The 72,089-nt window shown below is 38.5% G+C and overlaps 1 protein-coding gene, 1 long non-coding RNA gene and 1 pseudogene across 4 annotated transcripts; 1 reads left to right on the top strand and 2 right to left on the bottom strand.

Annotated features, from left to right (window-relative positions):
- Positions 1–24,408: 24,408 nt before the first annotated feature.
- LOC113359986 (mitogen-activated protein kinase kinase kinase ANP1-like) lies at positions 24,409–29,576 on the bottom strand. The gene is made up of 15 exons (XM_026603541.1): positions 29,180–29,576; positions 29,065–29,100; positions 28,786–28,851; positions 28,554–28,664; positions 28,388–28,468; positions 28,202–28,279; positions 28,022–28,104; positions 27,629–27,710; positions 27,409–27,507; positions 27,044–27,081; positions 26,393–26,426; positions 26,205–26,294; positions 25,626–25,687; positions 25,464–25,531; positions 24,409–24,825 (listed from the first exon to the last, which is right to left on the bottom strand). Exons 1-15 carry the CDS (start codon positions 29,447–29,449, stop codon positions 24,722–24,724), a joined length of 1,302 nt encoding a protein of 433 aa, XP_026459326.1. The 5' UTR covers positions 29,450–29,576; the 3' UTR covers positions 24,409–24,721.
- Positions 29,577–47,170: 17,594 nt separating this feature from the next.
- On the bottom strand, positions 47,171–47,825 carry LOC113361632 (annotated as a pseudogene).
- Positions 47,826–67,510: 19,685 nt separating this feature from the next.
- LOC113361631 lies at positions 67,511–69,390 on the top strand. Of its 3 annotated transcripts, XR_003365237.1 has the most exons (5): positions 67,511–67,656; positions 67,762–67,990; positions 68,249–68,326; positions 68,428–68,575; positions 68,798–69,390. It is a non-coding gene; the product is annotated as an uncharacterized LOC113361631 (long non-coding RNA). The 3 variants fall into 3 exon arrangements; XR_003365238.1 differs by lacking the exon at positions 68,428–68,575; XR_003365236.1 differs by having other exon boundaries at positions 68,428–69,390.
- Positions 69,391–72,089: the final 2,699 nt, after the last annotated feature.

Genomic DNA, 72,089 nt, shown 5'->3' with positions numbered 1-72,089 from the left:
TTACATTCCCGAAGAACATCCTAGATTAATCAATCACCTCTCATCAATCTTACTTGAATACACAAGAGGACGTCGAGGAATCACAAACAGTGAGACGAAGATGTTTGTGACTTCTTATCTTGCCTATCGTAGAACTCTCATGATCTCAAGCCAATCAATAAGATTGTACTCGTACGATAGAACATGCCAGATCAGATCACACAACTACGATAAAAGTAGTATCGGTCTGGCTTCAAAATCCCAATAAAGTCTTTAAGTCGTTAACCTGGTTTTAGAGAAGAAAACCAAAGGTTAAAGGAGAATAGACTCTAGCGAGAGCACTAGTATCACACAGACGTGTGGGGATTAGTTTTCTCAATGCTAGAAGTCTCCTTTATATAGTCTTCAAATCAGGGTTTTGCCTTGGTTACAAAGCAATCCATATTCACTGTTAGATGAAAACCTGATTTAGATTCAAGCTAATTTTTATCAACCGTTAGATCGAAAACTTAGCTTGCCACACACACTTGGGATGTACGTTTACTGGGTTTGTGAAAACCATGCCCAAACGTGTACGTGTATGTAGGTTCAACACAGTAACCAAAAAGGTTAACCATATGAGTATCTCATATTAACCTAGTTTTTCTTCACCATAACTAGTTCAATTGACTCAAATGAACTAGTTAGAGAGTTGTTCAATTGTTATGGGATCTTATGTAACTACACAAGACACAATTGAAACAAAGATGATTCGATTCGATTGAATCGGCTCATGAACTTTATAGCCACGGTTTGCATAAAGCATTCCTTAGTTATTTAAGTTTCATGTTCAGAGCACATCTATAGATCATAACCTTTTAAGATCACAACAAGTCCGCGGACTTAAGACAACCGGCAGAGTTTTCCAAACTCAGCAGAAAATCTCGGCAAGGAGACTTCCGCCAGTTCGCGGACTAAAAACGCAAACAAGATTTTGGAAAAACCCAGCAGAAATTCTCGGTAAGAGAACTTTCGACAGTTCGCGGACTGGGTTCGCGGACTTGGCAAAGCCAATTCCTCCGGTTTCTCTCAATCAACAAAGTTCGATAACTTCGAATTAAGGAATACATGGTTATGTAATCTAAACTCTAATTCCAACCATTGAGACATTCTCATAGGACGTTATATAGTAATTATTCACAGACCGTTTCCCGTCAGAGCAATTCTCAAAGTGATTGAAACCTTTCATGACTTTCGTCACTAGGTGAAGATAAACCTGATCAAAGCGAAACGCTTTACCAACACATGATTTCGAGAAAAAGAGAAGTAGAGTAAACTCAGCTCGAAATGTCAAATGTGTATGATCCAATCTATATAGCATACGACTTTTGTCTCATAAGAAGTAGGAGATAGAATAGATAGACTTTTGAGTGATAGATAATTTCAAGTCTCCACATACCTTTTTATTGATGAAGTTCCACGGTTCCTTGAGTAGATATTCGTTGTTGTATGATGAATCGCCATGAAGTCCTTGAGCTCAACTACACTTTTCTATCCTAGTCCGAAACTTAGCTATAATAGACTAGAAATCAAGGCTCATAGTTTTGATCACTAACATCGACAAACATGCTTGATATAGCAACGCATGCGAGGTCGACCGAGCTATGCTCTAACAGTGTGCGATCGAGATATTTTCGTGTGACTCATGCGTGTTTGACCACTTCTGGATGATGACTGGATGTGTTGTGAGTATTTTGGCACGAGAAAACAACGTGAGGAGTTAAATCTGGGAAGAAAATATTCCCGAGAATATTTCTTTCACTGCCGAGTAATGAGGATTACACCAGAGTTATTGCAGTGATTTTCTTGCTGCAAAGAAGTATAAATAGTGAAGGAATATGCCAGGAAGAGACGGGGAGTTTGGGAGAGGTACAGAGCATCAACAGAGCGATAAAATCAAGTTACAGAAAATTCTGCTGCCGCTGCACCAAGAACACGAAGAACATAAGACGCACAAGCAACAGTCATATATAATACAGTATCAGTGACAGTAAACATTTATTGTTCTCTGTAACAGTTCGGTTTGTAACAAATATAATTGTTACAAACCCAGTTTTAATCATTTTCTCCCATTTTCATCATTTGTAAACACTTTGAGCAATGAAATCAACTTTTGAGCGTATTTCCAACATGATGAGAGGCTAAGTACCTGGTGACTGAGGCAATGGAGGAAACTATTCACTGATGCTTGATTGGTAATTTCTTTTTACAATTTCTTTAATTATTTATTTTATTTAATTCACATGGATCAACAAAAAGATAAAAATGGTTTTCTTAATTAGTTGTGAATCAATTTGATGTATAATGCTTAGAATTAATTCTTTGATAATTCATGTTTAGGGATTACAATTCAATATTTGGACATCTTATAGACTAATAAGTGAATTAATGAGAAAATATCTTAATAATAATTTCTGAAATATTATTGCAAACCAATCAACTTGAAGTAATAGTGGAATCCGGAGCCTTAGTCAATTTATAAATCTTGAAATCTATTTTGAATTAAGTTTTCTTTATTTTTTTAGTATTAAAATTAAGTCTAGAATCTGCTTTCACAAGTCTGAACGAACTTATTACTACAACAACTATGAAATCACATCACACATCCAGAATGAAGACCGTTGCTGCTATCTACCGCAACAACGTCGACTCACTGACAAAGCCAGTTCACAGTATAGTCATACTGTTCAGGAGAATTCAGATTGAACCCAAGTATACCTTCATCTTAGGGATGCTCAACCCACCAACTATTTCGTGAATGTAAAGGCTCACTGGATGGAGGAGCAAAGATTATGTCGATAATCATGGTTCTAGCCTTTTCGGTCTCTGGAGCAACTTCGACCATAGTATCAGCATCAATAAGGATATGTGGAGAAAATCCGTCCATGGTCTCAGCATCAACAAGAATGTCTGGTGAAAATTCAATCGTGGTCTCAACATCAAAAACGGTATCAGGAGCAACATCCTCATGACATGGCTTCATCAACTAACCATTCTCTGAAGTGTTACTCGATGAAGAGGACTTCTCCAAGAATTAATGATTCATATCAAGATGTGTAGAAATGAAAATATGTTCCCGTGAAAGTTTTTCCAAAGCTTACACGATGGGAGGGCATAAGCCAAAGTCTTCTACAAGATGTTCTCATCACCTCTACAAATGAGATACAACACACTTCAAGCCATGGGTTTACAAGAACGTACTAATGGGTGAGGAAAGGGACAATTCTTCCTCAACTAAAGATGTTTGTCTATGTCTATTCTACAACATACCAAAAGGGCACATCAATCAGACATACGAGCAGAAAGATATGGCTTCCACACTCAGGTTTATGGAATCTGAGAAAATTTGCACGGGATTACAAGTTATGAATGTGCATGCATAATTGACTGCCCTAGACATCTCCAAACTATAAGATTCTTTTTGCATATGATTCTTTAGTCTCTTATATTTGAAATTTTTGGTCAAGCATCGAATTCCGACATCTTATGGAGTTTTAACAACTTCCAGAGCGGATGACGTACAAGCAGAAATTTCTAGACGGGATTCATAACACTTACAGTCGAGCGACATCCCCCTAGATTCCCACCAATACTGGGGACTGACAGTCTACCACCGTGATACACGTCTCTCCATGACGGCTCCATAACTTTCGAAGACGTAAAAAGATGGTTGTTTTTGCAACAAGCTCATCTCATGAAATTTTGCATTGCCTTGCGCAAAGCGACAACTTGGAGTAATTGATGAAGAATCGAAGGACGGGTCATGCTCTCCATAGGGAGGTCCACTACAACATGTCCAAAATTCGCATAAATTGGATGGACAAGCTAAAATTTTCTGAAGAAGAATCGTGATCCTTTATATAGACGTTCATCCACCCCATTCAATCATAGAAAAGAGACAAGCAAGGTTTCTGATATTCATAAAGCAAAAATACTGAAATAATCAAGGCAATATTTATACCTAAAAAAACCAAAAGATGTTCAACTACTATAATGATTGATCGTCAGTCATCATCTTCGTGATCAAAATCTTCTTCAAGTTCTTCTTCAGAATCATCTTCTGAATTTTCTTCAAGAACTTCTTCCATATGGTCTTCAGGATCATCATAAGTTGCATCCAAATAGTCGTCTTCATCACATTCGGCTCGGAAATCATCTTTGGCCAATCGTTCAACCCTTGTGCTCGGTGGATAACCTCATGTTTGATAGGTTTCCATACAGATTCAATTTCCTATGCATATGAATCAGAAGATACGCCGTCCGCGCGAGATCGAACTTCATCTTCAGCGACTAGTCTCACTTGCTGAAGCCGGAGCCATTTTTGCTGATAAGCTGCACGCTTTTCATCCTCAGATTTTCTCTTCTGTAATAACTCATCTCATCTTTGCTCCTCTTATATATCCACTAAGTCTAAGAAAGCGTTGATTCCACCACGGAAGACTCCCAGATGATCGAGAGACATATCACGTATCATCTTTCCAACATCTCTAAAAGGTTGATTCATCTTGGCATGAACATCTGCAGAAGTCTTCATCTTTGGCTTGGTATTTCTGGAGTATTCCCTGAAAGAGCCAGAAGAGTGGTTGTAGCTGGAAGTCACCATTATCTGAGGCGAAAGAATGGAGTCATGGATATAGCAATAACAAACACGCAACAAAAATGTAACAATCCAACTCATACAAGTTTACAATTTCACTAACAATAGTGATTATACCACAAAAGCTACAATAATTTGCTCGTTTCTTCAAATCTGCAAAGACGAGCAAAGTTCATTATTCAAAAATCAAATTTTAATTTTCATGAAACCGTGAAATACTCACGTAAATTTTACTGCGCAAACATCCACTAGTTTTTCCAAAATTTGGACAAACGTTCACATAAAAAATTATTTCATCATAAATAATTGTCTATTTTCAATGACTATTCAAAATCAAAATTTGATTTTAGCAACAAAAAAAAAATTACGTGAAGCAACTCACGTAAATATTAAAAAAAAAAACTTTTTCTCTCGTACGAGCATCTACCTTTGAAACGAGAGTTTATTCCATTTTGTGAAATCTCACATATTTAAAAATATATATATATATATAATTTTTTGGTTTTCGTGAAAGATCGTAGACAAAATTTTTATTATTAGACGCAGGTCTATTAAAAAAAAATCTCTTTTATGCTAGGGATTATTTTTTATTTCTTAAACTAACGAACGAACGAACATTTGTTCCTAAAACAAGGATTTTCTTTTTTGGGCTCAGGCCCGTAAACGCTAAACCGACCAAAATTGGGCGTCCGACCTCCCGAATCAGCAGTGCCTCATCTCTTCATACTCACGGGATGACACTCTATCATATTTCCAGAGTCCTTATTCAAGCATTTGCTCGTACATGACATTATTTGAGCAAATCGAGGATTCTGGTAAGGCCTTTTACGACTAAGTTCAACTACTTATTCGTCTACATGATAATCACCATCCAGTGCTTATTGTGGAACATGACTGTCCCTCACTAAGCATGGGACTTAATATTGATGGCGGATTTTCGACAAAGGCTAAAATCGTAAAATCATGATCCTACATATTTCTGACACTGCTTCAGAAATGTATGTGTAACTCATATTTTATTATTCGTGAAGTCTCATTTCACAATATCTGACTGAGCGAACATCCTCTCAGAGCTCTGTATGAATATGTTATTCGTAAAGCCTCTCAGCTGAGATTTTCAACACTTTGCATAATTCATCAGCACCTCTACGTAGAATAGAAATGATTGGCTCCTAGACATATTGCATGCTAGTACAGAGCACTAACGTCTTCAGTATGCCATACTGTTCCCTGACTATACAAAACCAATACTTAGAACAAATATGATGCTTCCATCATCTCATACCTCGATTCTCAAATAAACTCGCTCCTAGACATATTGCATGCTAGTATAAAGAAATTCATAGATTAATTCTAGCGCGACATTCATCAATCGAATTCCTATAAAATAATCTATTTTATGTCATTACTCCGTTCCATGGCTTATCCTCAGCTGGATTTCATGGATTAGTAATAGATAATCAATCTTATTATTCCGTTTCATGGATTATTCTCATCTGAATTCCATGAATTAGTAATAGATACTCAACTCATTTTATTACTCCGTTTCATGAATTATTCTCAGCTGAATTTCATGGATTAGTAATAAATATCCACTGATGGGGCATCTAGGCCACCACCGAGTAAGCCCCGAGAAAATGGTGTAAATGTACTTAGCAATAATGCACGAACGAGCACCCGTACACATGAACGAGCATTCAAAAAATATGGACAAACGAGGAAACCTATATGAAAAATAGGGAAGAAATATAATATTAATAAAATAATAAAGAAGCGCCTAGGGGATCAGGCCCACGGCCGGTCATGCCGCCGTGGCCGGTCCCACGCCTCTTCCTTTTATTTTATCTTATATTTTTTTTTTCTAATCTCATGAAAACTCCTTCATTCGAGCAAACTTCCTCGTCTGAGCAAAACTTTTAGTTTCTCCATATTTCCCTCACACGATGAAAAATAATAAAAAATAGAAAATAGTATCACGGGACCGGGCCTACTAGCCGGCCGGCCAAGCCCTAGCCGTGACTGGTCCCACAACCTATAATCCCTTATTTTTTTTATTATTATTTAATAAGATGCCACATAGGGCTTTTATTAAAAGAGCAAACAAGTCAATAATTACAAGGTGCGTGCTGGTAACCTGGCCACAAGCTAGGCGCCAACACCTTATTATTATTTTCATAATTGTCAGTTATTAGATAAAGAGTATTACATAATTGTCAGTTATTATTAACTAGTTATTATTATTATAAAAAAAAGATTGCCACCAGAGGCTTTTATTAAAAAAATTTTATTATACAAGATTAATAGGAAGGGTTGGGAGCCTAGCAACAAGCTGCGCTCCAACACCTTTTTGGATGGAAGTAGCTACCCTGTGAAAAAGAGAACCGCCTATCTTGTAGTTAGCATCATAGTTTGCAAGACAGTTTCTTAATCTATTCAAAAAACCAACAAAATCATCCTGTAATTCTCCCAAAGTTGTAAAGGCCAAAACTCCAAATCCGAGACCTGAGTCGTGCACTTGTCTAAGTATTTGACCCTTTTGCGGCTAATGGCTGCGGATATAACACGTTCAGGTGTGAAGCTGAGGAGTTCTCCTCCTGAGAAAGGTGAGATACCGGTAACATCCAAACATGTGTCTTGACCGTTTTCCTAGTTGTAAACCATGATGTCTTCCGACTTCGTTATTATTATGAAAGGGAGCCACACAGGCATTTATTAATAAAATTGAAAGTTATATTTACAAAGACTTGGCAGGGAGTCGCGCAACAAGCTGCGCCCCAATGCCTTTTTGTACAATAATACCTAGTCGATGAAATAAAGAACTACCTAGATGGTTGTTAACATCGTGGTCCTCCATACAGTTCTTCAACCTCTTTAAGAATTCTATAACATCATCCCCTAATTCTCTCAAGGTTGAAAAAGCCAGAATACCAAGGTTGTATCCATTAGTCGAACATAACTCCGCGTATTTGTTGCGCTTGCGGGTAATGGCCGCTGCAATTGCTTGTCCAGGTGTGAAACTGCGGTTACCACCTTTAGAAAATGGGGAAACGCCTGTCACGTCAAAGCAAATGTCTCTCACGTTATCCCAGTTATTATTATTTTTATTTTATTTATTTTATTTTTTTAACAGCGCCGCCTAGGCTTTATTTATTTTAATTTTATTATTATTATTATAAAAGGCGCCGCAAAGGCTATTATTAACAAAAGAACTAATTATTTCTATTATTATTTCCTTCATTTCATGAAACTCCTTCATTTGAGCAAAAACCCTGTTTTTTCCATATTTTCTCAAATATTGCTCAAACTGTCAAAAGCCAAAAAGTCAAATGGTCACATGAACGACTAGGTTTCTCACGACAAATATTAAGATATTATTATTTTAATATTGTTAAAATATTGATCGCAAGAGAAAAGTTCTACTTGCTCATTCGGGAAAAATCAAGAGTTTCAGTCAAGATCAAACTCTTCTAAAAATCCAAAATATTGCTCGAACGCGCGTCAGAAAATATCAGAATTCTCAAAACTGAGACATGGACAATATGGTGACATGGGCATGCCACCTTGACTGACCAAGGTCTTCCCTTAGGCTTGCAGAAGCCCGTCCCACATCTTATTAATGATTTTGACCTAATTAATCTTCTACAGTTCATATTGAGTTCAAACTCCTTCTAACCAACTTGTAACTTGTTCAATCGACCACCAAGGGACGGTTTCATACCCCTTGGTCGTTATCTCATCTCTTCATAATTAGGTTTTACCACCTGATGCTCATACGAGCACTATTTTAATAAATGATTAAACCAGCATTTAATCATCTTTTCACGAACTGGTCTTCAAAAGACTTTGGTGCATACTTATTAGAGAACCTGGGCGCTACATGTTAGGTCTATCATCCCATGCTCACTCAGTGATTGATTTTCAGTAAATCATCAATTGATCAACAATCGATCAAACTTAGAGTTTCGAACCAAGTGCTTTGCAAATCATAATTCTGAGCAAGTTCAATCACAAATAATTTTATGTTGATCCAACAATCAACATCTTGATCAATCATATAATATTCTGTCCAGCTACAGATATTTTAATTAATATTGTTCCGGTTACCAATAATTCATGAATCGAGTAATATTGCTCGAACGGGCAATATTTGCTCGAACGAGCAATATTCGCTTAAACTAACAATATTTATTTTTCTCATCTATCAACACTAATTTGCTTAAACTAGCAAAGTACATGATCAACTGGGTTCAGAACTCATTGATTCAACTATCAACAATCGAGAATCATATTGATCCAACAATCAATATTCTAATTTATATTTAATGTCTGGTCCTGCTACCAACATTTTGCCCGACTGAGCAACATGGTTCGAACGGAAGAGCATCCAATATTCCTGATCCACTTTGTCATTCGATCATGATATACTAGATCAGGGATGAACATTCTGTATAATTCAACAATATCTTTGATTTCCTGTCGGCCTGTCGGATACTCGACATATCAAGATAAGTCCTTGATCAAGCATCCTCATCGGATTCTCAATCCAATTCATAAAAATATCATTATTATCTCAACTAGTAAAATGGTATATCACAATTTATCGAGACTCAACGTTTCTCCATCATTGTGTCCCAGCAGACACCTTATGCTCAATCCATGAGTCTCAGAGCATATCACATTCGTTCATTATGATCGACTCATCAAGGCTAAGACTCATTGTCTAGTCAAGTCAACAACTGACTAATTAAATACACGTCTGCCTTGCGGAATCCATATTCATGAGACAATAATCACGTCACATGGGGGGGTATTAATTAAGGTTTTGCTCTGGCGGCCTATGGTACGTGTGTTCATCCACGATGAGAAATGTGAGTAAGTCCTGCAAACGGTTGAGGAATTTAGCAAAGTAGTGGGTGTACAATGAACCAAGTCTTCGTACGACTTGGAACTGGTTTAACCACGATTTCCCAATTTTTCACTATTTCACTCGAACAACCGTCACACTTACTGGAGATCAATGTGTCTACATTCTGGAAATTTAAATAAGTCTCTGAACTCATGATTAAAGAACAATCACAGATAGACAGTAATTATCACAAGAATCCTCATTAGAACAATCACTCCCAACTGAGAAGAATTCAAACTTATTCGAACCCAGCATTTCATTTGCAGAAACCTACAACACATTCACAATCCTTGATCACCATTGATCTCACACATTTCTCAGCTTCCCTCCTGCAGATAGACCCTCCTCCCTCTTTGTGACCGAATTGACTCTGGAATGACCATTGTATTGGTTAGGCCAGAGTCATACAGATTGATCTCTCGAACTCAAAGCATTACCGTGCAGTGCATCTGTTTAAGGTTAATCAATTTGCCCGTTCTAGGAGTCCCGTCCGCACGGTTGTCTCTTCAATTTCCTAAAAAACCAGCAAATCGTTTTGCCCCATCAACACACGTGAATAGGGTGACAGAAATCCTATGACTTTGGGGAAATAAAAAATAAATCTGGAAGATATTTGTTGTATCTCTTTTCACCTTTTCAAACACTTTTTGAGCCATGTATCAATCTTTTGAGAGTGTTTTGAGCATGATGAGCTAAACCCCATCAATGGGACAATGGAGGAAGCCATGTTTCACAATTTATTGGTAAATATAATGGATTCTTTATGACTTTTTGCATTAATTTAATTGATTTATGATTTTTATTGATTATTAGTGATTTTGTTTGATGGTGGATGCTTAGTCTAAGAACTTTTGATGCGCCTTGCTTATAATTTACATCTAATGCTCCATAAAATCTACTTTTGGCAAAGAAATAGAGTCTATAAAAGAGCTAAAGTTGTTATGAATCGTTATATGAACCGATTGATTTTGATTAATGGTGGAATCTTTAGTCTCACTAATCTATTAATCTTGTTATTATCTTTCGTTTATTTGCTATTTTACTGTTTGAAATTAAATCTCTTGAATCAACTTTCACAAGTCTGAGAATCGAACATTTTCTTATAACTGTAAAAACCACATCACTTGTTAATAAAGTTCTTTAAATGTCTTCATCGATCTTCAGTCTTCGAGGGTGATGTCTGATACTCAATTACCAAATTATAAACCTAGTCCGAGACTTGACTTAATAGACTAGAAATCAAGATATAGTTTTGTTCATCTAACATTTACAACAAGCTTGAGATAACACAACTTATCGGTTCAACCGAGCAATGCTCTAACACAGTCTTTGGGCGACCATTACCTTGGTGTAGGAAAGGATTGCTCGTCATCATCCTCCCTTCCTGACAGTCGAACAAATCATATTACTCGACTAACCCACGTACATTTTCCGACATATATAGTAGTGAATCAACTTTCATAATGAAAGTTTAAACTGCGTGATAGTAGGTAAGCGCACAATAAGCTACGCCCTCAATCCCTTTTTGAATTGCAAGTCCTATTCTTTTAAAAACAAACTCTCTCGAACCGGGAGTCATGACATTACTGTACATGAAAAAAGGGACTCTCTTTAGGAGTTCAACCGCTTCTAGAGCCGTAAAACCAAATGTATCAAAAGCGAAGGGAATCAAGACATGTCCATTATCATGACATGCGTTTTCATGTTTCTTTATCTTACCTGAGGCAACCCTCAGTGCTGCTTGTCCAACTGTAAATATGCCATTTACAATGCCTACGAACGGAGAAACCCCAGTGAGGTCAACACATGCATGTTTCCCGTTAGCCAACCCAAAATAAGAACATCAGCTGGCCTAGGCGTTGATCTCCCCTCAAGTGGATCTGTCAAAAAGTTGACAACCGCTTCTTTCTTTAAGGAAATACCAGCTCTCCATAATACATCATACAAAGAATCCCTCACATGATTATGTCTATATTTAAACCCAGGCTCCACTTTGCAATGAACTGCATGTTCTCCGTAAGCACCCAAACACTTTGTAAAACAAGCAGAACAACGGGTATCCGGAGGGTATAAGGGGATTATCAAACTATATTTAAGGATTGCACGGTGCTATAAGGGTGACATCTTCTGTCCAAGTCCCTCAATCGGAATAGCAAGGAGAAAATCCTGGGCATGAACTGCTTGACGCAATCGAAAACTGTTTTTTGTCTGTCTATCAACTCGTAAACTTTGTCCATGTCTTTAACTACTTTACCAAAAAGAGCAGTCGCCAAAGTACTTTGGGATTTTATGGGGGGCGGTGTCTTTATTGGTAAAACTGCTAAAGTCAAAATAAGAGAGAGTTACTTGTAACGTCTTTAAAGCCTTGTGGAAATTTCCATCCATGCCTTCACCCCCCAACCCCAACACAATATATAATCATGTAACCCCTAGGTTTGGAGGAAATGATTTGTTGGCCGGGAGAAATCCCATGGATTTTCCCGGGGCTGAAATAGAGGTGGTCCCAGCTAATTTTCTAGGGTATGGTGGGGCCCACCCTCTATTACAGTCCCGGGAGTGGATTTTTCCCAATCAACCTAGCAGCACTGCAGGTTTGGACACGTGATGTTAGAAAGGCATATTTGGATGCCTCACTAACAATATATAAACCAAGTCATCCATATCTAATTGGAAGGGTGGATAGCCTCCATTCTAGCTCTCCAAATAACGGATCCCCACAAACCACTATGCACTATATCACCTCCTTCAAGCCTTTATCAAAAATTTCGACTACTTCCATAGTGTATTCTGGTTAGTAAATACGGAGCCCAAATACCAATTTGGAAATGCCCATACATGCATGTAAACGTAACAATTCACTCTGAAGATCACAGAGTTTGGATAGAAAGTGCTTGAGAATTTACATTCGCTTTACGATATTTGGGTGAAAATTCATCTTGAAACTTAATGCATACAAGCACAAAAGTTATTAATTACTATATTTTCATATATATTAAGTTCATCTGCTCGTCGTATACATTAAATTTCTCTTTAAAATAAATGTCTGGACTCTGGATTAAATTTAGTTTTTCTCAGATTCTTTTTCTTTCGGAAGTAAATTTTTTAGATAGAATATTAACATCGAATGAATTTAAAACGGTAAGATCGAGTTCATATTGTTGAAATCAATCACTACCGAAATGATTGATTTTGATCAGTTTCACCGTTATGCTTTGAGATACTGTTTAGCTCATAAGAATTAAGTAATATAGTAAACATTGGTGATCAATTAATTACCGATTGACTGATAATCTGTTGAGGTTTGTAAGGTCAATCATGGCACGAGCCTCTCTATTATTATTCTTAGTAAGTGCTAATCCAGGATGGAGAACATTTTTAAGTCTTTTTCTTCTATTTGGCTAGTAAGAACACAAGTGTGATGCATATGTTTGAATTTGTCTCATTTAATAATATTAAATTTGAAAGCAATTTGCGTAAAATAAAAATTTACTACTCTTATTTGTACTCGTTGCGTAAATAATTCGAAGAGCTTTTCAGATATATACATTTTGTAAAAATCAGGTATATGTTTTGGAAGATGTGAAGTTTTTAAATATTTTAATCTATTTATAAAACAATGACATTTCTCTAAATATGCACATTTTTAAGGGCTTTTTTAATCCGATGTTATTTAATATACATTTCTACTCTTAATTTTGATTGAAATTACACGATATAACAGAGCTTAGTAATTAAAATGAGGGCAACCTAGTAATTTATGGGTCTCCTACCAAAAATACCTCTTTTGTTTATATTGGTATAATATAAGACTTATCTTTACAAAGAAACGGATAAATTGAAAAAATCACCCGCTAGAAAAATGGAATATGACGTCTGTTAACTAAGAATTTGCTGACATCATTGATAGTCAAATGTCTGGAATCCGTGTTGCTAGATCAGTTTTAGAATCCTATTATTGGGGCTTGAATTTTTTGGAACTTGGGGGCTTTATATGCTATATAACATCCTTAGGGATAAGGGGGACCTAATTCTTATGAAAAGTCAAATATACCCTTGACCACTATTATACCTAAAATCAAAACTAAATTAAACTTTAAAATCAAAATTAATTCACCTAACCCTTTTTTTTCTTCTTCTTCTCAAAATCAAACAAAACCTTGATATTTTTTTTTTATCAAACCTCCGTGGATTTTCAAAAATGTTTATTAAGATTTACTCTTAATATGACAAGATCTGGACGATTTGGAATTTCATAGACTTGTTATGGTTCTATTGTTTATGAAGGTGTTTGAACCACAAATTGAAGATTGAAGATTAGGTGAATGAATCTGTCCAAACACCATTAAATCCTCCGGAATGCTAAGAATTCAAAAATCCACCATTTATTTTGCCTTTAAATTGGTTTAACAGGTAAGATTGAAGAATTTAGGATTTAGGAAAACTGGTTCTGGGAGAATTACGGCTAGGAGTTCTTTTCGACCTAGTTGTAAATGTGTATCACGGTTTGGACTCAAAGAACTCCCAACCGTAAAGTAGTTATCATGGTTGGGACTTTTTTAGCCGTTAATTGTTCCGTATCTGTAAAAAACAAGGAATTTTTTTCAAATCGGCTGGGAATTCCTAATCGTAACCCTAGGTTCCCATCCGTTCTATTAGTTTCCCAGCCGTGAAGTTTTGTGTCGGTCGGGTTGGAAAGTTTTCCAAGCCGTGAAGTTCTATGTCGGTCGGGTTGGAAAGTTTTCCCAGCGGTTATGATTTATGTCGGTTGGGTTGGAAAGTTTTCCCAGCCGTCGGTTGATAAAAGGATGGGTTGTGTATTGCTTCCTAACCGTAATTGTCTGAATGAATGTTTCTCTATTTTTATATAATTGTGTCATTTTTGGGAACCAAGGAAGGGAAATACCATACATTTTTCAGTGAAACGAAAAGGAATACATGTTTCATAGCATAAACTTAAAAAAAAAAATATCGTTACATTGCAAACATGGGTCTTAATAATAGTGGAAGAAGTCAGCATAGATACTTTCTTCCAAGACATGATAGAAACCATGAAGTTCAAACTTCTTTCCATGGACATCCTCATAATCAGCTTCGGCCATCTCCCACTGAAAAAAAAAAACAATTTTAAGTCGGTTTTACATAAAACAATTTTTGATGGGCCAATTATTGACAAACTTACTCTTTGTGCACGTGCCATATTAGGATTTTTTTATCTTTACGGCTTCCATTTCTTCTTCGAAGGCTTTCAATTGTGGAAAGATATGCTCGAATCTTTTCTTAATGAGTTTCATCGATATTCCATTACGATTTCCGTCTAACGCCACAAAAAAAATTCGCACACGGTTCCATAAAGCCTCTGAGGTTTCATCTATGAAAATAAGTGCATCTTCGAAATGCTTTGATACCGTCATCCACGCTCTGACGATTGCAACATCTTCTTCAGTGGTGTAGCGAATAACCATGTTTCTTTCTTTTTTTGCAACAATTGTGAGAGAGAGATAGAGAGGGAGTGTGTTTTGGGTGAAAATTTTGATTGGAGTGTAATGCAAATATTTTCTAATCAATTAAGTTTTGAATAAAATACTAACTTTACTTTGATTTGTTTTTTAGGTCGCCTGGGCTCTTGCCCGTTACCAAGCTATTCGTCGCAAAGAATTTGAGCATGAGAAATGCTATTGGATCACGAGAGAGTTTATTGAGATTTACAGCCAAGCTTGACTATTTAAGTGTATTACTCAATGTTTTATTTTTTGCATTTGGGTATAACTATTGAATGTAATGTGTCCTAGCAAAATTATGTAACGGTAACGTTATTGATGAATGGAAAGTGAAAAAATTAGTCGAATACAACAAAATTTACAAAACCAACCATAGTAACGGTTGGGTTTACCAGCCGTAATTATGAGAATCGCATTTAATGGCTAGAATATCCTGCCGTAACCTGTTAAATCTCAACCGAAAAACCATCTTCCAAATCGATATCGGAATTATGGTTGGGAAACTATAGGAACCCAGCCGATATGAAGTTTACGGTTCGGTCGTGATCCGTTATTCAAATCGTAAATTTGAATTTTTAGTTTCTATGGTCAAAACGGCTAGGTCGTTTTGCATTAAAACCTGGCCGAAAATACTTGAAAAAATATGAAACTATTTCTTTTGAGAAATGGAACAAACATGAAACAAATAGACCAAAATGGTTTTTCATTTATTGAATCGGAAAAGCATACATATTTCATTATTGATAAGATAGATCATAACAATTAAAATAAACCCTTATTCGTATTGGTCAAAATCATAGGTAGTATTTTCTAAGATGCGATAGCTATCATTTTGTTGAAACTCTTTCCCGTGAACTGCCTCATATTGGCGGTGAGCCCTCGACCACTATAGAAACAAATACGATATGTTAGATAATGTTATATAGTGTTACTCACAACGATAGATAATTTTATATAGTGTTACTCAAAACGATTTGTAATGAAAAACTTATTAAAAAACTTACTCATATCGCACTTGGCATTGTGGGATTGGCTTCCTTTTGGTTTTTCATTTCCTTTTTGAAATCTTCGCATTCTTCAAAGACTTTCTCGAATCTCTCCTTAATGCTTGCCAAAATTCTTCCATTACGATTTACGTTTAGTGCAACAAAAACTATGAAAAACGGTTCCAAAAAGACAGGGATGTTTGATCTATGCCAATGTCTATATCTTCATCATGTTGTCTGACCGTCGCTCATGATCTAACAATCGCAAAATCTTCTTCATTGGTGTAGGGAGTCACCATAGTGTTTTTCCTTCTCTTTTTGGATGAGAAATAGATGAGAATGAATACGAGAGCTTATAACTAGGATTTGGGCGAAAAAGAGATTATAGAATGGTCTCCTTTTATAGGGGTTAAGGACATAACGGTTCATTTCAGGCCTAACAATGTCTAGGTATCCCAGCCGTGGATACCATTTACGGTTGGGTTTGCAGCCGTGATTGAGACACAGGTGTCTCTGGATAAGTATTCGGCCAGGAGTTCATACTAACCCAACCGTAAATTAGTATTACGGCCAGAAGTTCTTACTAACCCAGCCGTAAGTTTGTATTACGGCCAAAAGTTCTTAATCAACGAACCGTAAAGCTCTATAACGGTTGGAACGACAATATTTTCCCAGCCGTAATACGTAAAAAACTCAGATTTTTTCCAGTTCCTGAAGGATTTGAATCAATCAAAATTTCTAATGGGGGTTGATTACAAGGTTTTCTAGACTAGTTTCAGGACAAATTTCATCAGTTTTTCTTCAAAGTTTTCATAAAAGTTCATCAAAATCATCCTTCTTCTTCTTTAAAATCAAAAACAAAAGAAAAGAAAAATTTGATTCTCAAGAAATTAATCACTTAATTAGTATAATCCATTTGGTAATCATAATTAGTTTACTTAATCACCACAATTATCACCAATCAAATCGAGGGTATATTGAGTATTATGTAAAATTAAGGATAAGGGGTTATCAAAACCATTATTTCATGACCCACCAAGCCCCAAAAACCAATCTCCCTACGGCCCCAATAGGATTCCAGTTTTGTACGGTGCTAGAGCAAAATGTTTTCCTTTTTTAGACATCTCATTTCTATTATCCATTTGTTGTACAAGTTTGTGCTAGGTGGCTGATCCACCGGTGGACACGTCTCTGTGGGTCCCACAACATCCAGCAAGTAAAAGACACATCCGCTCTTATGCATCTCATGTACAGTGATAGGTATCACTTAACTATATCTCGATAGTGTATATCCATTTCTCAAGTACAAGCATAAATACCCATTTAGGGGTGATGTATACGGTGAACTTTGTGATAGAACAGAAATGTGAATGATAATCCTCTTTTTTACTTTGTCTCCACTACTCTTATTACTACAGAGTTCTCTAGAGAATACTACTTGAATGAATTTGTTAGCTAGTGTACCAAATAGCGCCCTCTGCACTAACGGTATCATGAAGTTGGGTTATACCAACACAGTACTAGTACACAAATATACATACAGTACTATTAAGTAGAACTTAGGTAGAGCAAGGAAGGAAAGTATCATAACGTTATCAGCACGAATTGCTCTACGGCAACCGGCAGGGACCGACGATACGGAAAAGGATAATATTTTTAAACCCTTGCATATTTGCTTTAACTATTGTTGAGTAGTTTTATGCATAAATTTTTGTAGTATTTAACTCCTTTAACTATTGTTGAGTAGTTTTATGCATAAATTTTTGTAGTATTTAACTCTGTTTCCTATTTTGATTAGGACTTATTAGAACTGAAGTTAGGTATCTTGTCGTTCCTTGTGTGTGCTATTTGGAGCACAAAAATTATACGCATATGAAGAGATATCCGAAATAGGTACGTATTAACAACGACTCATATTTGTGATTTTATTCGGTTTCCGAGTTTAACCAAATATTTGAGTTTTGTACCGTTATTGTGTTTTCCCTCTTTAGCCGACCAACAAAAGGTTTTTCCGCGTCCTTTTTGGATAGCGTAGAGAGTAAAATTACCTTTGTTGGTGCACCAATGATTTTTGTGGTGTTAACGGTTTTTAATATCGGAAGAGCGAGGAATTGTTGCATCCTAAGGGATAGCAAAATTTGAATATTCCTTTGCTAAAATAATCTCTGGAATTCAGAGTTGTTCCACCAAAGGTGGGAATGCGATGAATATGAACACCGGCTAACATGGTTAGTCAGTCTCTATTAACGGTCCTTAAAATGACCTGCAATTGATATCGGGACAATTTCTTTTAATGAAAAGAACGTGTTCATATTTCAACTTTGATAAATTGATATTTCGTCGACTCTAATAGACGAAGCTGGAGATTTGCCGGTATTATGTCAGAACCGTATATATTACATTTTTGAATGTTTTCTTCCTTGTTTCATCATTGATTTCTGTGGTAAATAGTTCGGCTTAATTTTCTAGAGAAGATATATGCACCATATAAAATGTTGCGGTGAGCAATAAGGAGAGCGGCATATTTTGCTCCCTTATGTGTTCCTGCTAGCTTTACGGCATGCATTATATGCGCCAATTATATGCATCGACGAGCTTTAAGGAGCTAGTGCTTAATTTGCACTTTGTATATGTTGTGTCAACAACACCGAGTGCTACAAATGTTAATTGCGCCTCGTATATGTACAAACGTCGAGCGATAATGAGTGTTGCATTTTTGTAAATGATATTTAGAGTTAATATCATGTCTTCTAGTCGCCTGAACTATTACCTAAAATCCTAAACTTGGTGAATTTTTGCACTTGTACCTATGCAAATATTAGTCTCTTTTGGAAAATGAATAGACATGGAAAATTGGGAAGATACAGTTGTGGTAGGCATACTTGAATATGATAACCACAATAGTTATTAGGTTTGAGAATCTGGTAAACCCCGTACCACTAAAAGTGGAAATATACGGGACGGTAGCATAATGAATGGTTTGAATAAGCCGTTCTCGAGCCTAGTAAAGCTCTGCTATCGTTGTGACAGACATGTTATGTGCATCTGAAATGCCGTTTATTGTTGTTGATCTCTATCGGTCGTCTTGGCAGGAATGGTACTGATATTGAGATAGTGTCTAAGGTCATAAAATTTGTTTATAGTTTACTGTTAATTTTACATGGCAATGTAAATTCTTAAAATTATTCCAGCTGGACAGTAAACGGGAGAGGAAACCTGATCAGTTACCTCTCCTGGGATGCGTGTTATTATCTTCTTCTGCACTCAGTTGCTCCCTTGCTAGGTTGAGTCATGCAGAACTGAATGTTCTGTTGATGAGACACCCCTCCTAAGGATCAGGGGGAGAATTGTCGACGACATTGGTTAAATTTCAATTATGTCTCATCTAAATTCTCACACCGAGATATGCCTGAGGTGTTAGAGACTACTCTGTTGCTAGATTTAGCAAGAGTGCACTTGCTTGATTCAGCATATTTTAAAGTCCTTGCAAGGCTTTCCATGTAATCGCAGCGATTGTTTCGTCTAGAAATATGCTTGGAAGCATAGACGAAAAACTTCTAGTTCGAGGTATGCCAATCTAATCAGATAACATCCATATTGTCTTTGAGTTATGAGTTTATATAACTCCTGACGAGGAGCATATCCATATAATTTGCGTTGATATCTCTCGGAGATGGATATCTGCATATTAAAATTTGGTACCAATGGATTAAAATATCCTCATGCTCTTGAGAATGATGTAAGATCGTTAACTAGCTGATTATGAATTGGTTGTCGATAATGTTCAGAGTAGCTACTAAAATCGTTGTGGGTAGATATCCCCCCTTGCAAAGGAATTATCGACAAAGTTTATACAACTGGAAGATATGGACCTCAGTCCATACTGAGGTGTTTTCTCCCTTGTGTGCGCTCTTGAAACTTAGTCTTAGCATCAGACACAAATTTGATGCTTATGTGAAAGCGTAGTGAGAAAACTAATTGAGGTCGCTTGTTATACAGCGCCACCCCTTGAAAGTGAGTTTCCGCAGACACTAACCAGGTTGATGGAAGTATGGTCTGGAGTCATAAATGACTCGACATCTCACCTGGTGGTAACTGTGTATCTATACTCATATAGATTTTAAATGAAACTCTTGTTTGTCATCCGTTGATGTTGTATCATCCTAGTAATGCTGTGGGCATTGATGGTGAGAACATTTTATGTTCTTTTACACTTTGAACTTATTATACTCATGTAACCATTGTCATGTTTTCCTGTTTGTGGCGTGCTATATTCCACTGTTGTTACTACTCTTTTATAAGATTTGCAAATTTGATGAGAAAGTCTTCCCACCGTTTGGGGGAGGAAAGGCTATCGCCTGAAAAACTGCGTAAAGTATCCCGGTTTGCACAAAGATAAACCAGGATGTATCTCATCTTGATGTTTTCATCGATGAAAGACATGCCGAAGATTTGACATCTTCAGAGATTTCAAATCAAATTTCTTCCTTGAGAAGCTGTAAATGTAGTAGCAAGTGTGTCACTTAGAACACACCTTGAACGTGGATGACTAGTTGACTTGAAATATTCTGCACCTCTTAAAAGGAAGAGCCAGTCACAGTCATTGAAAGATAGTGCTCTCAAAGAGACTATCAGTAGAAGATCTAATTTCTCTAAGTATAGTTCTCTTAATATGAGAATGTCTCTGCAAAGGCTGTGAAACCTCAAAATGAGAGGATTTCCATAAGGCATGTATGTAATAGAGAAATTTGTTATCGTAATCCAATGATTGTTGAATACATAGTCAAAGTATCCATTGATACTACCGTAGGTGTCGTTGGGTTTAAACCACTCTATATGGGAATGTCATCAAAAATATGATTGGTTAAACCAGGAGAGATCAAAGCAGAATAACAGTTTTCTCGCAAAATTGCATAAATTTGGTATTGCAGCCCGAACACTCGATAATGTGAGCTACTCTTGGCCACAAAAGTGTGTTTGCAGTTCCGACATACGATAATGTAACCCCTAGTGGCTACAGGTGGGTGTATGTGCATAGTGAGAAAAGTAAAGTCAACTAATGGCACAAAGTCTTTTACAAGAACCTGAAATGGGTTTCTTTGTAACATATTCCATATTATGGATGCAACTACCTTTATGGTATTTGTCTGGCAGTCTTTAAGGACTCGATGTGCATCTAGTTGATGTGGTTACTGCGGATCTGTATGAAAGACTAGATACAGATAATTGCAGACGAATTCCTGAAGGTTTTCACCTATCAGTAGAATTACCATATCGTGGCATTTGCTAAATAAGGACGAAAGTGGTAAATCGTCTAAGTGAATGCCTATGTTATCCAGAAATGTGTGAACCATTTTATATGCCCATACTGCGCATTTACTAGATTTGAGTAACACAACATCTACTTTATTGGAACTCATGAAGAATTCTCCAAAGCACAAAAATGCTTAAAGCAGGAGTTCGAGATGAGACTCTCGGTAAAACAAGGTCTTAATCTGTTGGTTGAGCATTGTAGTTGGAAGTCCATTAATTTCGTTAAACTTAAGGGTTTAGACATGTTTAAATGGACAAGCTGACATTTTTCAGTCATTCGATCTTTTACATTTAAGTTTGATCGTCTTACACCTCAACAAAGGTAGTGTATCACTCTGTGGTTTTCATTACACAAAAGATGTGTAAATGGTATATCAGCCGAAACATGTTATAGATACCTGATATTGGGTTCGTGGTAAACACGTAAGTACGGCTCTGTCCCAGTACCAATATCGAGACATTGGTTCGAAGATAACCCCTTCATCTTCGTGGTACCATTAAGCTTGATCTTTTGGATGAAAGATCGTTGGATGTCTCCCACAGAGAAAAGCTAATCAGACTGTTTAAGTTTGATTTTTGGCAGGTTTGTTGACGCAGCTAAATATTTTCCTAGCTAATAGTCTGGTTGTAGAGGGTACTTGTTTGTCCTCCGATCGATTATGATTGTTCTGACAAAGCTAGTAGAGAATAAATGGTTGTACCATCAGGAGATCATTAAGAAATTGCACAAAGAGAAATCGGACCAAGTTCCTCAAGAAAAGGAAGTCGCTGAAGACATTAAAAGGTGGTTCGTGGTCTTTATGCAGTATTATCAGGCACAACGATCAACTGAGAAGGCTCCTCATCAGGGGGAGTAAAGCCACAGAAGACTATGGATATTGTGTATGTTGGACATTACGTCGTGTACTCTTTTTCCTTAGTCAAGGTTTTGTCCCACTGGGTTTTCCTTGTCAAGGTTATAATGAGGCATGCGATTCCACTCATGTCCGCAGTTCGAAATGTTGTACTCTTTTTCCTTCGTCTGGTTTTTATCCCTTTGGGTTTTCCCGGACAAGGTTTTAACGAGGCAACATCTGCGGATTTATCATTGTTCTGAGGACTCATATTTTCCTACGTTCAGGTTTTTGTCCCAATGGGTTTTCCTGGCGAGGTTTTTAATGAGATAACAACTTAGAACGCTGAGCATCATTTAAAGAGAATGTTATCCATAGAATTTTTGACGGAATAAGTGATCTGATTATCACACTCTACTCTTAAGTCAGGTTTTTACTGCACATGATTTTTCCTGATAAGTTCTACACAAAGCCAAACAAGCTACATCGACAATACTGTTGTAAGCTCCCAGCGCTCAGGCTTTGTCCTAAATGGTTTTCCTGGCGCAGCTTTGGCAAGAGGAGAAAATTCAAGACGGCCATCATCACTCTAAAGTTCCAAAAGATTTTACAGCGAAGCTTCAATGAGCCAACATTTTTGGAACGGTGGATCATCCAAGGGAGAGTGTTGTACAAGTTTGTGCTAGGTGGCTGATCCACCGGTGGACACGTCTCTGTGGGTCCCACAACATCCAGCAAGTAAAAGACACATCCGCTCTTATGTGTCTCATGTACAGTGATAGTTATCACTTAACTATATCTCGATAGTGTATATCCATTTCTCTAGTACAAGTTCAACTACCCATTTAGGGGTGCTGTATACGGTGAACTTTGTGATAGAACAGAAATGTGAATGATAATCCTCTTTTTGTCTTATTACTACAGAGTTCTCTAGAGAATACTACTTAGATGGAAATGTTAGCTAGTGTACCAAATAGCGCCCTGTGCACTAACGGTATCATAAAGTTGGGTTATACCAACACAGTACTAGCACACAAATATACATACAGTGCTATTAAGTAGAACTTAGGTAGAGCAAGGAAGGAAAGTATCGTATAAAACCATTTATTATTTATGCTATTAATAATCATATGCAGTATAAGCTCCATTGGTCTTTGTTAATGCAAAATTAAGACTGTTTGCTTTTGTTTGCTGATGCTTCTATGGCTAAATCATCTATCACTACAGGTTCTGGGCTCATCCTGCTCAGACCCAATGGAAACTTTGTTGCAGCCAAATGTTGGCACACAAAGGCAGATGCAATGCAACAATTGAAGCAGAAGCTAGGAAATAATAGAATGGGCTTCTCAACTGAAGTTAGATAACGTTATTTTTGTTTCGGACAGTCTATCTCTTGTGAAAGCGGTCAATGGTAGCTCTTTCTAGTTTCTACTATAAACTGGAAGAATTTTTCTTATATTTTATATATAAGAAAAACATTTTGTAAGCACATAAATAGAAAATGTAACAAGGCAGCGGATTTCATCGGTTTAGAAAAACTTTGTGTAAGCACATAAATAGGAAATGTAATAAGGCAACGGATAAGTTAGCAAAACTAGCTAGAAACGATCTTGTAACACAGGAGTGGCACGGTAATCCTCCTGACTTTATCTCTGCCTATCTGTACCAGGTGTAAGTTTGTCTTCCTTCTAATATATCTCTGAACCCTTGGAATGCGCGACTTTTTAGTCTTTCATCCACTAATTCCCCTGCCATTAATATGCCGTGCGGCCCATGCCTGACATTAGTCTTTCATCCACCAATTCCCCTGCTATAAATATGCCATCAAGATCTGTTACCCCTTCACAAATTCTCCTTGGTTATCAGTAATAAGCTTGTGCACCACTACCTTAAACCTTTCAGAAAGAAGCTTTGGTACTATCTTGTATATAAGCAACCGTCATGAAATGTCAACAGTTGACAGTTAACACTTCATACTTCAAAAATGGGCCATAAATTAGAAATTATATTTGCAGTCCGCTGCCCCAAAACTTGGGCATCGAGTCTAAACGATACGTTTGCCCCATATGAGTGTAGTCTTGACGCTGTAAGAGGTGTGGAAATGAACCTTACCGGCTTTGACCCGGATAAATTTAACTCGTGTAATGAAAACTACTTGCATACACTATGTTTTTAGAATAGAGTAAATATTAATTTTTGTAATGACTGCGTGGAACCGACTTCATGCTGTATGTGACAATCTTACTCCAATAAGAGGTACACAAGAAATTAAGATGGTTTTCCTAAAAGAATAGATGTGGTTGTTCCCAAACCATGGCGCTGTCGTCCTGATTTAATACATCAACAAAATTTCATAAAGAAAGGAGAAACTAAAAGTAACCAAAAGTTTGTTTTAGGAACCCACAGTGCATAGGCACTGCACTACTGTTTTTACAAAAACATTTATTTATTGTAAAACACGACAAGAACTTACATACATTTGTATTACTCACACACTCAACTTTGGCAGACTGGAAGATCTGAACCTTCTGTGTTAAAAAACAGCTGTACAAGCACACAATCTTACAGTTTTATTTGCTAGGGGATGCAAACCGTAAACGCTCTTTCTGCCGATTCGAGGTTCGGTCATTTGGAGACAATATCTTCCCTCCTAGACCTGCTTGCCGCATCTTCTCTAATAATAAATCAAAAATTACAATTTCAGAAACAAAAAAGAGTACGTAAAGATAGTAAATAATCGTTTCTTTAAGTTTACGTGTACATTGGAGCAGGTATATTTCATGGAATGGGGATGATGTACAATGGAAGAGAAGAGCCATTGAATGATGATAATGAATTGAACAATGACTAACAAAAGACTACAAGTGGCTAGCCTACATCAACACAAAGATAGTTTTTCTTATTAAAAAAAATTGCATGTTGAGCTACTTGCGACTGAACTTAACCTTCAAACTTTTCAACTGTTTCATATTATCCCTTTCTCTACGACTCTTAATTAGTCCAAACATGTACAATCTTTCAGCTTAATCAAAGATTCATCCACAACATTAGTTTAATTATGAATATGCAGAGTTGCACCGTTAAATCAGACTTTACTTTCTTGCCAAATTGCCAAGATTTTTTGAACCGTGAACCATGTGAAGCGGGTTGCTAAAAATATATGGGTGACTACTATATATTTTGAAACTATCAACATGAGAATTGTTTGGCCCATTTAAGGCATTAAGACTAGCCAGTGCAGATGGCAGTTACTAACCAAAAAAAAAAATGGGGTTTGACAGTTGATGTCATTCAAAAACATGTAATTCTTACCTCTTGTTCTCTCGAGTTCTTGATCAAGCTCTTCTTTCCACTTCCTCTGCCTCTCAGAAAAACTCGGACTGTGAATGCAACAAGGTTCAACGTTTGTGAGAATAGAACAACGATAAATAATGTTAAGAGTGATAAAAAAAATGATATAACTACTGAAAAAACCTTGTATTGACTGGTTTACTCTGATGATCAATAAGGCCTCTCCGCTCAGGAACCGAGAAGGAATATCACTAGAACTTGATCGTTGAACGATCAAATTGAGATTCAAGCCTATTACACCCCTCCAGGACTCCCAGAGTTTGCAGAATCAATTAGTGGTGGCAGTATTTTACTTGTTTATCTTGTTGGGTGATTTGCTTTTTGGGGGCAGCTTCAAAAATACTGGAGCAGTATCCTCTGTGGTGTTACCTACAGTGTTCGGATGATTTCGACATTTAAGGTGGTGTTTAAGGTATTCTTCTACCAGAGGTGTTTGCATTTTCCTTTTCTCAAATCAAGAGCCTGAAGGTAATATTTAGAGATAGGTGAGAACCAACAGTACAGATACAGGAGGAGATAATTATATGTAATAAAGATGGTGCTACCTCTTTTTCTTCCAGAGGCGATTTAGGTTTAATTTTTGTTCAGTGAGTACTTTCTCTTCCTCTTTCCGATGCTGATGGTCCACATGGAAATGTAAGTCTGCCTCTGCTCAGAAGTCCCAGGACTAGTGGTATACCAACTGGTTGATCAGCAATCCACGTCGATTCTTCTATATTCATTATCTGGTTCTGGACTTTGATCGTACTTGCACAGCCAGTCATCAGTGGGCTGACACATGGGATTAAAACTCTAACTCCAGTAAACAACACATCACATAATTTAAGATATTTAGTTACATCAATTTCACACAAATATGGAGACGTGCATAAATATAGAGACATTCGTACCTTATTCGGGTCATCTGACAACAAGGGCAGATTTTACTGGTCCCCCAAATCAAAATCTTTATCATCTAGCGGCACATGTCATCGTCACTGTTGTTGGCTCCCAGTTTGCGCAGACACGAGAACTTTCATTAAACATGGGTGTAGCACCTTACACTATCCAGATCACGACACGTTCAAGTCATCATAAGTTAAACTAGGTCCAGCCACGGGCGAATGCTGCAGATGGATCAGAGACATTTATGACAATGGTTTAAAAATGTAAAATCTGACACAGTCCACACCAAGGTTTAAACTTACGAGTTTTTTAGTTCGTTCCAGAGGGCAATGAACCACCTGAATTTTCCTGATGGAGCGAAAGAAGAAAAGGTGAGCCTCAAAGCCAGAAAAACATAAAAGAGCATAACAGCCACCAAAAACAAAATTAGGATTTAAGGTCATATATGGAGCTTTCTGACCACAGATGAGTACGAACATAGGATGTGTCTCTCGGTGTTCCCCGTGACAAATGGATGCTGCATATAAAAGCAAGGCAGGGTGTAAGAAACCTACTAATTCAACAGTGTAGATTCATGTTACGAGTTACCAATAAGAAACTAGTGCAAGCTTGTTAGAGTTAATATGGGAAAGTATCATTTGGTCCAAGTGTCTCACCTGCAACAATTCAATGCAGAGGCCTCAAGTTTGGCTCCCTGCCATCAGATGATGATAGACTTAGAATAACTGGGAAAAATTCTAGCAAAATAGGACTCTTATTTCGCAAAACTGGACTACGAGACACCACTAAAGAAAATCTATATTAATTAAAGAAGGAACAGTCCGGCTTCCTAGTTCCTATGTCGCAATCTTGCAATTCATTTTGAAACTTTGCATAATCAAGAGATTAGTTTATTACCGTAATGGTAAAACCATTTCTCCACCTTCAAGTTTACACTTAGGGAAGAACGGATAAAACTAGATGCAGTTAAGGATGAATATGATCTTCAAAGAAACAACAACAAACAGAGATCATGGCTTACTTTGTAAGCATTTAGCAAAAAGTCCTTAGCCTCAGCTGAAAGATGCTCAGGGATGGGTGGGTGAGATTTTGTTGTCCCAATATGGAATAGAGCAGCAACCTGGAGTATATTTTAAATACCCACAGAAAAGTTAATGTGAAAATACTGCAAGCTCAACACATTTAAAGTCCAGAAGCAAGACTTAAATGCCACATATTTCAAGGTGTCAATAAGTATGTACCTCCTGATACTGCTGGCTCCATGGAGGCTTTCCAGTTGCCATCTCAATGACAGTACATCCAACACTCCAAATATCTGCCGAGCTGTACGTTGTGATTTGGATCAATAAAGTGAATAGAAAAGGATAATAAAGAGAAGAACGAGCGAAAAAGTAAGCATCAAAAGGAGAACCTGGCACTACAATATTATATCTATACTAGAGACTCAAGTACAACAGTAAGGAAGAAGACAATAAGAAGCGTGAACATGAACAACTAGAGCACCATGTCTGGCTCGATATCAGGAACTTTAGTAAGACAAAAGATCCATCATATTTACTATCTGAACCGTGTTGGTCCTGAACATAGCATAAACAAATAATTCTACAGAGATTATGGAGTTGTTAGATCCTTACAAACTATGCCCAGTTTGAAGAATCACTTCAGGAGCCATCCAATAAGGAGTACCCTTCATTGACTTGGCGCCAGATATAGTAGCCTAGAGTACCATCAGTTGGCATCAATAAGTATGTCAGCGTAAAAGATATATTTAAAAGCATATGTAATACATAAGTTTAAACAATGCATATACGTACTAGCTCAACAACTTGCTTCGACGCACCAAAGTCAGCAAGCTTGATACATCCTTTATTATCAACAAGAATATTTGCACCCTGAACATGAGAAAAACTTATATGTCAAGGGACTGACTACATTGGGTGAGTGAGAGGAGTGAACACCCTACTTGTCATCATGAAATACAAACTAAATAAGTAAGATACCTTAATGTCTCTGTGCATGATTCCATTCCTATGGAGATACTCCAACCCCAAAAGCAGTTGTTTAGTGTACATAATTATAACCTAGATAAGATAAAATCGGATGTAAATATCAGCTTATTAAGTACCTAATCTAATACAATTTGCAAGAATATTATCAATTACTTACAGCCTCAGGGAAGGAACCAAATTTTCCAAGTAGGGATGAAATAGATCCTCCTGGTACAAATTCCAACAAGATATTCAACGTATCCTCTTCCCTTGCAGTTCCTAGATACCTCTGCGGAGAAAATTAATAAACCATTTAATGTTACCATATTCATTTGGTTTCATGTACCATATCTTCGAATCATTCATTCACAATTAATCAAATTGATGGCAAGTTGACATGTTAAACTTACCACTATATTCGGATGCGATAAATTCTTAAGAAGCTTCACTTCTTCCTCAAGTTCTCGAATATGATCCTAGTAAAGCAAATAATTAGTTCAATTCCTAATTTACTTTAATCATTTTATTTATTGAAACCCCTTATTTCCATAAAAATAACTTTAAAATCTCAAATTAATGATCCACAAATGTTATTCTTAAATGAAAAACTATGAATTACCAATTAATTCTACAATCTTCTGGATTAACAAAAATCAGAGAACAAAGAAAACTGAACTTGGTTTCCTCACCTGTGCCTTTTCCTTTGAATTTACTGCAATCAAAACCTGGAAAAAAATACATAAAAGAAACTCCAATTACACAAATCAAACCTAGATAAAATAAATACATAAATAAATGAGAAACCTGTTTAACTGCAAGAAGTTCTCCGGAATCGAGATTCATTCCCATATAGACACGGCCAAATGCACCACAACCAATTAATTCCCCTTTTCTCCATCGGATTGTAGGTAATACTGATGATACTGAAGGTTTTTGATTGTGAGTGAATAATCCAACCCTTGAAGACTTGTTAATAATCTTATCAACTAAACCGCCACTACCTCCTCCTCCTTCATCAACTCCATTCTTAAAAACCAGCGATCGACGAACCGATCCAAACAGTTCTTGAATCATTTTCTTTCTAAATCATTCACAGAATTTGATTCTTTTTTAGGGTTTCGAGTAAAGGAAGGGAGTGTCGGAGTTGGGAGAGTGAAGAGGGAAAGGGTTTTATTTTGAAGCCTATTATTGGAGAGTCACATTCCATTCCATTAGAGGGGTGTCACCATTAGAGGGGCGTCACTTAACAGAACAAAAACGGATCATTCATAAGTAATTTCAAAAACCCCATGTTTAAAATAATTTTATAATAACTATATAACCCTTATTTAATCATTAGATATAATTATTAATTAGGTTAGATAACTTCGTTTTTAGATTAAATAACTGATTTTGATTTATAATTAGTTGATCCAATTAACTGATTTTTTTTTCCTACCTACGGCTAGGAATTAAAGAACTCCTAGCCGTAAATGGTCTGAAAGCTTATTTACGGTTAGAATTTTATAAAACCTAGCAGTAACAGATGGAGATTCCTTTTTCTCTTCCTATCCTCGTCTTTACCAACAGTACTAATTCCTTTTTTCTTATTCTGATGATCACGAGAATGATCATTGGAGTTCTTATTCAGCTCTTCCTGTTGAGGTCCAATACCTGCAAACATGTATTTCGCTTTTCTTATCGTAAATTTCCTCCACAAAAGTTCAATATAATCATTTTCAAATGCTCCTCAATATCCTTTTGCATGTGTATACCTAGAAAATTTAGGACAAGCGCTCGAAGAAATAGTACAATATGTACTAAAATTGATTAGAAAAGCATCATCCACCCGACTAAAGTAAAATTCAATGTCTAATTTATGATCATGCTCCTCTGGTAGATCAGTGGGAAGAGCGGCACCAACCAAAGTCTTAAGATATTTCATTTCTTTGGAATCTTGAGGATCTCGATATCTCCGATTACAATATTAAAAAAGGGAGTACAGATTTGATTGCTTTATTAAAACAGAAAGAATGAACACTTGAGCTCAAATCATCTCTAAGCTCAGTTACATAATTTTATACCCTGACAGGTAAAAAAAAAAAAGGAACAAAAGACAGTGTAACATTCTGTGTTTTAATAGTGTATCAGTTGATTTTCATGAATATATATATATTTGTGATTACTGCTTATGATACTAGCTATCACCAGATTCCTCTTCATTATCCAAAGTTTCTCTAAACACATCTTCTTCTTTGGATTGAGCTACGTGTTCTTCTGTGGTTGCTGAGTGAGTTTCAGTTGCATTAACCACACTGTCTTAATCCATGAAACCTGACAAAGCCAATTTTGGAGACCATTCGAGGACATCATCAATAATATTTGAGACCCTCCTCTCTGATACCTGTAGGTACACATTTCATCTTCCGCCACGTGTACACAAAAACATACGTGGAGGACATGCGGCTGAGAGCATCAAGATATGATATCACACGTGGACAGCCAAGAGACGCGCCTTGTCAAGATAGCGTCGCCACCCGCCATATCCAACGGTAGAGGATCGAAGAGACAGAAACACTAGAACACTGCGAAGCACCGGAGGATAACCCAAGAGTCACTTTATCCTATCCCCAGAAAGAACTAAGATCTACGGCTGGAGATAGTCAAACTGACGCAGACAAGACAGGGGCAGAGGACAGCTGTCTACCGCGGACAGACATCTCAACTACCCGCATTAAATACCCTCAAACAACATACGTGTCAGTCAGCCTGTGGAGGAAGCGCAGATAGCACTGAATATCCAAAGGGAACACGCAGAGAGAACTGAGAACACGAATACCTCTGCGTAAGAGGCACAAGACACAAGAGGATAAGGTTATAACGGGCTTCAGAAGTGGACCCCACGTAACCACCCTATAAATACCCCTCTCTCCCAAGTGAAGAGGGGGCGAAAAACATTAAGAAGAGAATAGGAGAGAGACAGAGAGATAGAGAAAGTGTAAGTGAAGTTCCTCCTGTTACGCAGGCTAATATTGGTCTCAAAGTCATTCGACTATGTCTGTAACCCTCACACATATAATGAAAAACCCAATCCCGGAGACATAGATCTGAGTGAGAATCATATAAGTTAATCGTTTCGTCTATGTTCATACATTTATGCTTTATATGTTCAATTCGTTACTTATGGTATATCATGTTTGTACATTTCATACTTCGTCCGCTATTTATCTTATTGTATGAGAAAGGACAATGATTGTAGTTGATGAGACGAGGAAGAGTATTAGAACTCTGAGTCAAGGATTCGACATAACCAATCCATTCCCCTCAGGCGCAGCCTATTTACTGTATTTTCACGAGTCTGCGCGCATTGTTTGTGATTACTCAGATGACATTGATCTGTGAGTTCACAATCTCGCGCTAGAAACATGGATTTTCATCCCGGTAAAAGATTTATCTTCTCCTGTGACTTGTTTCAGGCTTCGTTTCCTGAAAATAACGATGTATGGAACACTACGGTTTTTTCCGTTCGTGATTTCAAAAACCAAAATTATGAACAGATCCGCGTTTATCTAAGTAGATCTGATTTTTCATGCGTTTTCTAAGTTTTCACGCCTTCGAAAACTAAAATTATGAACAGATCCGCGTTTATCTAAGTAGATCTGATTTTTCATGCATTTTCTAAGTTTTCACACCTTTGAAAACTAAAATTATGGACAAATCCGCGTTTATCTAAGTATATCTGATTTTTCATGCATTTTCTAAGTTTTCACGTCTTTGAAAATCAAAACTTCGAACAGATCTGCGGTCATCTACGTAGATCGGCGCCTTTCGTATCTTCAATATTTTACACCTTTGAGAACTCAAAACGCTAATAGATGTCACGTGGGACCCATTTGTCTTCGTGATTTTTTCTCTCTTTCAGGGAAATATTAAAGGATGCAGAAAAGCAGAGATATTGGGAAGGCAAAAGCTTCGTCAAAAGAGATGCCAAGGACAACCCCAGTGGTAACTAGGAGTAAGCAGAGAGGTGAAAAGCTGAAAGCAGCGGATAGGGCGCAGGATAATGCAGAAAGCACGGCCCCCATCAATGCCAACATCATCGCAGCAAACGCAGTAAACGCCGCGGCAGCCAAAGCAGGAGCTTCAAGAGCTGGCGGATCCAAAGTTGGAGCTCCCAGAGTAACCAATGCTCAACTACAGGAACATCAGGAAGTCGTAGCAGAGTCAGGAATACAACAACCCCTCTATGGGATGCCCTTAACCAACGAACTGAACATACCTTTTCCGACCAAGCAACCACTTCTAATAGCAGGTCAACCCTCACAAAAACTGTCGGGGTCCCAGGGTGCACAGTTAGATCCACCAGAGCCAGTAATACAGATCGTGGATGAGGAACAGACCATAGACGCCGATGAGCAATTGCGGGCAGGAACACCAAATCAAGGGTCAAATCATTCCGCTCAGATGATGGCCGAGCTGGCAGAATTAAGGAAGAACCAGAAGGCATACGCAGATGCTGTGGCGATATTAGCACAAGAGAACCAAACACTCAAGGAAAGAATCATTCATAGCGCAGAGGTAGAAAACCAACGCGACGAAGCTAACTCCAAGGCTGTAGCACCTAATCAAGATAGAAGAATGGTGATCGCAAACAACCCGATTCCATTGAACCGAAGAGGAGCAAGGAGCAGCCAAAGATCAGACCCTGATACAATCCCGAGAACTCGGACTACTACGACGGTACCACCCTCCTAAGAGCAAAATCTACCATTCGTGAAGAGCACCAGATCGCAATGGAAAATCTGCGTGCTGAGATGCTGGCAGAAATCAAGGAGCTAAAACTAGGCAGGGAGGCGGAAGACTAGAGCAAGTGATGAAGGAAGCAAACAACCCCGCTGACGCCACACTTGGCCAGGGCTTCCATACCGCAGAAATGTTCGGTTCCTGCTTTCGATTGCTATGACGGGTCAGCTGATCCTGCGGCTCATCTTCGATATTATAATCGAATGATGGCCCGTTGGGATAACGAAGACTCCATACTGTGCAGATACTTCCCATCAAGTCTAAAAGGGTCCGCGTTATCATGGTTCGATAACCTGCCATCAAACTCCATCGATTCCTACGACCAACTCACAGAAAAATTTCTAGCAACATACATGTACAACAAGGTTGTCAATACCGGCATGGACAAGCTATTCTCGCTGGAGATGAAATACAAAGAGACCATCAGAGAATATACTGATAGATGGCACAAGATTTTCCAAGCTATTGGCAACGTAGATCCGTGGTTAGTATCAACTGCTACAAATGGGGGATGGACAGGATGAGTCCTTTTTTTGAGATCCACGGGACCATCCCTACCACCGAAGGAGATCTCCGGATAATCATAGAAAAGCATGCAAGGTTAGAAGAAATTCAGCGTGAAAATCCCAGAGCTCATACTCAACGTCCCACACGCACAAATTCCGTGGATCAAGCCAGCGGGTCCAAAAGAGGAATCACAGAAGAGCATCCCAACGCAGAAAGGAAAGAACGAAGGGATGATAGACGAAGAGATGATCGAAAATTTGAAGATCAAGTCTATACCAAGCTGAATACCAGTTATTCGCGCATCCTGAGGAGATCAAAGGGAGGGAAACTTCGATTGGCCATGGTCCAAGGGAAAGCAGCCTCCTAGATCAGAAAAATCCAAGGAATACTGTGAATACCACTGTTTCAACGGTCATCAAACAGAAAAGTGCAAAAATCTCAAGATAATGATTCAAAAACTAATCGACGCAGGAGACCTGAAGCAATATATACGGAAGATTGATAACGAAGATAGAACCAAGAGAGAAGCAGGTTCAATTACCAGAAGGCAACCGCACCCTCAACACGATTTCATGTTCAGAGATTCAAGGACCATCCCTAACCGCCCAGATTGGGAAGAGATTGAGAAAACAATTCGAAGATTATTGTGAGCTTTATAAGATCGATGGGAAAGAGGTAAACGAGCACGAACAATGGATGGACGCGCCCATGACCTTCGATGCGACGATGTGGAAGAAGACATGGAAGACCATAATGATCCTCTAGTCCTCACACTCCCAATAGCAGGGTGCAATGTCAAGAAAATTCTCATCGATGGAGGAAGCTCAGTCAACGTCCTGTTCTATGACACGTTCAAACGTATGGAACTCAACGACGAGCAACTGCTGTCATCTTACTACACCATCTACGGATTCAACGGCGCAGCTACAAAGCCCCTAGGGGACATTGTCTTACAAGTAGACGCAGGGCCCATGAAAGTGGACACTCGATTCAGCGTCGTAGATGCACCTTCACCTTACAACGCCATCATCGGAAGAAGATGGGTTCACAAGCTCAAAGGAGTAGCGGCAACTACCATCAATATCTCAGATTCCCAACACCCCAGGGAGTCATGGAAATTAAAGGAGACCAAGTAACTGCGCGGGAATGTCAGACCTTACAGAATCAGATCAATAACGAGCGGGAAGAAAACCACCAGTCCCGAAGAGCCAAAAATAAGGAAATAACCATAGATACATATCTGGAAGAAATCTCCGGAAAAAGCCTTCTGAACGTAAGCACCACTGGCAGCGCAGAAGCCAGCACCTCCGCGACAAAAGAAGACGGAGAGCCCACCAAATAGCAATCAAAGAATGTTCCTCTCTTGGGGGGAACCAAAACCCACGTTTACGCCTGTCGAAGCAGCTAAAGAAGTCAACATAGGTACTGAGGGAAATCCGAAGATTATCAGAATAGGCACCTTGATGGATGAAGAAAGAGAAGCCGCGTTAATCAAACTTCTAAAGGAATACGCGGACATCTTTGCTTGGAAATTAGGGGAATGCCGGGAATTGACCCAAAGTTAGTTCATCACGAACTTCGAATAAAACCAAGTACCCCCCCTTTTAGGCAGAAGGTGCGCAAAGTATCTCCAGAATACCATCGAGCAGTTGGAGTGGAACTCCGCAAACTACTGGACGCAGGATTCATCAAAGAAGTTAAGTACCCAACATGGATCTCTAACATGGTCATCGTACCGAAGAAAAATGGCGGAGTAAGGATATGCATCGACTTCACCAACCTCAATAAGGCTTGCCCTAAAGATAGCTATCCACTGCCAAGCATTGACCAACTTGTTGAGGCAGTTGAAGGATACGAAGAAATGTCATTCATGGATGGATACTCTGGATACAATCAATTATTCCTAGCAGAAGAAGATCAACAACACACATCATTTTATACACCACACGGCCTCTATTGCTATGTAAGAATGCCCTTTGGATTGCGAAACGTAGGGGCAACCTACCAAAGAATGGTGGATGCAATTTTCAAACCATGGATTGGAAGTACGCTGGAAGTATATGTGGATGATATGCTCGTTAAAAGCAAGCTGCACAAAGATCATCACCAAAACCTAAAAGATATTTTCCAAGCAATGAGAGTGCACAACATGAAGGTAAACCCATATAAGTGCACTTTTGGTGTCACTTCCGGAAAGTTTCTCGGATATTTGGTGACGAAGAGGGGCATTGAAGTCGATCCCGCTAAAATTGAAGCCATCGTAAGAATGCCATCCCCAAAGAATTTAAAAGAGGTTCAGAAACTCAATGGTTCCCTGGCTGCGCTGGGGAGGTTCATATCCAGGTCCTCGGACAGATGTAAGCACTTTTCTAACATTCTCAAAAAAGGAAGCAAATACGGATGGACGGCAGAGTGCGAGGAAGCTTTTCGAAATATCAAAGAATACCTGGCTGAGATCCCTATATTACAAAAACCAGACCCTGATTAAGTGTTGGCACTATACATAGCAGCAACAGAAGATGTAGTCAGCGCAGTATTGGTTAAAACCAACACGAAGATAGAGCAGCCCATCTATTACATCAGCAAGACTCTGAACGTAGCAGAAAGAAACTACACGAAGATCGAGCATCTCATCTTGGCGTTAGTATGGGCAACCCTGAACTTACTTTTTGACTCACTACGTCCGCGTCCCATGCAAAGCTCCGCTAGAAGCAGTCCTTAAAAACGCAGGAAAAGTAGGCAGAATTGCAAAATAGAATACTCACCTAGATCAATTCAATATCATCCATGAACTACAACACTCTCAGAAGTCACAAGTATTAGCAGATTTCCTAGCAGACTTACCATTGGATAACTGCGAAGAAGTCATCATCGAAGGACGAAAGGCAGCAGGACTACCAGAGATGGGCGAAGGTAAAGACCCTATAGACATCTTGGAACCAAAAAATCCTAGGCAATGGGAAGTCTTCGTAGATGGGTCGAAAAATAAAGAAGGGGCGGGGATAGGCATCGTAATCACCACCCCAACAGGAGACAGGATCATACATGCTTTCAGGTTAGAATTCAAGGGGCATACCAACAACATAGTTGAATATGAAGCAGTGGTGCATGCCCTTCAGTTGATAATAGAAATGGGCATAACTGACGTGCGCCTGACAAGCGATTCACAGCTAGTCATCCGACAAATAGGGTTGCAATATAATGTTTATGACAGAACATTGTCAGCATACATGGAATTAGTGCAAACACTGGCATCACAAATCCCAAACATCAAATTCCGACACCTGGCAAGGAAGGAACTCAGGCACGCGGATGCCCTGGCCTACATATCATCGATGCTCAAAAACGAGGACGTCAAAGCAATCAAAGTAACCAGGATTTATGAGCCTTCAATTGATATTCAAGAACTCTGCGCTGCACAGCAGAGGAACCACGCAGAAGAAGATATTGCAGATGATGACGTGGGAGAATTCATCGCGGATGATTTCCAAGAATACGACATCACGGCTAAGGCAGATCAAGATGAAGACTTCAGCAAAGAAGAAGATTGGAGATCTGAGATTCATCTTTTCCTAAAAGAAAGAATTATACCCTCGGATCTAAAGCAAGCCAGAAAAATACAGTCAAAGGCAGGAAGATATGATCTGAGAAAAGAAATTTTATACAAAAAATCTTTTCTCGGACCATTATTACGTTGCCTATCCAGATCCGAATGACATTTGATTCTGAAAGACATACACCGCGGCGATGCAGGCAATCACGACGGAATGAGATCCCTAGCAGATAAGGCGAAAACTCAAGGATATTACTGGCCAACAATGATACGAGACGCGGCAAGAATGTCACGAAGATGCGAAGAATGCCAGCGTTTCGCCAAAAAAATCCACGCACCCGCAACAATGTTAAACCCAGTAGACAGCCCTTGGCCATTCTCAAAATGGGGCATAGACATCGTGGGTCCCCTAATCGAAGGATCAGGGAAGATAAAATTCTTGATAGTGGCCACAGACTATTTCAGCAAATGGGTAGAGGCTAAAGCCCTGGCAAGGATTCGAGACGCAGATGTCTTCACATTCATTTTTCAAAACATCATTTGCAGGTTGGCATAACAGCTGAGATTGTATCTGACAATGGCAAGAAATTCCAGGGAAAAAACATCGACTTACTCTTCGATACTTTCAAAATTCGAAAGAACAAGTCAACACCAATTTACCCTCAAAGCAATGGTCAGGCAGAAGCCACAAACATAACCCTCGCACTCATCCTCAAAAAGCAGTTAGACGAATACAAGAACTGTTGGTGTGAGCAACTACACAACGTTTTGTGGGATTATAGGACAACTCGAAGATCAGCCACGGGAGAATCCCCATTCTTACTCACCTATGGAGGCGAAGCTATTATCCCAACAGAAATAATCATGCCAACTACGAAGACTGAAGCATGGGAAAATAACCTCACAGCGGACATGATGTTGGAAAGGTTGGATGATCTAGAAGAGAGGAGGGAGGCAGCACTACAAAAAATGGAAAACTATCAAAGGAAACTAGCAAGGGAGTATAATAAGAGGGTTAAGCCTAGAAATTTCGTAGAAGGGAAGTATGTGCTGAGGACCATTCCCCAATACCAACGAGAAAAGAAGTGGGGCAAATTAGCACCAACATGGGGGGACCCATCGTCATACAAGATGTTGCAGGAAATGGGTCTTATTATCTGCGCAACCTAAAAGGGGAGATCCTCAAACACCCATGGAATTCAAAATATCTCAAGCCATACTACCTGTAGAGGGCAACGCAGACCTGCATCTACGTGAAGAGCGCCAGAAGAAGAAAACGACGCTTGCGATCGACATGTTTCTATCTCTGAGAGAGGAATAGCAAACCTCAACCAATCAATCAAGAAAAATTTTGACAAAAAATAGTCAATACATGGAGCAACATAGTAACAAGACGACTGCGTGTAAATATAACACCTCACGAGAACCCTACACCTGTAAATACAGCCTCCGCGTCAATACTTCATCCTCATGTTTTTTACTATTTGCTACCTCAAAGGTTCCATCAATGGAATTCTTTTAAATGTAACTCAACAAACTGAATAGACACTTTAACCCTATTTCACCCGTGGACGTAGACACTCTGTTGTCGAACCACGTAAACACTGGTGTTAATTGTTGTTTTATTTTACTTGGGGAAAGTAGTCACCTACAATCTCTCGGGACTCCCCTATCAGCGTCTATAAGTGTAGGACCATGGGGAAGGCATCCAGCAGAAAGAGATACCCAACCAATCTTATGGAAGCGGGTTGACGGAATGAACATACATTCCAAACAACTCATATCCTAGAACGCTGCCCCGACCCCCACCTGGGAATCCTCTGGCCCAGGATTAGCCAGCGGGGTGATAGGTCTCAAGACGTTCACGAAGATACGCATATCTTCGGGTTCGCACTCAAACACTTCACTTACACTTATGGAAGCGGGTCGACGGAATGAACGTACATTCCGAACAATTCATATCCTAGAACGCTGCCCCGACCCCCACCGTCTGGGAATCCTCTGCCCAGGATTATCCAGCGGGGTGACAGGTCTCAAGACGTTCACGAAGATACACATATCTTCGGTTCGCACTCAAACACTTCGTTATCCCTGATTATATTCAGTTATATTCCAAATTAACCATAACAATATTTAAAAAAGTTGATTACAGGCTTGGCAATGATACGCGGAAACAAGAAAATACAAAAGGAATCTCACGAAGCCTCATAATCAACAAAGATCAACTCTACAAAAATCTACTTGGATGGTTCAACCCCACCAGCAGGTTTAGCAATCTTCCCCTTCTGCGTTGAAGGTACGCTCCCACCCGAGGAAGGTCCTGAAAAATCAGATGTAGGGGGCGGGGGTTTCTCACGGCGCAGATAGCTCTTGATAAGGCCATGCTCAGTATTCAGATCATACTCAATGCTATCCAGAATTTTGTTAGTCTCTTCCACTAGTTGACACCGATCCTTGTACGCAATAAAAATATTCATCATCTCAGCCTTTGACAACAACGAGGAAAGGCGAGTCACTTCCTTCGAAGCGGCTTGGGCAGCCTCGTCCCTTGCTGTAGCTAAACCTTTATGATAATTAATCTGACTTTCCTGATGCACTAATTGAGATTGAGCCTCCGCAAGCTCTTCATTTGTACGAAGCTGTCCCTGGAGCTCTGCAAGGAAAAGAAAAACGCAGATGGTTAGGTCCAGGAAATTGCAGAATCACACTCGATAATATAAGCATATACCTTCGACTCTCGCCGAAGCTATTTCATATTCGTTAACAGCAGCATCACGGGCTTCACCAAGAAAATCATACTCATCTGACAACTTCTTATAATCCGCTTGAAGGGTTGAAAGGGCGTACTGACTCGCATCTAATTCTACCTGTTTCATTGAATCCAAGTGACGAAGATGATTGACCTCATTGTTTAAACCCTCCAGACCCTTGTTGAGCCGATACATATTTACTTCAAGATTCCTCTCAGCCTCAGCTTGGCGTACCACATCAGCCCTAGACGCAGCTAAAGCTTTGCTAAGAGCACCAGCCTCAGCCCTAGCGTCATCTCTCTCCCTAGCAAGACGCTGAAGGTAATCTTTAACATCAGAACTGAGAAGAACGAGCTTGACGCAATTCTTCTTCCAAGAGATTGATTTTAGCTTCCAATGATGAGACATGTTCTCGGGATTCACGAAGATTATCACGCGTCCACAACAACGTTCCATCAAACAAACGACGATCATTGTTATATTGGTTCTGCAAATCAATCATTTGGACTCGTCTGACCCGCCACTTCTCTGCCAGAGCATTATGTTCATCGGCACGAGCATTCCACTTATCAGCCTCGCTCTTTATCTTCTCTACCAACTCTGCGATGCGAGATTTCTGACGCTGCCGCTCTTTCCGAAGCCATACTAACTCAGGAACTCCACCCACTGAAGATAGGGTGGGGGAGGGAGACTCAGACAGAACACTAATTACGGTAAAGGACAACAGCAAGGAAGAGAACAGATAATCAAACCTGTAACAGCCGAAGAATTCTTCTTGGCCTCCTCCAACTCACTACGAACCATAGCAAGATCCATACGAAGCTTCTCCTCTTCCTTGCCTTGTTGCTCCTTAGCCTTGAGGAGACTATTCAACTCACATATATCCCTATCCCTATCAGTGATGACAGTATCAGCCGCAGTAAGCTCCTCTTCCCGAAGACGAAGCTTAGCCTCCAACTTAAGGGATTTGGCCTTAAAAAACTGGTACAACATGTGATTGCAATGCTCACTCCTCATCATCTGCGAATCAGAAGATTAGAACACCTTGACTCTAAAATTGCTAAAAATGGATCAGGAAAAATGATAAGAGAACTCACCTCTAGCATACGTTGTTGGGGAAATCCATATTGATACCCATCAGCCAACGCCATCATATCAGCAACAGTCGAGGGAGCGTCGACTACTAGGGCAGCTTCCGAGGCCCGAAGATTCTTATCCCACGCTTCTACAACCTTGTCCTCGGGAGACAATTGCATCATCTTACGGGTATAGGCATCATATTTCTTCTCACCCTCCACCACATGAGCTGGATTGGGTACGAACATCAAGTTCTTTTTCTTAAACCAAGCTAAGATGGCATCATCACCCTCAAGGATCAGTGTCTGAGGAAAATCATCTCCAGAAGACCCAACCGAGGCCTTACCCATGTCCGTGAATTTAGCACCCGAAGAGTTCGAGGCTACTCCCGCGTCCAAATCTGGAAGGTCTCTAGCACCGCTCCCCTCTGGAACATCACTAGCATCCACGACTCCCTTTCCCTTTCCGTGCACCTTGTTAGAATTACCAAGCACATCCCAATCATCGTTGGGGGAAAGCATGTTGAACTCAGAAGCCAGGCCCAGGGCAGCGTTTATGTCAAAACCATCCTCCGCAGAATAAATCCGACCAAAGGAAAACTCCTGAGACATAGCAGGAAATTCACCACCAACACCCTCATCACCAAGGCCAGTGCTATCATCACAAGCATCACTGCAACCCGCAGGATTAGCTTCGGCACCAGCATCATGACAACCCGCGGGATTAATTTCACCACCAATACCGCTGCCACCAGCGGTAGTATTCCCTTCAACAAATTCTTCATCATCATGACCTGGAGGGGATGTATCAGTACGCTCTTCTATATCAGACACATCTTCATCCTGTCCAAGCTCAATCACAGGACTGTTAACTTCTTCATAAACCTCCGCCTCCTCGATTGTTGCGGTGGTGGACTGCTTGGGATTTATCCTCCTCTTCTTCGTCGCCTAAAAAAAAAACAAGGCACAAGAATAAAAATCCCCGACTTTGAAAAGAATTAAAACTTCCTCAACTAAAGGACAAGGCATATGAAAATCTTACCTTGACAACCGCAGCATTCTTCGCCTGAAGATCTGCATCGGAACTCTCTTCATCATCTCCATCAACAACATCGAGGGCATATTGGAAATTCATTCCCTCAAAATTCAAATTCCAAGGACGGAAATTCCCATAACGAGCAGGAGGAGCCGTACGTATCTGGCTATCTGCGGTAGGACGCCATCCTTGCGGACCTGGAACCCACCCCCAAGCCCAGGGACCAACGACCTCAAGAACAGTTGTGTGCCATTCATAGTCATGATCACGCTTGATCCGCTCACGAGTAGGAAACACCAGTTTGTTAGTAGAATTCTCTGTACCCGGGACGTACTTCACCTTAGCACCACTTACTTCACTCAGAAGGAGGATCTCACCACGAGGAGCGGCAATATTCCGAAGACTCACACTCCACGGTTTACGATTCCTACTGTTAACATAGTCACCGAAAGACTTGTTAAAATTCACAGGCGTATACCACTCCCTTTCCTCAGGATTGGGAACATAAAGAGTCATCATTGTCTCTCCTTTGCTCCGAAGATAACACTCCCTCAGTGCACGAAGATAATTCCCATGAAGTTGGGAAATAGAGCGACAGTGTGTGTTCTTCGAAGAACCCTCTCGACCAGGCAGCACAACATAATAAAAAGAATCCCCAGACTTGTACAAAGGCAACATAAGACCCGCTTCAAAGGCCCCCACCGTGGTCAGCAGATGAAATTCATCAAACTTATACGTCGATATTATCTCATAAGTAATATCATCATCAGCAGCGTAAAAACGAACATCGAATAGCTGAAGACCATGTTTTTCCTTGAAAACCTCCAGATCAATATGTTTGAAGGTCACTTTCTTCTCCCCAACAGCGACCCTGCGTATCTCCTGAGAAATATCCTCCTCCTCCACGGGATCAGGCGCAGAATCCTTCGAAAGGTTTCTATCGGAAGTTTTTATCTTAGGATGAACCTTAGATGCATCAGTCTTCGAAACCACTTCTTTCGAAGACCTCCCCTTGGGTTGAGACACTGGAGGGGGAGGTAGAGGATGTTGGTGAGACGCGGAAGGAGGCGCCACTGACCGAAGAGGTAGGACATCCCGCGTTCTCTTAGGATCATTACGCGGATTAGATGAGGGACGAGAAACAGCATACCGGGAGCCAGGAGTTTCTTTTGGCCGGTCCCCCTTCTGCGTATCCCCTCTATGCGACTCACTCCTCTTAGAAGTTAAGCGCCTCTGACCAGAAGAAGACGAAACCCTATGAACGCGGGCATCACCTTGGGAAGATCTAGACGAACCTCCACCAGGCGGAGAAACATCAGGATCCCTACGCGGAGGAGATCTACGCGGACTAGGCGGTGGAGTTTGATAAGAAACCCGCGGATGATCAGCCATGTCTGGGTAGTACACAAACAAGTTCCATATTTCCGCGGAGACAAAACGAAAATCAAAAAACCAATTTCGTCCAGTTCTTCATAATCATGAACCAGATGGAAAATAAGAACAAAACCTAAATAAAAAGGGGAAATAACAAATAGGGGCAAGCATGCACGAAGGAAGATATCACTACTGTTTGTAATGACGAACAGGAGCAATCATACACACATCTTCATATATGTTCTTCATCACAAACACATACAACAACAACAGAAAAAGAATATATTTTTCAAAAGATAATCAAACACAGTAGAACCACTTACCTATAAAGGAAAAATCAGGGTCGTGAAAAAAGCCTCAACGAACAACAGCAGCAGCAGAAAGCTTCGAGGAACAACAACAACAACAGCAGAAAGCTTCGAGGAACGACAACAGCAGCAGCAACAAAGACAAAAACAACAGTAGCAGCAACAACAATTAATAACAAGGAAACAAAAGCAGAGAACAAAAAAAAAGAGTTCTGAGGAAAGAGAAGGAATGAAATTTATGACTAGAGAATTTTCGTATTCCTTCTCATATATATATACAAAGAGAAATAAAACCGCCCCACTACCCAAGAAGAAGTTATTGCAAATAGTGGGGAACGTGCCCTAAAATCTAGGAAAATAATAAAGAGAAGATGAAGAGAGTAACACGTTTTTTCTTCCCACTCCGACTAACCGCCCAGTAAGATGAAAAGGGGCAAATTGTAGGTACACATTTCATCTTCCGCCACGTGTCCACAAAGACACACGTGGAGGACATGCGGCTGAGAGCATCAAGATATGATATCACACGTGGACAGCCAAGAGACGCGCCTTGTCAAGATAGCGTCGCCACCCTCCAGATCCAACGGTAGAGGATCGAAGAGACGGAAACACTAGAACACTGCGAAGCACCGGAGGATAACCCAAGAGTCACTTTATCCTATCCTCAGAAAGATCTAAGATCTACGACTGGAGATAGTCAGACTGACGCAGACAAGACAGGGGCAGAGGACAGCTGTCTACCGCAGACAGACATCTCAACTACACGCATTAAATACCCTCAAACAGCATACGTGTCAGTCAGCCTGTGGAGGAAGCGCAGATAGCAATGAATATCCAAAGGGAACACGCAGAGAGAACTGAGAACACGAAGACCTCTGCGTAAGCGGCACAAGACACAAGAGGATAAGGTTATAACGGGCTTCAGAAGTGGACCCCACGTAACCACCCTATAAATACCCCTCTCTCCCAAATGAAGAGGGGGGGGGGGGTGAAAAACATTAAGAAGAGAATAGGAGAGAGACAGAGAGATAGAGAAAGTGTAAGTGAAGTTCCTCCTGTTACGCAGGCTGATATTGGTCTCAAAGTCATTCGACTATGTCTGTAACCCTCACACATATAATGAAAAACCCAATCCCGGAGACAGAGATCTGAGTGAGAATCATATAAGTTAATCGTTTCGTCTATGTTCATACATTTATGCTTTATATGTTCAATTCGTTACTTATGGTATATCATGTTTGTACATTTCATACTTCGTCCGCTATTTATCTTATTGTATGAGCAAGGACAATGATTGTAGTTGATGAGACGAGGAAGAGTATTAGAACTCTGAGTCAAGGATTCGACATAACCAATCCATTCCCCTCAGGCGCAACCTATTTACTGTATTTTCACGAGTCTGCGCGCATTGTTTGTGAATACTCAGATGACATTGATTTGTGTGTTCACAACACCTGCAGAACTTAATTGATCAAGAATAATGAAGGTTCTAGATGATAAGAACGGTATCGGGACAGATGATTTGCGCGCAGCTGTCCTGGCTCTAGAAGCTTCACCGGATGTATGGAGCCTAAGTACCAGAATAAACAGCGCAGCCACGGATGCATAAAAGAGCCTTGATACAGTTACGCCGCTCTTCTTCATCTTTCTTTGGCCAAAACTGGAACAACTATGACGGTGTAGTCTCCTCTGCAAGTATATTTGGAAAAATCCAAAGACACCTTCCCAGCAAGATCAGTTCTAAAGATGAGACCCCTCGCTAAAATTGTAACAAATAATGTATTCCAAGCTAAAGGAAGTGCTTATTAGGGATAACTATTCAAACACCAGTAAACAAAAGAAAAATAGTTAGACAATTAACTCAGCTTACCTAAAACAACACTAAATATTAGTAAAAGAATCCCAACATATATGTACAATACTAGCAGCTTACACTGATGAGGAAATGATGGAAACAAGCAAATTGCTAGTCACTACGGGCCAAGCAAACGAGAGAATTGTCACCATTCAGGGCTGCGTCACCATTCACAAAAATTTCAGAAGTTCGCAACTATTAGCAGTAAATTTCATTCGATAACTAAATTGCACTCATCATGTAACTAAGTTACCCAGTTAATCCGTTTCTAAGTTGTAACTATCCGGTACATGCAATCAATATTTCATACAACGATTTCAGTAGAAATCCAAATGCATTGTTTTTGTTTCCATGAATGAATTTAAAAATTCAAGAAGAGTGTTCATAACACTTACCTGTGTCGTCTGTGATAAGACGGCCATTGAGACCATTACCTGAATGGCGCGGGTTCTGATAAGTACTGTCCTAAAGAAAGAATACAAAATTTTCAGTGAATAATAATTGAAGTACTAGATAAGAGTTTAAGTTATGTTCATATAATAACTGAAAAGTGATTGCATCATTTTCAACAAAAGAAAATTCATCTCAGGCTAAACTACGGTTGGTAAGATGTAATGCTGAGGCTAAACTACGTCTAGTTTATCCTAGAGAAAAATAGAATCGAACCCAGACGTAAAATAAAACGGTTGGAAAATTAGGTTATCTAACCTAGACGTAAACAAAATACGATTGGAAAATTTTGTAATGGAATCTAGACGTAATCCAAATTTTGAAATTTTTTCAAGACATCCAGGAAAATTTACGTCTGGGTTTCTTCACATATAAACAAGACGTAAGTAGCTACGGTTGGAAAATAAGTCAATTAAATTGGACGTAAACTAACATGCAAATCAATTCTACGGTTTGAATTCATCCAAACCTGGACGTAAGTTCTTCAGAAACTAAACTTAGTGTTCGCGAACCTAGACGTAACACTAGCAGAAACGTATTTGAAACCCTAATTTACTTCGATTTCATTCAATCTAACCTATTTTAAGCACAAAAACGAGTAAACAAAGATGGGTTTGTTCGATTAATCGAAAACGATGTTGAGTTTTTCAAATCTCTGATTAATCGAAAACGATGAAATGAATTCAAATGAATTTAAGGTGAAGAAGAAGAGGAGCAGTTGAAATGTGAAGAATGAAGAATAGAAATTAGGTTTTGTTTCTGTTTTTAAGTTTTAATTTTAATTGAAGGGTAATTTGGACAATTGCTATTGAATCAAAAGTACCCATAACCAGATTTTTGGTCACTAAATTAAACTGAATTATTTAAAACAAAGGAGTACATACGTGCATTAGATCCTTCACACGTACACTCCTATGCTAATGCTTGTCAAGGTTAGATGAAAAACTAATAGTTTGATTACCATAAAAAAAAACCACTTCAGACGACATTAATAATAAACGCAAACGGAAAACGCCGCAAACCCATCCTTCCCCTTTAGGGGACTAGACATCTATCACCTCGCGAAGACGTGTCCTACCGTACCTGCTCCCGTTCTCAAGTTCTCTATAATATGGGGCAACACTGGTTGGTGTCCTTTGCCTTATTATAGAAGGTCCGTGATGCCGCACTCAGATCGGCACTTTTCTCTACTAAGTTGTCCAACTTCTCCCCTCTTGCTAGCACCCTATAGATTGTTTCGTGAAGGATAAATTTTGTCTCATCCAACTCCCTCTGAATATTTAAAAATTGATCAGCCTCGGTAGGGTCCTGAAATTTTTTTAGAGCTTCAGTCAGATAAGGCCAAGGTTGAGTTGCATCCGCCTGTGCATTTTTCCAAGAGTCACGGAAGTTCTTCTCATATTCATCTAGTACCTTGTGCATTTTTCCAAGAGTCACCGAAGTTCTTCTCATATTCATCTAGTACCTTGTGGAGAACGGAGAACCCACTACGGACAGGGTAATGATCATCCATAAATCCCAACGCACATAATCAGTTCCTGTTGTAAGAATGCACCTTGTATGCTTCATGTTGAACAGATTGACGTTCTCCAGGAAGAGTACCTTGAGCAACAGTACGACCTACGAAAACAATGAATTCACCAACACCTCTTCTAACGTAAAACCTAAACTTACTTATATCACAGACCTTTGCTCATATTATTGGATTTGGTTCTCTCACTCCGTTACAATTAAATACCATTAGAGCCGTGATCTTCATCTTTCCCGAATCTCAAAATACTACGTTAGCTTGAAAGTGATTTTCTGTTTTTTTTTCTTTTCTTTTCTGAGCAGTCATAGAATCCCCTATATATAGTTTTGCATCATAGAGAGGAAACAACAACACAAGTTCATGTCCAACTAGTAATGATACACGCAACGAAGGTGTGTACCACGATCTGCACCGCAAAGAAATCCAAGACAACCCTGTGAGAAATTTGCATGGGGTGGAGCCCACCATCTTTTTTTCTCTCACACCAAAAACCACGATGCACATCACGGTGCATTCCCGCGGTTCACCAAACATTTCCGTTCTTCCAGACCTTCATAGTCTTCCAAAAATACGTCTTGTCAACAAACTGTTGAGAGGAAACACTGGTCGATTAGGTTTCAGGAATCTAAACCCTTAAAATCCTAAGTCATATGGGCTCTCATGTCGCACGGTGACCCTCACTGTCCCCTTTTCAAATTGCTTAGAAATTCTCTTTTTTTTGCGCCATGTCATTCCTAATTTTTCTCTTCTCTTTCGCCATGTCACTTGCCATCTCATTCCTACGTAAAAACACTTTCGTAATAAAAGAAAAAAAAAGAAAAAACCCTAAAAACATCACCTTACTATGTTTCTCTCTTATGGAACCTTACACGGCCAAAACAGTTCTCCTTCTTCCAGTTTCCCGCGACAAGACAAGGGTTTAATCACTCGAAGGTTCGGAGAATATAGAAGCTTTGTCTAATGCAGTGAGGTAAGTTAGGGTTTTTTTCATATTCCTTGACTACTGAAAAACGGTTTCCATAGTTTCCACCATCCATTGATATACCTCTCCCTGTTTTCTCCTGTTTTACTCTCATTTTTTTCTTTGTCTCGATTTCTTATTCGAGTTAATACTTCATTAAGATTATTGTTTTGTTTTAATTTGCAGGGACGATTTTCACTGAAAAAGGTACCTTTAGTATAAAACCCTAACCCTATTTTTCATTTTTCATTTCTCTATTTTTCTTTATTACGTGCTAAAACTAAAAGAAAACTTAAAAAGAAAACCTAAAACCTCTTCCAGCTCCGATTTCTTTTTATTCTCTTTTTCTCTCAGTTCACCTTCATATATGTAGTTGATTAGATTTTTTATTAATTATTTTTTGTTTGGTTTTATATGCAGGAACAGAGAGGAAGATTTTCATATTTTGTGGTTTGGATTAGGTAATATCGATCGTTCCTGCAAATAAGAATAATATCAATCTGGTTAGGTTAATATCTAGCTGTGATAATACGTACAAATAAATTTGTTCTATAGATAGTTATTTTTCATATATCACAGTCTTGATATAGTTTTTATTCTAATTGCATTCATGCTATTTTTATTTTTTGATAACTATGTATGTTCAATTATTTTGTAGGATTGTTGAAATTTACAGATGTATTTGTTCATCCAAGCTAAGTTATGGAGAAACCCTAATATCCACTCATGAAACGATCTCTCAATTCATGTGATTTTTGTATTCAACTCACTGATTTTACTCTTACTCTAATTACTGTTATATCATACACACAAATCTTTTAACTTTCAAAATTATATGTGATGATTCCAACTCAAAGCAATTCGTCATGGAATATTTTCTGCAGAGCTGAAGTTGGCCATGGAATTGGATTATGAGGACTTACCAACCCCTGTTTTGAGCCATCTGTATTAAAGATGCTGAACTTGAAGCCTGCGGCAAGCATCCAACTCCAACCGTAATGAGGACAAAGTGCAGAATGATGTGCTCATGTTATAGCTTTTCAGGTGATTAAGTTGTAATGCAGTTACAAAGAGTAATTAAAATTTGGTGTTTATTCATGTGATTAATAAGTTGTACACATTTTTGTAAACAAGGATGCTTATAGATTTGTAGGGGAAAGACTTACGGATTTGTAGGCAAAGCCGCAAGAGACATATCAGTGTAAGTAAACTTGAAGAGTAACTGTATGAGTCTGATCTTTGTGAAGCCATGACTACTTGGGTGCAAGGAATATTGTTGATCAGCATAAATGGGTACATATCATTCATGATTTCATGTAAAGGGACGAGATTACATACCTTAATTCTTAAATGGAAAAATACATAGCATAATCATTCATTTTGTCCATGTTAATTTCTTTGACACCGTTATGAGGCCTAGAGAGTGAGAGATGAAATATGGACGGGAACTTTGTAGAAAAACATATTACCTTAGTATATCTCATAGTTATAAATATCCTGGCTTGATTGGGGTATACCCAAACTAATTGGGGTATACCCAATTTTAAAGGGACTCTTTTTAAGGATTTTAGGGGGAGTCCTAATGGGCAAGTTACAAAATTACCCTTACTTTTTAAAAACCTATTACCCTAAATCAGTTTTAATCTTTTCATTTCATCTTCTTCTTCTCTTCTTCTTCTCCTCCACAACCACACCGACTCCATCACCCCCACCACCATCAAAACTCGTCGATTAATTCATTAAAATCGTCGATTCGAAAACTCCGATTAATCTTCATCAATGGATCCACCACGGCGGAGGGGAACTCGTATGAAAGAAACTAATCGAAAACCCAATGAGTATAACCCTGGAATTTCAAGTTTGGTTGCTAAGAAAGTGAAGAAAAAAACGGTTGAAGAAAGAAGAAATTGAACCCGCTCAAAACGAAAAAATGGTGCGATTAAGAAAGTAAGACTACTTAAACTCACTTTATTACTTCAATTTCATGTTTGCATGTCAAATTAGGTCAGAAAAATCAAAATTCTGAATTTGCGGTTATTTGGCCGGCAAGGTATCATGATATCGATCATGCCGACATTTCATGTTTAGGGTTGGCCGGTAAGATATTAGGTTGAAGAACTTGCCGGCTGCTTAGTCTCTGTAACTGCTACTTGCAGTGCTGGCATGGTATTAGGTTAAACAACTTGCCGGCGTAAGTTGTTTTTGTTAGCCGGGATAGTTATGAACTTTTACCTTGCCGGTTGTATTCATGTTTTTGGTTGCGTCTCCTGTAACTTTAAGTATGAAAGTCGGAATGGTATTTGGATAAAACCATTCCGGCGGTTTTGTAGCCGGCAACATATGAGTAATAGACCTTGCCGACAGGTTTGGTGAAAAACCCTAGTATCTACTGTTTCATATCAGTTATAAGCCGGCAGGTTATTTTAATAATACCTTGTCGGTGACAGTACAGTCGGCAAGCATTTGTTAGTAGACCCTTCCGACTTTTGTTTGGCCGACAATGTTATTTTTGTCGACCCTGCCGGCTTATAATTTTGTTTATTAATTGTTCTTGTTCAGGTTGGAAAATGCAAAGAAGAAAGCTCTGAAATCTCTTAGTCCTCCTTCAAGACCTCCGCGTGTTGGTGAGAAACTCTTGACTGATGAGTGCCAAATATTGTATATATTTGCACCTTTTTATTGGCATTTAACTCATCATTTGTGCACTAACGCTCCATTTTATCCCATATTATGTGTTTTCGTTGTTTTCAAGAATAAATACTTTTCTCAATTAATTTTGCATTTTTAGGTACTAAATAAAGCCTGGTTAACTCACGGAGCGATAAGAGCAAAGGCACGGGAAAAAGCCGAAGGAAACTCTAGCGGAAAAGAAGTGAAGAATGTGGTATGGAAGGCTCAAGGGTGAAAATGGGCTTAACAATGAAGAAATTGTTCTTAAAGAAGAAGTGGGCTCAAGATTACCTAAGCCCAAATCCATTTCCTAAACCCAAACCCATATCCTAAACCCAAAATCCAAATCCAAACCCGCTTCTCTCCTTAGCCGTCAGATTGGATCCATTCCATCATCTAATGGTCGCTTCATCAGAGTACATCGAGCTTTGATGTTCCTGTCTAACACTGTAGCACCTAACTCCATCTTGGACCGTCAGTTTTGATGTATTCCATATCCAACGGTCGCTCCACATCCACTTCCATCGCGCCGTTGGATCATTCTCTCATATTTTCATCCAACATCTTCCCTTCGCTGACATCAAAATTTGATGAGCCCGCTCAACACCATAACCTAGAATACCTATACCCCAAAACAAACAGCCCCTAACCCATTCTTCTCTCGAGCTCTTCTTCCCCTTCTTCCCAAAAATTGCAGAGCCTGCAAATCCCTCTCCCCGATACCACCAGCATCTTCTCCACCATCTCCCATCCCTCAAGTTCCACCAACACAACCACCCGACAAAAACCCATCTCCCTAGTTTCCCCCTCTCTCTCATTCCTAGCATCATTCCTGGATGCTATGAATTAGGCAGTGAGAAGCTAGGGTTAACTAGGAGCGCAGAGAAGACCAAGAAGGCATGGGTTCGTAGCAGAAGAGGAAAGGAAGGACGAGCAAGAGAGCAGAGGAGACAAATTTAGAGAATCAGTGAGTGAATTCTCTATTTTCAAAATTCAGGTTCTTTCAAAATTAGGGTTTAGAAATTAGGGATTTCATGTAAAACTATAAATAGAAGATGGTATTGTGTGTGTGTGGGTATGCCCGGGATAGCCGGAGCACCAAGCTCTTAGTGTTCTGTAATTTTACTATTTCATCTGTTTCATCCAGTAGTATAATTTGATCATGTTTTAGTTCACTAAGCTAAGGTTGAGATGAAACCATAGCTTTGTACTATGTTATTTATGATGTTTGTGTGATTCTTGAATGCTTAAAATGTTGTATGATAGATTTAATCTCAGTGTATCAATACTCTGCTCTCACAATGTATGTCAAGCATTCATTGTAGTTAGGATAACATTGTGTTGATTGAACTGCAACTCATGTTTGATAGATTATTGTTAATCCTTTGACTAGTTGTGCTTGATTAGACAATTAGTGCTCCAGGTTAATACTTTAGTTGCGATTGAACTATCCATTGGTGAAACACCTTAGGTAAGTGATGGACTTGACACTTCTTCCTTATCTGTTACAAGGACAAGAGTATCATACTCAGTTGAATGCTTAGTATAGGGATAGAGGTGGATTCAAAGCCTAGAAGTCCCTCCCATATCCCAAATTCCTTAGTCATTGTCACTGTAGGTTAGAAATTAGTTAGGAAAATATTAGAAAAAAAATATCAGTTCCCTCCTTGTCCCTGAGGACAAACCCCCTCACTCACTACAACTGACCCTGTATACTTGCAGGTCTAAGTTGTAGGTTCTTTTAAAACCACACTATTGACTTTATCACATCGAGGGGAATATGTTGTGCCGGGAACGACAAAGATCCTTATAAGGAATAATTCAAAACCACCATATGAACCCAGTGATTCAGACGAGACTCCAAATGAAGACCAATCAATTCCATCTGGTAGAAGAGGTGATGATGATGATGTTGATGAAAGCAATCCGTCTGCTGGAGGAGGTGATGACAATAATGATGATGATGGTGATCAAGACATGCCTAATGTTGGAGAAGGTCATGATAATGATGATGATGATGGTAATGGAGATAAATATAAGGATAGAGAAGATGAAATTGTTGAAGAGGAAGAAGAAGAAGAAGAAGAAGAAGAAGAAGAAGAAGATGGAGAACAAACTCTAGCCATTATTCAACATACTGAAGCTTCAACTTCAACTGAAACTGGAAAGAAGAAGAGGGTGATCACTAAACCAGCTGATTCCCACATGCCTCCAAAACACTTTATAGTTACACTAAAAGATGGTGAGGCTCCAAGGGGGACCCTAAGAGATGGTGAAATGTTCTTTTTGGATACAAAGACTCATGGGCATGTACTATCCATAATACTCTCGTAAGTAATCTCAATCCGTCTTTGTTTTTTATTCAAGTGTGTAACTATCTTAAATTTGCGTCAAGTGTTTGTATTTCGTTTCATTTTTTTTTTTTGGTATTTAGGATCACAAGCATGCTGTCCGTCTCATGAGGCGCCAAGGTTCGTGTTCAGTGACTAATACTTGGGATCTTGAAAAGGAATGTGAGGAGGTGAAATTGATTGTCAAGAACTCCGGGTTGTGGCCTGTGGTTGGGAGTTCCAATATTGACATGATAGAGTTACCGTATCTGCATTCTTTGAGAGGTTCTACGGAGAGACTGATACAATGTTATTCCCATTCGGTGAGATGGCAATAACTCCCGATGATGCTCAACAAATTCTAGGCATCGAGGTTGATGGAAAAGCAGTCAGTGATGGATTCAAGAGTAAGTTTTCTTTCGAGGATATTTATCCGTTCAGCCAGAAATTGTTCGGTTGGAATCAGACTGAGACGGAGTCTGTTCTTGAGAAGAAGGATGATCGTCTAAACAAGAAGTTTAATCTGCCGAAGTTGAGGGACACATTATGGGAGACACAGAAAATCTTTGATAAGGAAGGAAGGGTGCACCCGGTGCGAGTCAATGCTACCGCGTCAGCTTATTTGTTGTATGTCCTGGGAAAATGTATCTTCCCCGACAGTTCCGGAAACTTGGTCGACTGCAGTTATATGCAACTATTGTATCCCTTAGATCAGATGCATAAGTATTCCTGGGGTACTGCGGTGGTCGCCTACTTGAACAATGATTTGACAAAGGGTTCTAGGGTACTGACTAAACAAGTTAACGGAAACATATGTCTCTTCCAGGTAATTTTATATTTAATTGTCTAAATAATTGTATTTGCAAAATTCTCGTAAGATAAGATTCTTACTAAAAATTTTGTTTGCATAGGTTTGGATATATTTGCACTTCCCTACCTTGTTCAAAGTGGATGACAAAGTTGCGGTTGATAAGCCTAGAGCGCAAATGTACAGTTTTAAGGGTACTTAAGATAAGGAAATGCGGCAAAATCTTCTCAAACTCCGAATGTCCATCGACAAATTGACTGCGGAGGAGGTGATATTTGATCCGTATCGAGATGCTAGAACCCAAGGTATAATCCAAAGGAGAGATGAATTTGCATTTTACTATGAACCCTTGATGACTGCAGATGGTGGGTTTTCAATGTACGATCCACATCGGGTATTGCAACAATTGGGTTATGTCCAAGAAGAACCTCATTTCGATCATCTGCCATTCTTTACTGTGAAAAATGCTGATTGCGCCACGTCCCAAAAAAATATCATTGTCGCTTATGTTCCAGAACCAACTCAAGAACATTGGGATGAAAGACGTGACCGTATCATCGATGTGAGTCTTTTCGACGATGTGACTGAAGGTCATGAAGTTGGTGAGAAATACATGACGTGGTACTTGGGTTGGGCTCGTCCTACTGCGGTTAGGAAACCGACTGCTGAAGAACTGGCTCGTATCAGGAAGATGGCATCAAAAGACCCAGCAACAAGTCTTAATTTTTTTTTAATTATTTTAGAGTTGCTTTTACTATTTTAAGATTACATTATCGAATCATTCTATTAATTGTTTGTTTTTTAATTGAGAAACAGAAGGAGCATTTGAAGAGCCTTGTGAGGGTGATGTGTTGCGCGAGAGAAATATGAGAGCCTTTGTCGATTGAGGAGCAAAGTAAGCACATTGACTTTGCTTCCAATGTTGACAATGAGGATGCCCATGAAATTTTCAAGCAAGCTGAAGTTGAAGTAAGGAGGGAAGAAAAATCCAGGAGGGAAGCAAAATCCAAGATGAATGCTGACAAAAAGAGGACTCGTAGTAGTGGTCGTGAAGGTAGTAGTAGTGCTGGTGCTCCTAAACGGGTTCGTGCTCGTGGTCGTGGTGGTGAATGAATGCAGTGTCTACTTTACTTCTTTATGGGACAAATGCTTAAGTTAATGGTGTGGACAAATGTTCTTTTAAGGTTTGTGGGACATGTTTTCGTATTTTGGACAAAAAGTGTTGGATTTATACTTGTTGAATGAATGGTTTGTTTCGCTATGTAAAATTTCAATACTTATGCCGGCATGCTCTTTTTAGGTTACAGCGCCGACCACACCAGGGACGACAAGGTATTGAACTGTCAGACTGCCGACCCTGACACTAGAAAATATTTGCGTACCATGGTCGGCAGGGTAATCAGATGAAAATATTTCCGGCGGCGAAGACGCCGGCAGGATATGATATTGTCGACCATGCCGGCTACGTGTTGCAGCAAATACCTTCTCCTGATGCCTAAAATCATCACATCACCGGCAGGGTTAAAATTATGTTCCCTGCCGACCACAATACCGTCGGCACTCTAGTGACCAACTACCGTTCCGACGGTTGAATAAAAAATTGCATGATCTCCTGTAACTTTCAGTTTGAAAGTCGGCATGATAATAAATTTCAAACCCTGCCGGCCATCACATAACCGGCACCCTAGTAACCAAATACCTGTCCGGTGGTTGTTCGGAAGAAACCAACTCCTTATGCCTAAAAGTCATAAAGGTCGGCATGGTTACAAATTCTCACCTTGTCGGCCAATGTTAGTCGGCTTGTTGGGAAAACAAAAACCTCGCCGGCCGATTCAAATTTCAAATTTTTGCAAGTACAGTTGCATTGATTGACTTGTACTTGGACATTATAACGGCCAAATTTGGGCACCATCCTATAAATACACTACTTCTCTTCACAAAACAACACACAACTATTTGCATATACTGTCCAAAGCTCATATCATCACACACTCCATCTAACTCACCCAATAGCTCTCTACACACAAGAAATGGCTTCATTTGATTCTAATGAAGATTTGGCAATCACCAAAATTTGGTATGCGGAGACTAGAGTTCGAAGGCAGTCCTCCGTAAGGGTGAATTACACAACCTTTTGGTCTAGGGTTCACAACACTTTCAGCCAAGAGTGTGGGAATCCTAACTCAAGAAGTGTTCAACAAGTGCACGATAGGCACATAATCATTGAAAATGCGATACTTGAATTTTCAGCTTTCCAACCTCGGATTTTTAACACTCGCCCCTTCACCTTGTCCATTGCACAATTTGTAAGTAATTTTGTGGTTTTTTATTACAACCCATGTTATTGAAACACCACTAACAAATGCTTTTGTGTTTTTGTAGCACGAAGCCGTGAAAACGCGCTACTTGGAGGTAAAGGGGGAACCATTCGCGTTCGACGCAAGCTATCACTTCTTGGTCGAAAGAATCCCGATGGATAACCCGCACTACTTGGATGATGTATCGTCTTCTTCGGAGGAAGATTGATGGCTTTAGAAGTTTTTGTCTAGGTTTTGTGGGTATACCTCTATGTAAGCCCTCAGGAGACTATAACTCGCCCACTAGGGTCGCCTAGGGGTTTAAAGACTTGACGCATGTGCTAAATGCATTCTTTTTTCCGTCGACAAGGAGTTGTATTTTATGTTTCAATCAATGTAGTAACCAAAATTGAATGAATAAAGTGAATTGCATCTATTAGAATTCAGTCTTTTTTCGGGGGATAACCAAAATCGGCAAGGTTATAAGATTACACAGCGCCGACTAAACTCTAGCCGGCAAGGTAAGAAAGTTAATAAATGCCGACGACAAAAAGCCGGCAAGATAATAAATAAATACCATCCCGACTACCTACGCATTTATAACAGTCCCCTGTGTGTCAAAAATATTCCAGCCGGCATCTTCTTCATTCACATACTATGCCAGCCACAACAAGTCGGCGCTTTCTTCATTCGCCTACCATGCCGGACAATTTTGGTCGGCGTGATCTTCATTAGTCGACCTTGCCGACCTTTCATACTTTCAGAACTGAAAGTGTGGATTTGTTCTTTGATTTTGAGTATGATTTCATACAACAGATTTGCAATCACCTTTTAGAAGTGTTTCGGTTGTGTACTTCATTTTCGTTCAAGAGAGATTCTCAAAAAAAAAAAAAAAATTCTCATCAAAAATCATCCCACAAAAGTTCAATCAAAAACAAAATTTCATAACTTAAATTCATAAGTTTTAATCTACTCAATTAATTAATCTAAACGAAATTAATTAACCTAATCAAATTATTTTAGTGTTAATTAAACAAGGGCATATTAGCCATTTAGAAAATACAAGGTTAAGGGGTGGCTTGGTTTTATTTCATAGTGACCTGATTTTGTCATATTAGGTATACCCCAATTAATTTAAATATACCCCAATCAAGCCAGGATAAATATAACCTAGGAACTTTTATTAGTACATGATGTAGACAACAAAGTTAATGGGGAGTTCTTTGTTATTATCTGGGATCCATATTTAATTTTGCAATCATTATTTACGGTAGGATGCATATTAACTTCTGCATTTTCAACTTCATTTTTAGTTTTGATTCCTTTGAACTGCTCAGCTTTTGCAATTTTTTGGTCCTAGGTCAAGAAAAACTTTGGTGCAGACCTAATAAAGCTGATATCAGATAGCATCTCCGTAGTAGCAATTAGATCTTAATGCTTCAGCTGCTCCTGCCGTAGGTTCACATGAAGGAGGTAATTCTTAAAAATTGGCGCAACTAAAAACACTAAGATCTATCTGCAAGCCTGTGCCGTCGGACAAAAGACTGCACACTACCTCCGGATTATACATTTGCATAACGTACTGATGGAGGAACCAACCACCTGAATCTGTTGTATGTACTGATGACCTTTGTAAAGATTTCTCATTATATTTTGAGCAATCAGACTTTGGAAATACCAATGATTTTATAATTAAAAAAGATCTGAATATTCTGGAATCCATTTTTTTTTCCTTCTTTCTGGATTCATTTTTTCTTCTTTTTTCGGATGGAAGTTCGACTTAGAGCAACTGCAGTGGTGCGAGTATAACCAAAGACCAAAGAGGAAAATAAAGACCAAATTTTGGGTTTAATTTGGTGTGTGACCCTACGATGTAAAAACTAAATTTGGTCAGACGGACATTATACCAACGCCTGGTGTGGGCGTAGAATATACCAACGTCTGGTGTGGGGCGGGGAGTATACGTTCGCCTGGTGTAGAAAAAAAAAAAGGAAAAGAAAAAAGAAAAAAAGTGGGGCGGAGGTATTATGCCCGCCCCATGCATTTGAAGTTTGTAAAGAGTGGGGCGGAGGTATTAAGCCCGCCCCACACAAAAGAAAAAAAAAAAAGACGGGCGTGCATTATACGTTCGCCTGGTGTGGGGCGTGGACTATACGTCCGCCTGGGGTGGGACGTGGACTGTACGTCCGTCTGGTTATGGGGCGTGGACTATATAAACGCCCGACTATATTTGGGTTTGGTCTTGGTCGCAGACCAAATTTGATCTGGATTTTAGTCTTTGATCAAATTTTGATCGATGGTCCATTCCACTACGCTTATCAACTGGACACTATATTTGGGTTTAGTCGTCCATTGTGGACGCTCTTAGAGCAATAACTATTTAATTTTCCAGCTATATTTTCATGAATCACATTAATGTATATCACTAGGTACTGTGTTTGTAATTACACTCATTTAGGCACACTCAATCCATCTCATCACTAACCTTTTATATTGAAAATCAAGAATCTGAAACATGGTACTCGCAGAATGCTTGAACAAAATTTAATAATTTTGTGAACTATTGGTAACTTTTATTTTTATGATCCGCGAGTTATAATCCCAAATGTGTCATTATCCATCCAAAAAAAATCCATGAAAACAAAAGTAACACAAAAACCTAAAAAAAATAAAAGTAACACAAAAAACCCAAATTTTAATATTGGTTCCATCATAAAATTTGATGAAACCATCATAAAATTTGATGAAACCAACTTTCCAAAGTTGGAAATTTTTAAAAATTTGGGGTTTTTGTATCAATTTTGTTTAAGGTGGAGTTTTAATGGATCCCAACATTTGAATGGGATTTGTTATCACAAATTTGGTCATCTTGGGTTTTTATGACTAGTTTTGTTATTTTTATTGGTACTATTAGCTGACAAGTGGAGAAACACTTATTTATAAAATACAAGGTAAAAACACTTAAGAGGAAAAAGATCATGGTTGTTAAATTTACTTTCATGTCGAGTATATTATTAACTCTTTTTAATAGCATCCGGCAGTAGTCAGGGATGATATAGTTGTAACAATTCATTTAATTAGAGACAACCAATCAGAATAGAAACCAGTGTATTTTCCGGGGACAAGTGGCTGAGGTACACTATTTTCAAGCATGTTAAAAGATATATGCTTTGTCTTCTTTTTCTTTCTTCGGTACATCTTTAAAGTTATGGGCATCTGCTAATTATTTGTTTAAAAGTCTGTTCTGTTTTGTGTAATCAAATCATATCGGGATGGGACGAGACGAAACCGAGCCACACCTAATAAAAAATATGACTAAAACAATAAAAATGTCCGAGCATGGCACGGGCACAAAATCTAGTCGGTAATAAGAATGGGTGAGGAGGAAAGTTTCCTAGTTCATGTCCAACTAGGACCTTACTTGAATTATCAGCCAAGTCAAAAAAAAAAAAAAAAATAGATCCAACTAGAATTTCCTATCAAAACTAGTTACAAAAAATTAAGGTGACTAAACTTGTGATACAAAAACCCCGCTCAAATGTTTGGAACAATTAAAACTCTGTCTTAACCAAAATCGATACAAAAACCCCAAATTTTTAAAAATTGATACAAAAATCCCAATTTTAAAAAATTGGTTTCATCAAATTTTATGTTGGTTTCATCAATTTTTTTGATGAAACCAATTCTTTGGGGTTTTGTGTTAATTTTGTTTTGATGGGATTTTTGTGCTACTTTTATTTTGATGAGTTTTTTGTGGATGGATAGTGACACCTTTGGAGTTATAACTCGCGGACAGAAATAAATATGCAAATGGTGTCACTCTTTCAAGAAAAAGAGCAGGCACAGTTGAGTGGTGATTATATATCGTATGCTTATACAAATTATTACGAAGATGAGCGGAAATATACCACATCTCCCCCCTTTTAATCCTACCGTTTTTAGGGGCCACCCCAAAGGATTTAGGGGCCATCAATTTATACCCAGCCAAAGACTCTAGTTAAGGGGTACCCTATATGATATTGAAGTTACATAAATGCCCTTATGGTAAAACTGTATGAAAACCAAATCAAAAACAATTCTACTCATTTCAACTCTTCTTCTTCCAGTTTCCTATTATCTTTCGATTGTGGAAGAAAAAAAAAATTCCGCTCCAAAGTCAAATGGCCCCAATTAGGTAAGAATCTATCATTTTTGGGGTTTATTTCGCTTTAATTCGGCGAATCGAGAAAAAATAATTCTAGGGTTTTCGGTTATTTATCCAGATTCGGGCGATATTCATGCTCCTTTACTTCCGAATGTAGTCGTGTTCTTCATTTCTCAAGAACATCGACAGTATTCGGGAGAAATATTTGATGGTTATCGGCCGAATATTGTTGGTCATATCTTCCTGGATACAAACTGGTAATAATCGGTAGTTTAATGAATTTTTTGTCTCCCGAATATATTTACATAGACACACAGTATTCGGAAGTACACTCACTACCGAATATATATATATATATATATATATTGAAAAATCTCAAAATTTCTGATATAGGAAAAATCCCATTTTGGGGCCAGTTATTCGGAAGACAATATAATGTTATATACTTCCGATTATTTCAATTTCAAAATTTGAAAAGTATAAGTTTTTCCCAAATTCTGATTTTTGGGCCATCGTACATTCGGGACTTTACAAAACAATTATCCTTCGAATATAGCAAGTTCAAAACAAACCACGCCTTGGCTCTAGGTGGTTCCAAGGGCCAATATAGAATGTTAGACAGCCCATATTCGGAAGTTTGTAACTAATTATACTTCCGATTATTTCAATTTCAAAATTTGAAAAGTATAAGTTTTTCCCAAATTCTGATTTTTGGGCCATCGTACATTCGGAACTTTACAAAACAATTATCCTCCGAATATAGCAAGTTCAAAACAAACCACGCCTTGGCTCTAGGTGGTTCCAAGGGCCAAATAGAATGTTAGACAGCCCATATTCGGAAGTTTGTGTAACTAATTATACTTCCGATTATTTCAATTTCAAAATTTGAAAAGTATAAGTTTTTCCCAAATTCTGATTTTTGGGCCATCGTACATTCGGAACTTTACAAAACAATTATCCTCCGAATATAGCAAGTTCAAAACAAACCACGCCTTGGCTCTAGGTGGTTCCAAGGGCCAATATAGAATGTTAGACAACCCATATTCGGAAGTTTGTGTAACTAATTATACTTCCGATTATTTCAATTTCAAAATTTGAAAAGTATAAGTTTTTCCCAAATTCTGATTTTTGGGCCATCGTACATTCGGAACTTTACAAAACATTATCCTCCGAATAATATAGTCGTGTTTAGAAATACCAACTTAATCGGTAGATAAGAATTTAAGTTTTCCACCGAATGTCTTCTTCGGAGGTAATACGTGTATCGTTAACAACCGATTGTAGTGCACCATTGATACGAAACCTCAACGGCCATATTTTCAGAAACCTCAACGGCCATATTTTCAAAAATTAGATCCGTTGGAACTCTAATCTATATAAGGAGGGTAACCCCTCTCAGTTATTATTGAGTAACAAATCTGAATGAAAAACCTTTTCAATGGCAAGTCCATCATCAATCGACAACATACTTCGAAGATGCAAGCGAACAACTACATCAATTGCAGTAAGGGAAGAAGAAATACAAAAAAGGAACAAACAACCCAAAAAAACTAAACCATCGTTAGTGGAAACGGAGGAGGAGGAAGAGGAAATCAAGGCTAAGAAGCGAGGTCAAGAACAATTCCATCATAGAGAAAGATTAAAACAAGTTGAGGAAGACCGAATGGATAAAAATTATTACATTGTGAAAGATCTACCCAAAGAACAGCAGGACGATCGTATATTTTGGATTAACGTTTCATTGGGTCCTTTTGTTGGTAAGTACAAGAAGCCACGCCACAATTATGAACCATCCCATGTTTCTTCAAGGGTGCACCATGTTATAAAATTGTGCACCGAGTACAACCGTATTCTTGCTAGGCACAGAGACGACAGGTTTGCGGCACAAGATGCTTATTCCAAGTGGAGAGGAGAGTCGTTTCTACATTTCGAAGCCGCGGTGATTGTTGCATCTCGGACTGGGAAAAAAGAATAACATGTGATGTTTGAGTGCTGTAAATTCAAATTTTTAATATTAATCGGCGGTTTGATAAAATATGGAATTCCCGAATATGATTAATCGTATTGAAGTGTTATAATACTGTTGTTCCGATTACATAGTTTCAAAAAAATTATAATCGTGCCTCGAAAAAAAACGATCAAACATCGTCATCATCCGAGGGGATCAATTCGAGTAACTCAGCGGGAAAGTTGTTGTCCATAACACGATCCCAATCAACCATGTTGGACTCATATGTTTCACCCAATCCTTGCAATGGTTCATCGGGAAGTAATCGTGCCACTTACTCAACGGAGAACGGACAATCTTTCTTTACTCTTAAACCGATAAAATGCATTTCATTCACAAATGCCATTACGATTCTTCTATCTTTAACCGACTCGTCGCAAGCCGTTCTTGTGGGTGCAAACGTCATGCTAAGTCCATACATAGGAGCGAAGAAATGTACCACGCAATTCAAAACGTCCGCTAGGAGATATCCAAATTTAGGCATTGTCATCCAATACTTGGATCCGATTGTCTTCAATCCCTTTCGACACTTCACACGCGCAACTAAGTCTTTGAACTCTTGTTCTTTGTCGTATCTATCTCCTCGCCTCATCATCTCCATATAAAAACCCTTGTCCTTCAATAGTTGTACCGCCATCTTATTTAAATATTGGAATTGGGTGACATCTTCGATATCCGCCTCTCTAAAGTAACCCATTTGTTCCGTAGCAACGTGAAACCCACAATTTCCATCCCCATCAACCTCGTCGGTCGACAAAACAAATGGAATGATAAGTGGAGGGAGTTGTTCAAAACTCTTTGTATATTGTATATGTGGATCGATTTGGTCTTCCATTAAGATCTCTAGGGCAACGAAGAGTACCTTTGTCCTCTTTATAGTAAGAATTTCCATTGGTTGGGTTTGTTGCGAGGCGTACATTTGCTCAACAACTTCTTCGACAACATTGGGTGGTTGAATCTTACTTGAGAAGGCTCTGTAGAGATCTTTGGCCTTACTTGTCGGTGGTTGGTCCACTTTGATCATTTCTTGGACGACCTTTTTCTTAGGTTCCGGCTCATCTTCAAATTCGGCTTCCGAACACTCGTGCCTAGACAATATTCTTTTATTAGACAAATACTCCTTCAACTCTTTTCTTTGGATGGTCCTCGACACTTCGGTGTTCTTTTGCTTAATACGGTGTTCTTTTGCTTAATAGGTTCATCAACCTCCCTTAAACAAGGGTGAAGGGCTTCCTCCAAATTATGCATCAATATTTGCTTTTTGGTGCCGTTTGATGTAGCGTAACGCTCGGCTATTCGTGCATACAATTCCGACTCGAAAGAAAGACGGACCATCAACTACCGGGGTGTTCGGAGTGAAATTTAATTGCTTCCAAAATGGGTGAATATCATCGATGTCAATCACTTTCAACATACCTACCCAACTTATGACGACATGGGAGTCCAATACCTATCATATCCTTGCAAACACAAACCGTATTCTCGTCATCATAAGTTTTATATAACTTCAATTGTTTCATCATGCGATTTATTGCCCATCTTGAAACTTTATGAACAACTCCCCTTAGAAGCAATTTTTCCTTAATATGTTCCATCGGGAATTGGTGTACACTAAATTGCATACATTTCCTAATCTTTACGAGATCACGATTGGTGAATTCATGGATTGCTTCTTGGATCGACACAACTCCATTTTGACTACCAATTAGTATTTTCTTTAGTCGACCATGAGACCCCTCCGCAATGCTTGTCGCCTCGTTCTTGAAGTTACGATATTCATATGTCCATGCAAACACAAACCTCTCCTTAATCGTTAACCATTGTGTTTTACAATACTCAACCGGTTTTGGGTAGTCCGTGCTGTATTCATCCTCAAATTTCTTCAAGTTACATTCGTAAATTTCCTCGGTCATCGACCAAACGATTTTGTCCCATGCTTTCATGAACATTTTCCAAATTATTCCATCCTCCTTCCACTTTTCTTCAAATAGCCTATCCTCTTCCTTACGTTCTTCCAAGGTTAATTTACTAATGCGCTCATCCTCTTCCTTTGACCTCTTGGTACCCTTCCTTGGTCTTTTAGCTTGGAAATGATGATGGCAATTGGTTTTGAGATTGCATTGTATGTGCCACGTACATTGCAAGTTTTGGGCTTCCGGAAACACTACCGCTATTGCATGCATTAAGGCTTGATCGTTATCCGTTACAATAACCCTTGGAAAATTATCACCGTTATAAATGGACCTCAACGTCTCCAACATCCAAATGAAACTCACATTGTTCTCATGATCCATTAAACCCCATGCAATCGTAAACGTGTTTTTGTCCGAAGTATGGCAAGCAATGTTCAACAACGGCATGTTATACTTGTTTGTCTTATAAGTAGCATCTATCAACAAAATTTGATGAAAGCATTGAGCCAATTGGATCATTTCGGGATGTGCCAAGAAAATACGAACCACTATACCATCCTTTTCTTCCCTTCTCAAGGTGTAGCCGTGTAACTCCGCTAACCACTCCGATTGTTGCATGACCGTTCTACCATCCCAATCAGTCCTTTTGATCGTAGCTAGGGCCGACTTAATTGTAGACAAAGAAGACAAGTTGTCGGGATCGTCGCCTTTATTTTACTTAAGATCGCACTCGCTTTTTGGATCCGCATAGACCTCACCGTCTGCATTTGATGTGGTTTTAACTTGGCAACCATTACATGTCCAATTAAATCCAACGGATCATCATGGTTGTGACAACCGTTATCAACTTTATACATTTTATACTCTTTACCTTTAATACCATCGGGCTTATAGAAGACAATCTTAAATGAGCATCCTATCTTCTTGGTATTGCTTCGGTATTTCCTATTCGTCTTCCGTATGTACTTACTATTCTTTCCCTCGTGACTCTTTCGCGTCCCACCTCGCTCACAAATCATTTCAAATCGAGTGTCACTAACATGATTATTTTGAACTACCACGCACATGTTATCTTTTGCCATGTTCATAAGCCATTCCTTTGCCTCCTTCTTACTTCCAAATGTCTAAACGTGCATAAAACAAAACAAACCTAATAAGCATAACCATTAAACATATAAATTTTGAAAAAAAGAAAAAAGTAGTAATGAGTATACCAAATCGTTTGCATAGTATAGGGAAGTGTCGGGCCTCAAATAGAAGTCATCAACAAACTCTTCAACGGCCTGCATATGAAAGCAACAAATTATTATACAATAATCGGAGGTTATTAAATAAGTCAAACTTCAGAATATTCTATATTCGGAATCCTATCGGTTACCCAAAACACCCGATCTATGCAAATGAATGTGCACAGTTTACTGAGTGAAAAAAATGATATATTCGGAGGTAATTAAATAAGTCAAACTTCCGAATACTTTATATTCGGAATCCTATCGGTTACCCAAAACACCCGATTTATGCAAATGAATATACACAGTTTACTGAGTGCAAAAAATGATATAATCGGAAGCTAAAATATATAGTAAAACAGCCGAATATAAATAACCGGGAGATAACTTTAATCGATAAACATCCGATTTTCAAGTTTTCGGAAATTTTATTTTGAGGCCACTGTTATATTCGGCAGTCAAATAATGTTAAACTATTACCGATTGTAAAGGATAAGAATACTGAGTTTTGAAATTTTCTGAGGAATTCGTTTTTGGGGCCATTCGAAGTTAAATAACTCTATATAACTACCGAATGTAGATATTTTTGGAAAACCAGTTTGGGGTTTTTCTCATATTCGGCAGTAAACTAGTATCTTGTAACTACCGAATATACATATTTGGTACTCAGTGTGTTATATTCGTAAGTATAATCTAGAAATTATCTACCGAATCTAGGTAGTTCATGGCATTCAATGCATGCAATAATCGGTTTTTCTTGTTTACAAAAGCACACAAACGCATGCAAATCGAGTATTTGAGTTTCTTAACATAATACATGTGTTTTACATGCATCGTTAGCTTCAATATCATGCGATTCTCCATTTTCTTCCATGAAAGGGTCGTCTATGTTTTCCTCTCCACAAAAGTTTGGATCATTCAACATATACCCCAAATCGTCTTCTCTAAACCGTCGTGAACCCTCAACATTTTGTTCTTCGTCATGATTCTCACCTTCTTCTTCGTATCCATCCATGTTTGTAGTGATAAAATGGGTTTTCTCTTTTTTTCCTTCACCTTCTTCTCTATAACTCTAACAACTCAAAAATTAAAAAGAAATGGAAAAAATGAAACACAAATCATTCTAATACTGCACCGACTACAATCGGAAGTATGGGAACGATTTTGGCTTCCGATTGCATTCGGAGGGTAACAATGTTATCATATCCTCCGAATATATAAAGGTAATTTCGCCATTACGAATTACGCGAGATAAGGGCTGGCTACATTTTCCCTTTGGGTGACCTTTTTTGTTTTATTGTTGGCCCCTAAATCCTTTTGAGTGGCCCCTAAAAACGCCAGGCTTTTAATGCCCGTAACCCAAACTGAAAACGCTAACATTTTTTCGTGGTTACCGAATGTTTCGACTGCGCACGTATTTTTAATCTAATCCGTTCTTTTACTACTATCCGTTAGATAGTGTCTATATGCAATTTCAGACGTCCGATCTGGCTAAATTCAAAAATTACAAAATACCCGGATGCATAAACAACAGTATCCTTTTCTTCCTCTTCGATCGTTTCCTTCTTCTCCCTCAACCCTCTCTCGCTCTCTTCTCTAAACAGCTAAGAATCCCGCTAACTGAATCTTCAACTAGGTTTCGTAAAATTAATTCCGGAGATCAACAATTCAGCCGATTGTTTTCCTCTTCTTCGATTATGTACATTTCTTAACATTAAAATTGTTTTCAACTGTAATCTGGAATTCTAGGGTTCTGTCAATTTCAGGGATTTTATTTGATTTTTGTTTATGAATGATTTTGAAGGGTTCGTGATTTAATGAAAATATCTTCGAAGATTATGATCGCGATGAGGATGCTCTTCATCGAAGATTCATAAGGAGAGGAATTGATTCAGAAAATCTGAACAAGATAAACGGGGTCATGAACTATTTTTCTCGAAAGTAAATAACTGAAACATTTTATTGAGAAAAATCAATTAGAAGCATCAGCAGCAGAAGATTTTATCTCACCATCTATCATCAAAACTGTCTTGGTAATGAGGGTTCTAATTTAATTGTACAATAATTACTTTCAGTTTTGATTTTAGTAGTTTGAATTCTTAATTCCATTTTTTAATACTAGAAAATTAAGGGTTCTGATTGTACAGTGATTTAATTCTCATACTGCTGAATTTCAATGGTTTAGTTATCTCATAACGGAAGGCCAGTGCCCAATGGCAACATTTCGTTTTAACGGATATTCTCTTTTTCTACCACCTGCTGAATCATGCATCATCAAATCTATTTTTCAGGAGAAAGAAGAGAAGCTAGAAGGTGATGCCGCTCTCTGACATATACCGTTGATGATACCAAGCGTGAGAAAATATTTTGTAAGTCTGATCCATGCCCATTTGCTTTATTTCATGCAAATAAAATAGTTACTTTAGTTTCCGCATACAAATTCAAGGCCAAGTATATTGAATTTCTACAGTTGGAGTCAAACTGGACATTCTGTCCACAAACTGGAAAGAGGTGGGTGCCCAGGTGGAATTGAAGAAATGGGAATCCTAAAGAGTGTGATAACTGCAGCACATGATAAGATTGTCTCAGTTTTTCTAAGACAGAAAGAATATGATTAGGTCTGGAAAAAAAATTAACCTTTTACCGTGTAGCTATTGATTTTTCCACTTCAGTAAATCATGCAGTTTATCATTTGGACTGTACCCAAGTTGAAATGTTTATTGTTCGTTGTTAGTGGGTGGTTCTAGGACTTCTCTACAAATTCTTGATTAGAATTATAAATCGTGCTAAATTATTTGTGCTTGCCGTATTATCTATTTCCCTTCTGTTGCAATTTGCAGATATTGTTGGAGTGTTGGTCACAGATCCCAAACTCGGGAGAATCAGATGCCCATGAAGGTGTATGTGAAACTCGGCGCTCGACGTGCACCGCACGTGCATTCTACTTGTAAATTTTAAATCAAGTTGAAAATAAAAATATGCCAAGCCATACTTTGCAATTAAAAATTGTTCTGCCAGTTTTTATTTTAAAAAATTTAAACAAAAGCTAAAGGCATCGTTAAGGGAACAATATCGATGATAAAACAACTAGGAGACCTGGGGATTTCCGCAGAAGTCCTAACGATGTTGCTGTTGGGGATCTAGCAATAACATGAAAGGAAGTGATGAGATCGACGAATGATACCGGTAACTAGGTACTGATTCCTATGAAAGTTTGGTTTGTAATGCAAATGGACGAGAGCGGGGCACAAAATTACCCGATGTGTCGTCAACCTAAAGATTATTGTTAACAAGGAAATGAGTTTCCATATGTGTATACAAAAACCGTGGTGAGTGAATATATTACTGAAAAGTTACCACCTATAAATCGAATGTTTTCTCTCAGCAACAAAGATATTGGGATGAAATGAAGTTTCAGAAATGGTTGCATACTCCCCATGACCCTCTTACAGAGTCGGAAAGGTGGAGGTCTCTTGGATTAATAAGTTGATTGTTTTGTATAAATATACATATATTTACCGATTTTGACCTTTACAGACTACTCAATTATAATAAGTATTTAACTTCACTATTAGAACTAGGTTTTCTTGAAATTTATTCTCGATGTTTATGATTATTTTTTAAATTAAGTTTTAGTATTTTTCTTTTAACAAACACGTCATTCTAAATTAACGTTAGTTGATATCAAGTACATTTGATCTTTTAAGTTGTATTCTTAAAAGAATATTAGTTTTCAAAATTCAAGCTGTTCTTGCAAATTATAAAATACTAACTTTGTTCTTGTTGTATATGCTTTTGATATTCGTGACTTAATTCTAGCTTGCTACTAGATTTCCAATTTGTTTTGTTTTTAAGTTGAAACTACATACAATTGATGGGCAACTATAAATGTCATCATTGGTAAGGGTTCATGTCTTGCATCTCCATCATGGGTCATCGCATAATGTATCGTGAGGCAATGACCTAAGTAAGAACTCATGAAGGTCCATGTGGTATTGAAAAAGCTATTACCTTCTGCATAAAATACCAAAATATAATATCGTAAAAACAAACCAAAAATAATATATACCGAGATCTTAACTCTAAATAATCTACGTTTCTTATGTTTGCCATTAAATCAATCCAAGAAAAGTCATTGTAACTACCCTTAATATTTTCTCTAGATGAAACTATATCTAACAAAAATCAAAACTTTCAGAATCGTTTGTACTTAACAAATATAAGTATTGTCAAAATGACATGATCATTCGTTAAACGGTTATTAATCTATAAAATAGCTAGAAAGTTATAATTGTGCACCATATGTACTTTATAAATCTTTCTTTTAGCAGTTTCCAACCCACCAATGCTTCACCTAAAAATACATATATATACCATCGCTCACAATCAGTACTTCTACTATCTACTAAGAAAGCAAACAATATATATTGTACCCTATGAAACCTTACAGAGAATTAAAAAAATCAGCTGCAAACGATGACCAATTCGATAAAGTTATAAAATTTGAGATCCAGACTTTCAAACAATAACCATCTCAAAGCCGCATGAAGCTTAGAATTCCATACAGGTTATAATGAAATCTGCCAGAATTTGTAGTGATAATAACAGTACAAAATCTATTTAATATGCTTTACGATTTGTTTTCTAATTAGGGTCATTGCGCAGGTCTAAAATATGTATACTAAAAAGGAGAAGTTGAGCCGGGGCCGTAAGGCCCCGTTGATACCAAGTCAATATATAAAATCATAGAATTAATCTATTCAAATCATAATAGTCTTTTGCTTAATTTGTTCTATCCAAAATAGCCTAATATTCCATGTGGTTTCAACAATAAACTCTAGTTACAATACATCTAGCAAGATATGGCAATGGGTTTTTTAAAACTCATCAAAAATGATAATAAAAGAGGAAGGATTAAACCAATATCGCCTTCGTCGTCTCTTGTTCTTGTGTTCTAAAAACACCCCCGCGATGCTGCTTTCTTCTCCTCTTTCCCTGGCCGTCACCTCCAGCCCAAAGAACTCCTAAAAACGGCCTCCCTGTCTGTCACTAACCCCCTAGAACTCTCCTCCCAAAACCGGCCTCTATATGCTCCACCAAGTAATCTTTGCACGGACGTTACGGTCAATTAATTGCAAACTTTTATCCAAATTCAAACTTTTATCCAACCAAACTCTTCCACCGCCGACCAAACGCCAATCCATTTTCTGTCTGTCTAATGTTGATAGGATCCCGTGTTTTGTGTTTTTTTTTTCCATATTATATTATTTATTTTTATAATAGGAGCTTGATAGGATCCAGAAATGCCTATACAATAAACCGCAATCGCACGATGTCCAACTAGTGGACAGAGGAAAGTATGGGTCGTTCCCACAAAGAGCGGTGGAAATACCAATAATCAATATTCTCAATCAATTAACCAGCAATGATGTTTTTGGATTTTTTAGAATTATAAAAACAAAGAAAATAAATTAAACAAATAAAATAAATTCAATAAGAAATGTCGGTAACCAGGGTTTATAGTATCACCGCAACTTCTATTCAATTACTAAAATGAAACATAATCCATGAATTATTTATTGTTCGTTCTATTGACATCACCTATTATATGTATTAGAATCGCAAATATCACTTGGACGCCCTAAGCATGGCACATCAAAAGATTAAACCAAAGCATGCACCATCAAATTGCGTTAGCGAGAAAGTTATACGAAACTAAATATAGATCCCAAATAATACCTGGCTATTCTGAGCATACCCCATCAAAAAGTTTAACCCAACATGGAATATCAAATATGCAGACAAATATATTTGTGACCCTAAAAATTAAGCACAAAGGTTGGTGGAATGCAATGGAGTTTTATGGTGCCCCTGATTATATTTTGTTAAGGAAACTACAGAACTTAAAGTTCTTCATCAAAAAATGAAGTAAAGAAACTTTTGGCGGTATTAGAAAAGAAGAGAATGATTTCACTGAAAAGATAAAAGTCTTAAATTTTGTTGAAGAAGCTTCAAGACTTTCTACTGCTCAGATTGAAGAGAGGGCAAACTTACTGGTCAATCTCAACTCAGTGAAAGTTACTAGAGCTAGAATGGCTCATCAAAGAGAAAAAGTTCAAGGCTTTAAGGAGG

Source organism: Papaver somniferum, chromosome 3, assembly GCF_003573695.1.
Source record: "Papaver somniferum cultivar HN1 chromosome 3, ASM357369v1, whole genome shotgun sequence".
NCBI lineage: Eukaryota > Viridiplantae > Streptophyta > Magnoliopsida > Ranunculales > Papaveraceae > Papaver > Papaver somniferum.
This window is presented reverse-complemented; position numbering and strand designations above follow the sequence as displayed.

Bases quoted from the DNA above. Each gene is read 5' to 3' on its own strand.
- LOC113359986 (XM_026603541.1), bottom strand. From the start codon at position 29,449: ATGATTCAAGAACTGTTTGGATCGGTTCGTCGATCGCTGGTTTTTAAG. The intron at 28,665-28,785 runs GTAAGTTTAACA...TTTTCTCCGCAG, and splicing joins TATCGCATCCGAATATAGTG to AGGTATCTAGGAACTGCAAG. The intron at 28,469-28,553 runs GTAAGTAATTGA...TATCTTATCTAG, and splicing joins TTGGTTCCTTCCCTGAGGCT to GTTATAATTATGTACACTAA.